General features: G+C 65.4%; 5 protein-coding genes across 7 annotated transcripts; 1 reads left to right on the forward strand and 4 right to left on the reverse strand.

Moving 5' to 3' along the window:
* The first annotated feature begins 19,654 nt into the window (after window positions 1-19,654).
* Window positions 19,655-21,695, forward strand: TMEM92 (transmembrane protein 92). The gene is made up of 3 exons (XM_068170736.1): window positions 19,655-19,753; window positions 20,010-20,229; window positions 21,539-21,695. Exons 1-3 carry the CDS (start codon window positions 19,737-19,739, stop codon window positions 21,635-21,637), a joined length of 336 nt encoding a protein of 111 aa, XP_068026837.1. The 5' UTR covers window positions 19,655-19,736; the 3' UTR covers window positions 21,638-21,695.
* A 1,034-nt stretch (window positions 21,696-22,729) lies between these two features.
* LOC137460292 (all-trans-retinol 13,14-reductase-like) lies at window positions 22,730-32,737 on the reverse strand. Its single transcript, XM_068170735.1, has 11 exons — window positions 32,199-32,737; window positions 31,927-32,109; window positions 29,875-30,104; window positions 28,720-28,915; window positions 28,070-28,267; window positions 27,821-27,949; window positions 27,093-27,231; window positions 26,478-26,587; window positions 26,110-26,276; window positions 25,511-25,670; window positions 22,730-23,000 (listed from the first exon to the last, which is right to left on the reverse strand). Exons 1-11 carry the CDS (start codon window positions 32,362-32,364, stop codon window positions 22,855-22,857), a joined length of 1,824 nt encoding a protein of 607 aa, XP_068026836.1. The 5' UTR covers window positions 32,365-32,737; the 3' UTR covers window positions 22,730-22,854.
* Window positions 32,738-35,018: 2,281 nt separating this feature from the next.
* On the reverse strand, window positions 35,019-47,324 carry MPP2 (MAGUK p55 scaffold protein 2). Of its 3 annotated transcripts, none has more exons than XM_068170731.1 (12): window positions 47,298-47,324; window positions 44,073-44,191; window positions 43,167-43,319; window positions 42,918-43,067; window positions 41,572-41,799; window positions 40,184-40,315; window positions 39,249-39,354; window positions 38,864-38,932; window positions 38,619-38,780; window positions 37,814-38,016; window positions 37,586-37,714; window positions 35,019-36,456 (listed from the first exon to the last, which is right to left on the reverse strand). In XM_068170731.1, the coding sequence occupies exons 2-12, from the start codon at window positions 44,187-44,189 to the stop codon at window positions 36,280-36,282; spliced, it is 1,626 nt and encodes a 541-aa protein (XP_068026832.1). In that variant the 5' UTR covers window positions 44,190-44,191; window positions 47,298-47,324; the 3' UTR covers window positions 35,019-36,279. The 3 variants fall into 3 exon arrangements, with proteins under 3 accessions (XP_068026832.1, XP_068026833.1, XP_068026831.1); XM_068170732.1 differs by lacking the exon at window positions 47,298-47,324 and adding an exon at window positions 46,342-46,415; XM_068170730.1 differs by lacking the exon at window positions 47,298-47,324 and having other exon boundaries at window positions 44,073-44,265.
* Window positions 47,325-48,007: 683 nt separating this feature from the next.
* LOC137460289 (pancreatic polypeptide-like) lies at window positions 48,008-50,004 on the reverse strand. The gene is made up of 3 exons (XM_068170733.1): window positions 49,826-50,004; window positions 48,338-48,412; window positions 48,008-48,092 (listed from the first exon to the last, which is right to left on the reverse strand). Exons 1-2 carry the CDS (start codon window positions 50,002-50,004, stop codon window positions 48,349-48,351), a joined length of 243 nt encoding a protein of 80 aa, XP_068026834.1. The 3' UTR covers window positions 48,008-48,092; window positions 48,338-48,348.
* Window positions 50,005-52,535: 2,531 nt separating this feature from the next.
* LOC137460291 (peptide YY-like) lies at window positions 52,536-54,744 on the reverse strand. The gene is made up of 4 exons (XM_068170734.1): window positions 54,695-54,744; window positions 53,738-53,925; window positions 52,979-53,050; window positions 52,536-52,816 (listed from the first exon to the last, which is right to left on the reverse strand). Exons 2-4 carry the CDS (start codon window positions 53,923-53,925, stop codon window positions 52,792-52,794), a joined length of 285 nt encoding a protein of 94 aa, XP_068026835.1. The 5' UTR covers window positions 54,695-54,744; the 3' UTR covers window positions 52,536-52,791.
* Window positions 54,745-59,187: the final 4,443 nt, after the last annotated feature.

Raw genomic sequence — 59,187 nt, forward strand, 5'->3', positions numbered from 1 at the left:
GAACTGGGAGTTGGAGCTGGGAGTTGGAGCTGGAGCTGGAGCTGGGAGTTGGAGCTTGGGAGTTGGAGCTGGAGCTGAGAGCTGGAGCTGGAGCTGGGAGTTGCAGCTGGAGCTGGGATTTGGAGCTGGGAGTTGGAGTTGGAGCTGGAGCTGGGATTTGGAGCTGGGAGTTGGAGCTGGAGCTGGAGCTGGGAGTTGGAGCTGGAGCTGGAGCTGGGAGTTGGAGCTTGGGAGTTGGAGCTGGAGCTGGAGCTGGGGAGTTGGGGCTGGGAGTTGGAGCTGGAGCTGGAGCTGGAGCAGGAGCTGGGAGTTGGAGCAGGAGCTGGAGCAGGAGCAGGAGCTGGAGCAGGAGCAGGAGCTGGAGCTGGAGCTGGAGCAGGAGCAGGAGCTGGAGCTGGAGCAGGAGCAGGAGCTGGAGCAGGAGCTGGGAGTTGGAGCAGGAGCTGGAGCAGGAGCAGGAGCAGGAGCAGGAGCAGGAGCTGGAGCTGGAGCAGGAGCAGGAGCAGGAGCTGGAGCTGGAGCTGGAGCTGGAGCTGGAGCTGGAGCTGGAGCAGGAGCAGGAGCAGGAGCTGGAGCTGGAGCTGGAGCAGGAGCAGGAGCAGGAGCTGGAGCTGGAGCAGGAGCAGGAGCAGGAGCTGGAGCTGGAGCAGCCGCCGGCATCTGGTGTGAGTTAAGTTCCCTCAGCAGCCCAGACACATGGAGCCCATTAAAGGAGTTTTTTCTCTGTGTGTTCCCCCCCCCCCCCCCCATCCCTGTTCCCCACTCAGCAGCTCCAGGAGCCAGCCTCACGTCAGACACTCCCCCTCCCCCCTCAAGATCATCCCAACCCCCAGCCCCACACCCGTGGGATCTCCCCAGCTTCACCCCAGGGGGTGGGGGTTGGGTGGTGAGGGTGGGGAGCAGGGGCAGATGGTGTCCCCTGAGGTGGTGACAGGCAGGTGGCTGAGCCCCCTGGGGAGGTTGGACCTCATGGGGAGTTTGACCCCCATGGGGAGGCTGATTCCATAGGGAGGTTGATTCCATGGGGAGGTTGATTCCATGGGGAGGTTGTTCACCCCATCCATGGAGAGGTTTGGTTCGGGGGGGGGGGGGGGGGGGGGGGGGGGCAGGAAATGACCCCAGGAGGAGATTGACTCCGTGGGGAGGTTGACTCCCTGGGGAGGTTGACTCCATAGGAAGGTTGACTCCTTGGGGAGGTTCACCCCAAGGAGAGTCTGGATTCCATGGAGGGGATGACCCCATGGGGAGGTTGACCCTAGGAAGAGGTTGGCTCCATGGGGAGGTTGATTCCATGGGGAGGTTCACCCCATGGAGAGCTTTGAGTCCTTGGAGGGGGATGACCCCCATGGGGAGGATGATTCTGCAGAGAGGTTCACCCCATGGAGGGGGTGACCCCACAAGAGGGTTGGCTCCATGGAGGGGTTTGACTCCATGGAAGGGTTTAACCCCATGGGGAGGGTGACTCCATCAGGACATAGACTCCATGGAGGGGATTGACCCCTGGCAGGGTTTGCCCCCTGGGGGAGGTTGAATCCATCAGGATGTAGTCTCCATGAGGGGATTGATCCCATGGGGAGGTTCACTCCATGAGGGGTTTGACCCTCTGGAAGGGTTTGACCCCATGGGGGAGGTTGAATCCATCAGGATATAGACTCCGTGAGGGGTCTGCCCCCCGGCAGGGTTTGCCCCCTGGGGGAGGTTGGCTCCATCAGGACCTCGACCCCCCGAGGGGATTAACCTCCTGGGGAAGTTGACTCCGCGGTGGACTTGACCTGAGGGAGACCCCGCTGCAGGCTCCCCCTCCCCAGAGACTCAACCATCCCCAACCCCCCACTCGAGACCCCCCAAGAAGAGGGGGGGTGGGGGGGGTGAAGTTTATTCCCCACCCCCCGCCCTTGCTCCAACCCAAACCACCTCACTCAACCTTCCTCATCCCACCCCGGGGCCGGGGGAAGGAGGGGGAGGGGGAGACTTGGTGCCTCAGTTTCCCCCTCCCCCCCATGCCCCCCCAAAGCTGGCCACAGCCCACAGCCGGGCACCACCCCAGCTATTCCTGGTGGCCACCCAGCCCTCGGCACCCTCAATTGCGGCAGCCAGGACTGCACCCCATAATCACAGGCACCGGCTCCTGGCTATTTCCAGCAGCTCCCAGCTGGGCACAGCTCAAGGTCTAATTGGCCTGAGGGCTGCCAGCGCCGCGCCGCGCCCCGCCGGGGGCACCGCCGCCGGAGCCCGGGGAGGGGGAGCCCGGGGAGGGGGTCCGGGGGGGTGGGGGTCCGGGAAGTGGGGGCACACAGCCACCAAAATAGGATGCTCAAGGTCCCCCCGCCCCGGGGACCACCAGCTTGAGGAAGGGACAGGCAGGTGGCAAAGCCTGGCACAGCGGGCGGGTGGGGGGGGGGGAGGGGGGGGTTAGGGTGGGCACCTCCCCGGGTTGGGTGCTCTCCCTGGGGGGGCTCATTGCTTCATCTGCACCCCCTAACCCCCCCCCCCCAGCCTAGGGCTGGGGGGGCTCAGCCCACCCCATCTGCACCCAAATACTCCGGAGGTCACTCCTGGGGGGTGGGGGGGTGATCCCCTCAGCTGTAGCCTCAGGTCCCCCCCCATCTTGGGGGGCTCAGCTTCACCCCCAAAACCCCAGGGCTGGGGGGGGGGGTCCCATCCCACCCCATCTGCACCCAAATACTCCAGAGCTGGGTCAGTCCTGGGGGGGCTCATCCTGCCCCCACCTACACCCCCACTTCCCAGCACTGGGTTAGTCTTGGGGGGCTCATCTTCACCCCCAAAACCCCAGGGCTGGCTCCATCTTGGGGGAAGGGGGGGGGCCCTCATCCCCCCATTTTCATCCCCACCCCCCAGCTGGGGCTGGGTCCATCTCGGGGGGGGGGTGTTCACCTTCCCCCACTATCTGCACCCCCACATCCTAGGGCTGGGTTCCTCCAGCTGCACCCCAACACCCCAAGTTTGACTCCATGCCGGGGGGGGGGGGCTCCTTCCCCCCCTCTGCAGGTGAGGCCATTCTGGGGGGGGGGGAAGCTTCATCATCCCCTCTTCATCCCCCCCCAAAGGCTGAGCCCTTCCTGGAGGGGTTCACCGCCTCCCCCCCCCCCCACATCCTCGGGCTTGGATCCTTCCATCTGCACCCCAACACCCCAGCGCTGATCCCTTCCGGGGGGGGCTGGGGGGGAGCTCATCCCCTTCACCTTTCTGCCCCCCCCACTCAGCCAGGAGTCCCAGCAGCAGAGCCAGGAGCAGGAGGGTGACAACCCCTGGGGGGTCAGCAACAATCGGGGGGTGGGGGGCGGAGGGGCAGGAGGGACATTTGGGGGGGGGGGGGAGGGGTGTCCTAGGCTGAGAGCAGCAGCCCAGCCTGGGCCCCCCCCCCCCGTCTGGGCTGGGATGGAAACTCTGAGGGCCGAGCTCCACGCTGAACATTTTCCACTGCCAGTTCCCTTCTCTGCTCACTCTTCTCCTGCTGCTTTTCTTCCCTTTTTCCCTTTTTTCCCTCTTTTCCCTTTTTATCTCCTTTTCCCCCTTTTTTCCCCATTTTTACCCCCTGTTTCTCCCCCCCTTCCTTTTTTTCCCTCTCTCCTTTTTCATCTTTCCACTCTCAGTGAAAACTTTGCTGCTCCCCCCCCCACCCCCCACCCCTCCTGCACCCTCCAAGGTTTCCCAGGGGTGGGTGGGGGTGATGCTCCTCAAACCTTTCCCAGATGGATTGTAAGGGACTGGGATGGGATGGGATTTGGGGGGGGGGGGTACCCTAAGAATCCACCTCCTCTCAGGTCCATTTGTGGGGAGGAAGGGGGTGGGGGGGGGTCACCATCCCTCTAATCACTGCACCCAGAGGTTCCTGAGTGAGTTCTCCCTGGGATAGGGACAGGGATGGGGACAGGATGGGAATGGAGGTGATGGAGGTGGAGGTGGGGATGGGGAAAGGGATGGAGATGAGGACAGGGATGGAGCCAAGGATGGAGATGGGGACAGGGATGGGGATGGGGACAGGGATGGGGATGGGGATGGAGATGAGGACAGGGATGGAGCCAAGGATGGAGATGGGGACAGGGATGGGGATGGGGCCAAGGATGGGGATGGGGACAGGGATGGGGATGGAGATGGAGACAGGGATGGAGATGGGGCCACGGATGGGGCCAGCGATGGGGCCAGTGGAGGTGGGGGATGGGGAATGGAGATCTGGATCAAGGATGGGGTGAGGGCAAGGATGAGGACAATGGAGATGGAGAGAGGGAAGGGGACAGTGGGGATGGGGCTGATGGAGATGGGGCTGGGGACAGGGAAGGGGATGAGGACAGGGATGGAGATGGGGACAGGGATGAGGACAGTGGGGATGGGGAACAGGGAATGGAGAGGAGGACAAGGGTGGAGTGGGGACAGGCATGGGGATGATGGGGATGGGGAAAGGGAAGGGGACAACCGGGATGGGGGTTATGGAAATGGGGATGAGGAGAGGGAGAGGGAGAGGGAGAGGGAGAGGGAGAGGGAGAGGGAGAGGGAGAGGGAGAGGGAGAGGGAGAGGGAGAGGGAGAGGGAGAGGGAGAGGGCCAGAAGCAGGGACAGGAGGGCTCCCGGCGCTGCCGGCCGGCACCGGAGCCTGGCTGGGATCTCTCCTGCTGACCTCATCCTGGAGCTGTGCCCAGGGCCTGGCTGGGACGGTGGCTCTGGTGCCACGTGGCCGGGACCTGGGGCTGCCAGCACCCACCTCGCACCTTCTGCCACCCCCAGCCAACAGCACCTCGGTGGGGGGATGTGGGGGGGCACACTTAGGGCTGCTGTACCCCCAGAATCTTCTGGGAGGGGGGATTGGAACCCCCAGAATCCCCCCAAGGAGGGCTGGGGGCTCCCAGGGCTGAAGGTTGGATGCTTCTGGGGGGTAGGGATGTGGGGGTGGCAGCTCCTGTGGGCTCCCAAGGGACCTTGGGGACATCCAGGAACAACTCCCACACCTGCTGCTGGGCTGGGGGCAGCAGGGGGGGCTCACTCCCGGGGGGAGATGGGAACTGGTTGGGGGTGGTGGGTTGGGGGTTTGGGGATGGTTGGGTTGGGATTTGGGGTTGCTGGGTTTGGATTTGGGGTTGCAGGGTTGGGATTTGGGGTTGCAGGGCTGGAATTTGGGGTTGCAGGGCTGGAATTTGGGGTTGCTGGGTTTGGATTTGGGGTTGCAGGGTTGGGATTTGGGATTCTTGGGTTGGGATTTGGGGTTGCAGGGTTGGGATTTGGGGTTGTTTGGTTTGGATTTGGGGTTGCTGGGTTGGGATTTGGGGTTGCTGGGTTGGGATTTGGGGTTGCAGGGCTGGAATTTGGGGTTGCAAGATTGGGATTTGGGGTTGCAGGGTTTGGATTTGGGATTGCTGGGTTTGGATTTGGGGTTGCAGGGTTTGGATTTGGGGTTGCAGGGTTGGGATTTGGGGTTGCTGGGTTGGGATTTGGGGTTGTTTGGTTTGGATTTGGGGTTGCAGGGTTGGGATTTGGGGTTGTTTGGTTTGGATTTGGGGTTGCTGGGTTGGGATTTGGGGTTGTTTGGTTTGGATTTGGGGTTGCAGGGTTTGGATTTGGGGTTGTTTGGTTTGGATTTGGGGTTGCAGGGTTGGGATTTGGGGTTGCAGGGCTGGGCTTTGGGGTTCTTGGGTTGGGCTTTGGGGTTGCAGGGATGGGATTTGGGGGTGCAGGGTTGGGATTTGGGGTTGCAGGGTTTGGATTTGGGGTTGCAGGGCTGGGATTTGGGGTTGCAGGGCTGTTGATTCGGGGTTGTTGGGTTTTATTGGGTTGTTGGGTTGGTAAATCGGTGGTTGAGGTTATCAGGTTGATGGTGATGGGTTGGTGGTTGGTTGATTGCTGGTTGCAGTTGTTGGGTCAGACTTGGGCTGAGGTAGTCAGGTGGCTGGGGTTAGGGTGTTGCAGGGCAGGTGGTTGGGGTTGTCAGGTTGGGGTTGTCAGGTTGGGATGCTCAGGTTGTTGAGGCTTTGGGGATGGTGACTGGAGTTGTTGGGTTGAGTTCTTGAGTTGGTGCTTGGGGTGTTGGGGTTGGTGGTTGGGGTGCTTGGGGTGGGGGTACTCAGGTTGTTGGGGTGCTTGGGGTGGTGGTTGGGGTGTTTGGGGTGGGGTACTCAGGTTGTTGGGGTGCTTGGGGTGGTGGTTGGGGTGTTTGGGGTGGGGTACTCAGGTTGTTGGGGTGCTTGGGGTGGTGGTTGGGGTGCTTGGGGTGGGGTACTCAGGTTGTTGGGGTGCTTGGGGTGGTGGTTGGGGTGCTTGGGGTGGGGTACTCAGGTTGTTGGGGTGCTTGGGGTGGTGGTTGGGGTGTTAGGAGTGGGGTACTCAGGTTGTTGGGGTGCTTGGGGTGGTGGGTGGGCTGGGGTTGGGTTTTTGGGGGTGAGGTTTGGTGACATCTCATTAGGGTTCAGATCTGGGGCTGGGGTCCTCCTGGGGTGGGTAGATGTAAGGCAGGACAGGTAGGTGCTGGAGGCCAGGCAAGCTGTGGATGTGAAGGGTGTCCCCGGGGAGGGGTGAGGACACCAGAGCTCTCAGGACCCGCAGCCCAGGGGGTCCCCCAACCCCCCCAAGCCCTAGCCATGGGGATCCCCTGCTCCAGGGAGGTGGAGGTCCTGGGGGAGCTGGGAGGTCCCGGGGGTGCTGGGAGGTCCCGGGGGTGGAAGGCTTGGCCCAGCTGTGGAGTAGGATCCATCAACTGCAGAGGAAAGCTCAGCTGGAGTCTGGCAGGGGAAATAAGGCCTGCGCCCCGAGCCCAGCCCCCCCAGCCCGGCCCCTCCAGCTCCACCTCCTCCAACCAGGGTCCCTCCAGCTGGAGCTCAGCCCAAGCAGCAGCGATGCTCCAGCCCAGCCTCGATGCTCCGGCCCAGGCTCGGTGCTGCAGCCCAGGCTCGTCCTCCTCCTCGGACTCTTCCCAGCCCCACGTCAGCACCTTCCCTCAGCCTTCCCTGCCTTGCTTCCCCCCCTCCCAGTTCATCCCAGTTCCCTGCTGGAGGGACCAGCATGGACGGGGCGGGAGGGGGGGAGTCGAGGGGGGGCGGTTAACTCTTCCCTCGCAGCCTGCTGCACCCCATGCTGTCCCCCATCCCTTCCACGCTCCCCACTCCCGTGGTGTCCCCCGTGTCTTCCTTGTCCTGCATCCCCAGTGCCACCATCCCCACGGTGTCCCCCGCATCCCTTCCATGTCCCCCACAGCCCTTCCATGTCCCCCACAGCCCTTCCATGTCCCCCACCCACAGCCTTCCCTATCCCCACAGTGTCCCCCCCTCAACCCCCACGGGGTCCCCTATCCCCACGGGGTCCTCCATCTCCCGTGGCCCCCACTCCCACCTTGTGCCCTCATTCCCACGGTGTGTCCCCCCGTTCCCGTGGGGTCCCCCATGCCCGCCGTGTCCCCACACTCCCGGGGGGTTCCCCATCTCCACGCTGTGTCCCCCATCTCCACGGCGTTCCCCTCATTCCCACAGTGTCCCCCCTCGCCCCCCCGTGTCCCCCCTGTGCTCGCAGTGTGTCCCCCCCCATCCCTCCCCGCCACGTCCCGCCCTGCCGCTCTGGCAGCAGGATCTGGGCCATCGTGGAACCAGAAAGGGGGGGCTCGGGGGGAGGAGGGGAGGGTGGGGGTGCTTGGGGGGGGGAAGGGGCGTGACCAGTCTGCGGGGGAGGGGCCTGTGTGGGAGGGGGCGGGGCCAGCCAACAAAAGGATTTCAAAGGGGTGGGTTTGGGGCAAAGCCAACAGAAGTGAACAAGTTCTGCCTCCCCCTACCCCCCCCCCCGAAAACCCTCAGCCCGTCCCTGCCCATGCAGACGTGTGCACCCCTCCCCCCCACCCCCCCCTACCCCGGCAGGGGAAACTGAGGCACGACGTGGCCCACGGGGTCGGCAAGTCGGTGACATGTCACCAGGATGCCCACAGAGACCCTCCAGGAGAGTCTTCCCCCTCCAGACCCCCCCCCCACACACACACCTTCCCCGCAGACCCTCCCCACACCCCCCTCGCCTTTCCCCCAGACGCCCCTGAACCCTTCCCAGCCCCCTCCCAATGGGGAGCGGACAGCGCAGGGGTCAGGGACGGCGGAGGGTGGGCGAGGGACGGGGGGGTGGCGGGCGGTGGGCAGCAGATTGTGGCCGGTGGGCACCGCGGATCCGGCGGCAGCCTCGGTGCCCGGCGCGCTCCTCTGGCCCCCGCCGGGCCGGTGCCTCCTCCCTTGGCGGGGAGGCTGCTGACAGCCTTAGCCCCCCCCGCCCCCCCGCCCCCGAAATGTGGGGCAGGCGCAGGCGATGCCCTTGGCTCCCACCCCACCGCTGACACGTCTCCGGCACAGCCTCCACGTCGGCAGCTGGAGCAAAGCAGGGGAACCTCAGGGGCTGTGATGGGAGCTGGGGAGGACCAAAGAGGAACCATCACCACCACCACCCCCCCCAGCCTGTGCCAGGTTGGTTCCGGCTTTGATCACCCCCCTCGAGGGGGCTGCAGCCTAAGGTCGCCCAGCTGGGCAGCACCACGAGGTGCCAGCCTGAGCCTGGGTAGTGCTGGGATGTGGTATGGACAGAGCTGGGATGCACCACACGGTGCCACGGGCAGGGCTGGGATGTGCCACTCTGTGCCATGGGCAGAACCGAGATCTAGCACACGGTGCCACGGGCAGGGCTGGGATATACCACACGGTGCCACGGGCGAGGCTGGGGAAGTGCCAAGTCGTCCCACGGGCAGGGCCGGGCATGTGCCAGTGGCAGAGCCAGGGTGTGTCACATGGTGCCAGAGGCAAGGCTGGGACGTGCCACACAGTGCCCAGGGCAGTCCTTAGGGGCACAGCACCACCGGAGCCGTGCCAAGGGCAGCGTTGGGGCTGCAGCCTCAGCTCTGCCGCGATCAGAGCTCCCTGCCCTGCTCCACCTGTTCAAGCTGTGCCTGTCCCCAGTTCTGGCACCAGGTGGTGCCACTGGCTGCAGTGCTCAGGACGTGCCAGGAGAGCTGGTGCCAGGTCCACAGGTGCTGCTGGGACCCCTCCCCCCTTGCAGGTCAGGACGGGATTGAGGCACATCCCCCACCCCTGCCCGTGGGCACAGCAGGGAGTGAGCATGTCCCACGGGCAGCAGCCTGGGATATCAACCCCTGCAAGCCTGGGCACATGGGGACACCCTGCCTGCTGTCCCCAAGAGCCTTTGGGATGTCACCAGCCCCTGCAGCACCCATGGGTGCATCCCCAAGGGAGGCATGGGGGGAGTTAGTGATGCCCTGCAGGAAGTTTGGGCTCAGAGAGGGAATGAAGGGGTTGGGGTGAAAACAAGGATGGCCTTTTGCCTTTAGGTTGGTGCCACTCCAATGTCCCCTGCTCCAGCTGCCCATCTCTCCCCCACCATCCATCCCTTCTCCCATCCATCCCTCCATCCCTCCCTCCATCCATCCATCCATCCATCCCTCCATCCATCCCTTCTCCCATCCATCCCTCCCTCCCTCCCTCCCTCCGTCCCTCCCTCCCTCCATCCCTCCATCCATCCATCCATCCATCCCTCCATCCATCCATCCATCCCTTCTCCCATCCCTCCATCCCTCCACCCCTCCCTCCATCTATCCATCCACCCTCCACCATCCATCCATCTCTTAATTCCCTCATCTATTTGGCATCTACCCCTTCATCTCTCCATCAGTCCCACCCCTCCCTCTATCCCTCCATCCCTTCCTCAATCCCTCCACCCTCTCTCCCTCCATCTCCACTTCTCCATCCATCCCTCCACCCATCCTCTCTCTCCACCCCCTCCCAGCCCCTGGCTGTCCACCCCCCTCACCCTCCCCACAGCAGCACCCTGGGTGCTTCCAGCTGGAGCAGCTCCCAGCTCCTGTCCATGGGGAGCTGCCAGGAGCTGGCTGCCAGGAGCAGGCTGAGCTCCCCAGGCATTCTTCCCCCGGCTGCACAGCCAAGCTGGGAGGGAGGGAGGGATTCTCTGATGCCTAATAGGGGCCTGAGCACCCTTCACCCCCCAGCCCTCTGACCCCAAACCCAGTTTCCTCCAGGCCATGGAGCACATCAGACTGGGAAACGGTGCCAGAGCTTCCCAGCCAGAGCCCAGGGGCAGCTGGAGCCTCTGCCATGTCCAAGGTCTCCTTGGGGACCGTGGTGGGTCATGGCATGTGGCTGCCTTGCTCTGTTGTCACTGGCAGAGATGCCCTGTCCCGGGGTGTGTCGATGCCAGGCTGTGCCCTCCCTGCTCTCAGTGCTGTACTGGGATCAGCCAAGCTGAGGAAAACATCTCCCAGAGCCCTGGGGCTTCTCTGGGGGCCACTGGGACAGCAGGTGGGACAAGGGTCCTCTTGTCCCCTCAGCCAAGGATGCTGTGGTGCCATAGGGTCACTGCAAGGACCTCAGTCCCTCAGTGCAGTGCCCCGGGGACACAGAGGCATCCCAAAGGGACAGGAACCTGGGTGTGTGCTGTGGGGAGGACCACATCTGTGCCCCCTGCATCTGTAGGACATTTGCAACCTGTGTGTGCAGCTCCTGCACCTACAGCCCTGCAGGAGTCTGCACTTGTCGTGGTGTGCATGCAGCTGCTGCATGTGCAGCCTTGTGCATGCAACCCCTGTGTGTGCAGCCTTGTGCATGCAACCCCTGTGTGTGCAGCCTTGTGCATGGAATCCCTGTGTGTGCAGTCTTGTGCATGGAACCCCTGTGTGTGCAGCCTTGTGCATGGAATCCCTGTGTGCAGCCTTGTGCATGGAACCCCTGTGTGTGCAGCCTTGTGCATGGAACCCCTGTGTGTGCAGCCTTGTGCATGCAACCCCTGTGTGCAGCCTTGTGCATGCAGCTCCTGTGTGTGCAGCCTTGTGCATGGAACCCCTGTGTGCAGCCTTGTGCATGGAACCCCTGTGTGTGCAGCCTTGTGCATGGAACCCCTGTGTGTGCAGCCTTGTGCATGGAACCCCTGTGTGTGCAGCCTTGTGCATGCAGCTCCTGTGTGTGCAGCCTTGTGCATGCAACCCCTGTGTGTGCAGCCTTGTGCATGCAGCTCCTGTGTGTGCAGCCTTGTGCATGCAACCCCTGTGTGTGCAGCCTTGTGCATGCAGCTCCTGTGTGTGCAGCCTTGTGCATGCAACCCCTGTGTGTGCAGCCTTGTGCATGCAACCCCTGTGTGTGCAGCCTTGTGCATGCAACCCCTGTGTGCAGCCTTGTGCATGCAGCTCCTGTGTGTGCAGCCTTGTGCATGGAACCCCTGTGTGTGCAGCCTTGTGCATGGAACCCCTGTGTGTGCAGCCTTGTGCATGCAACCCCTGTGTGCAGCCTTGTGCATGGAACCCCTGTGTGTGCAGCCTTGTGCATGGAACCCCTGTGTGTGCAGCCTTGTGCATGCAGCTCCTGTGTGTGCAGCCTTGTGCATGCAACCCCTGTGTGTGCAGCCTTGTGCATGCAACCCCTGTGTGTGCAGCCTTGTGCATGCAGCTCCTGTGTGTGCAGCCTTGTTCATGGAACCCCTGTGTGTGCAGCCTTGTGCATGCAACCCCTGTGTGCAGCCTTGTGCATGCAACCCCTGTGTGCAGCCTTGTGCATGCAACCCCTGTGTGTGCAGCCTTGTGCATGCAACCCCTGTGTGTGCAGCCTTGTGCATGCAACCCCTGTGTGCAGCCTTGTGCATGCAACCCCTGTGTGTGCAGCCTTGTGCATGCAACCCCTGTGTGTGCAGCCTTGTGCATGGAACCCCTGTGTGCAGCCTTGTGCATGCAACCCCTGTGTGTGCAGCCTTGTGCATGCAACCCCTGTGTGTGCAGCCTTGTGCATGCAACCCCTGTGTGTGCAGCCTTGTGCATGCAACCCCTGTGTGCAGCCTTGTGCATGCAACCCCTGTGTGCAGCCTTGTGCATGCAACCCCTGTGTGTGCAGCCTTGTGCATGCAACCCCTGTGTGTGCAGCCTTGTGCATGCAACCCCTGTGTGCAGCCTTGTGCATGCAACCCCTGTGTGTGCAGCCTTGTGCATGCAACCCCTGTGTGCAGCCTTGTGCATGCAACCCCTGTGTGCAGCCTTGTGCATGGAACCCCTGTGTGTGCAGCCTTGTGCATGCAGCTCCTGTGTGTGCAGCCTTGTTCATGGAACCCCTGTGTGTGCAGCCTTGTGCATGCAACCCCTGTGTGTGCAGCCTTGTGCATGCAGCTCCTGTGTGTGCAGCCTTGTTCATGGAACCCCTGTGTGTGCATCCTTGTGCATGCAACCCCTGTGTGCAGCCTTGTGCATGCAGCTCCTGTGTGTGCAGCCTTGTGCATGCAACCCCTGTGTGTGCAGCCTTGTGCATGGAACCCCTGTGTGTGCAGCCTTGTGCATGCAACCCCTGTGTGTGCAGCCTTGTGCATGGAACCCCTGTGTGTGCAGCCTTGTGCATGCAACCCCTGTGTGTGCAGCCTTGTGCATGGAACCCCTGTGTGTGCAGCCTTGTGCATGCAACCCCTGTGTGTGCAGCCTTGTGCATGCAGCTCCTGTGTGTGCAGCCTTGTGCATGGAACCCCTGTGTGTGCAGCCTTGTGCATGGAACCCCTGTGTGTGCAGCCTTGTGCATGCAGCTCCTGTGTGTGCAGCCTTGTGCATGCAGCCCCTGTGTGTGCAGCCTTGCGCATGCAACCCCTGTGTGTGCAGCCCCTGTGGATGCAACAGCTGCACGTGCAGCCTCTGTGTGAGCAACCCCTGCATGTGTGCAACCACCTCTGCCTGTGCAAGCGTTGTGTTGCAGCCTCTGTGTAACTGCTGTGTGCACACTCCCTGCGTGTGCAACCACTCTGTGCAGTGCCTGTGCATGCAGCCCTGCCTGTGCAGCCTCTGCATGTGCAACCCCTAGGCTGCGTGCTGGTGGTGCTGGGTGCTGGGGGTGGCAGGGGTGCTGTCAGTGCTGGGTGCTGGTGGTGCTGGAGGTGGCAGGGATGCTGGGTGATGTTGGTGTTGGGTGCTGGAGGTGGCAGGGATGCTGGGTGCTAGTGGTGCTGGTGGTGGCAGGGGTACTGGGTGCTGTCGGTGCTGGGTGCTGTCGGTGCTGGGTGCCGGCGGTGCCGGGTGCCGGCGGTGCCGGGCGGGCCGCGGAGCCGTGCTCGGTGTCCAGCTCCCAGCACCGCTGTCCGGGTGCCAAATTCCTCCGCCCCCGCAGGAAGCCGTCGGCGCTCTCGGCTCTCGCTCGGCACCGCTGGGATGCGGATGGCGGAGCGAGAAAAGGGCTGGAGGAGAGAAACCAGGTCAGGGCCGAGCCGCCAGCGTCACCCTGGCAGGGAGCAGCCGCAGCCTTCGAGGAAGCAGGGCGAGGATCCGGCCGCCCTGACGGCCAGCCCAGCGCGGGGCTGGCTGCTGCGAGCGACCTCGAGGAACCGCCCCGGCCCTGCGGCCCCTCGGCCTTGGGGTGAGCCCCAAATGGGGTCCCGCAGGAGAGGAAGATGAGGAGAAGGCTCCGACGGCAGCCACCCACCGCGGGGCTGGCTTGGCCGTGGTTGTTCCAAAGACCTGGAGGCTGTGGAGCAGAAGGATTTGGCTCACGCAGCACCTGCGTGGTGCTGCCAGCCCTGGGTGCTGCTCCATCGTTGGGTGCTGCTCCACCGTCTCTGGGTCCTAATCCCATCCTTGAGAGCCTCTCCCACCCCTCGCTGCTGCTGCCAGCCCCAGGTACCACTCTCATCCCCGGGTACTGCTCCATCCATGCCAACCCCATCCTCGGGTACCATTCCCCTCCCTGAGTGCTGCTCCCATCCCTGGCTACTTCTTCCAGCCCTGGATGCTCCTCCCACACCCACATTTTCCTCCCATTTCCCAGGTCATGCTCCCATCCCTGGGTGATATCCTCATCTCTGGGTGTGATGCCCATCTCTAAGGGATGTGCCCATCTTGAGCCACTCTCCCATCCCAGATACCACTTCCATCCTTGGTTGTCAATTCCACCCTTGGGTGCCAATCCCATCCCAGGTACCAATCCCATCCCCAGGTACTGCTCCACTCCTGGGTGCCACTCATACCCCTGGGTGCCAGCCCCAACCCTGGCTGCCAATCCCATCCCTAGTTACTGCTCCATCCCTGGGTGCCAATCCCATCCCGGGGTGCCAATCCCATCCCCAGGTACTGCTCCATCCTTGGGTGCCACTCACATCCCTGGGTGCCAGCCCCACCCCTGGGAGCTGCTCCCATCCCCTCATACCCTTCCCACCTCCAGCTCTGCTCCCATCCCTGGACACAGATCCCACTCTCGTTCCACCTCCATAAATGAACCTTTCCCCCCCCCCCCCGTCTCCCTCCCCGTGGTGTGAAGCCGGGGGCGGCGGGGGGGGGGGGGATGGGAGGGTCTCAGTCTTTCACCCCCCTCCCAGCAGCCGCTCAAACCCAAAGGCAGCTCAGTGGAAAATGTGAGCAGCGTGGAGCTGCAGATAACTGGAGGCCGAGCTGGGGCCAACTGGAACGGCAGGGGCTTGGCCACGGCCCCGCTGAGCCTCAGGCAGCCCGGGAGGGGCCGGGGGAGCCGGCGTGGATAGACGGCTCGGGACTCCCTCACGCCCTGCTCCTGCCTCCTGCAGCGCTCCCAGGGCTGCACACAACCAAACCCTGCACCCAGCCCAGCTCAGTCCTGCACCGAATCTATGCCTGCACCCAAACCAGATCCTGCACCAGAACCAATCCTGCACCCAGCCCAGCTCAGTCCTGCACCGAATCTATGCCTGCAGCCAAACCCAATCCTGCACCCAAACCAAATCCTGCACCCAAACCAGTCCTGCACCCAGCCCAGCTCAGTCCTGCACCGAATCTATGCCTGCAGCCAAACCCAATCCTGCACCAGAACCAACCCTGCACCCAGCCCAGCTCAGTCCTGCACCGAATCTATGCCTGCAGCCAAACCAAATCCTGCACCAGAACCAATCCTGCACCCAGCCCAGCTCAGTCCTGCACCGAATCTATCCCTGCAGCCAAACCAAATCCTGCACCAGAACCAATCCTGCACCCAGCCCAGCTCAGTCCTGCACCGAATTTATCCCTGCAGCCAAACCAAATCCTGCACCCAAACCAATCCTGCACCCAAACCAGTCCTGCACCCAACCCAATCCTGCACCCAAACCAATCCTGCACCCAAACCAGTCCTGCACCCAACCCAATCCTGCACCCCCAGTGCTGGCCTCAGTGGTGCCCCCTCAGAGCTGGACACAGGGAGGAGGCTGCTGTGGGGACATGCAGCACTGGGGGCCTGGCAGGGCCTTTCTTTGCCTCATCTCTGCACCACTAGGGGAGGGAGGTGCCCAGGGGTGCTGTTGGATGGGCAGGATGGAGATGCCCAGGGATGGGGGCACGTGGGCAGGACAGAGATGCTCTGGGATGGTGGCTGCATGGAAAGAATGAAGATACCCTTGGAAGGTGGCAGGTGGGAAGGATGGAGATGCCCAAGGAGAGTGGCACAGGAGCAGGATGGAGATGCCCGGGGATGGTAGTAATGGGGCAGGATGGAGGTGCCCAGTGACAGTGGCACGAAGACAGGACAGAGAAGCCCAAAGCTGGTGGCACAAGGGCAGGATGGGGATGCCCAGGGGTGGTGGCACAGAGGCAGAGCAGGATGGAGATGCCCACTGAGAGTGGCACAGGGGCAGGATGGAGATGCTCTGGGATTATGACACATGGGCAGAATGGAGATGCCGTGGGATGGTGGCACAGGGGCAGGATGAGGATGCCCAGGGGTGGTGGCACAGGGACAGGATGGGGATGCCCAGGGGTGGTGGCACAAGGGCAGGATGGGGATGCCCAGGGGTGGTGGCACAGGAGCAGAGCAGGATGGAGATGCCCACTGAGAGTGGCACAGGGGCAGGATGGGATTATGACACATGGGTAGAATGGAGATGCCGTGGGATGGTGGCACAGGGGCAGGATGAGGATGCCCGGGGGTGGTGCCAGGAGGGCGGGCGGTGCCAGGAGGGTGGGAGGAGCCCGGCTGGGCCCGGCAGCAGCCAGAGGTGTGTGGGCCGGCGGCAGCGGCCGCAGCAGCTCCGTTTGGTTCTCATTAGCAGCTCTTGGCAGCAGCTGTGGAAAAAATGGCTTCAAACAGCAGAGCTGGAGGGGAGGAGGCTGGGCCCAGGGAGGGGAGTGGGGCCGCGGCGGGGACGGGGGCGCAGGGCCAGGCGGGGGGCAGGAGCAGGGTCGGAGTGACCACGGCCCGAAGGGGGGGCGGAGGTCAGGACCACACAAGGTGCCCTCTGCGGCGTCCCCACCCCCAGCGAGCTGTGACTGGCTCCGTGCTGGGGATGCCAAGCTTGTGCCAGCTTGTGTGTGCCAGGCCAGCGAGCTCAGCGTGTGTGCCCGCTCCCCGTGGCATGAGCAGTGCCGGGGAGAGGGGACAAGGGCACAGGGCTGGGGACAAAGACACGGGGCCGGGGGCTGGGGACATCGACTGCGTGGTGGCATCTCAGCCTCGCTCCCCAGCCCCTTGCCCTGACGGGGAAACTGAGGCACGGGGGTCGGGGGGAGCTGGCCAAAGCCAGCAGGGCATGGGCTGTGCCCGCAAAGCCAGCAGGGCATGGGCTGTGCCCACTGCAGCCACAGCCACTTCTCCTGCTTTTGGGGGGGGCGGGGGGGGGCTCGGAGGAGCTCCTTACACAACCCTGGGGCTGCCAGCGCCAAGGCAACCCTGAGCAAGCAGGGGGAGCGAGCAGGGAGCCCAAGGAGTCCACCCAGCTCCTCCCCGCCCCGTCTGGCAGAGGCGGTGGCACACCCCACCCTGGCCTGGCTCTGCCAGGGTGGCACCGGTACCCGGATGCCCCATGTGTCATCTCTCCCCGCCCCCACATCGCCACCCGGGGCTGGGAGTGAGTCAGGGTCATCTGGGGACAGCGGCCGGGGACAAGGCTCGTCCCTGCTTGCCAGGGTAGGGCTGGTGGCACCGTGGCAGCCCTGGCGGCGGGCATGGGGCTGGCAATCTGTTCCCTGCGGGCACAGGAAGGCATGAAAGGGGATGAGGAGGGGGTGTCCACGTGCCAGGGAAGCATGGGCAGCAAGTGTGTGCACGTATGTGAGCATGTGCACCCCCCCTGGTTCGATGCCAGGATAGAGCTGGTGGCACCATGGCAGCTCTGGTGATGGGCACTGGGCGGGCAATCTGTTCCCTGAGGGCACAGGAAGGCATGAAAGGGGATGAGGAGGGGGTGTCCACGTGCCAGGGAAGCATGGGCATGTGAGTGTGTGACCCCCACACTTTGGTGCCCACGTGTCCAGCCAGAGCCGGCCGCTGCCACCCACCTGCCCGGGTGTCTATTTCTGCCTCCAGCCTGGATTTAATTCCACCCTGCCCGTGGCTGGCCTCTAATTAGGGGCCCAAAAAAGCCCTGGGCAACCTCTCATCCTCGGGGCGGGGGGCGGGGTGTGGGGGGGGTGGACTCACACCCAGCATCCTGCCCTGGGGGTGGGCACAGAGCGCGGCACCCACAGCTCGACTGGCACCAGGGGGTGAACTGACCTCGTGGCAGAGAGCTGCCAAAGTCAGAGCAGCCAGGAAAGGGGAGTGGGGAAGGGGAGGGAGGGCGGGGGGCGATGTCTCACCTGGCTGGGGGCTGCTGGGGCTCTGCCTCAGCAGGAGATTCTTTCTCGGGGGTCCCTCCCGTGGCACCCACCAGGGGGCACGGCAGGACGCGAGGTGGCAAATCCCTCATTAAGCCCTTGAGCCAATTACAGCCCGGGCCGTGCCAAGCCGCCGTGCCCGGGGCAGCCCTAAACCCCTTATGGAGATCATCCTGCTTAGGGCAGCATCTCAGTGCCCCAAGGTGCCAGCCTCTCCCAGCCCCCCACACCTCTGAGCCTTCCTCCTCCCCCAGCACCATGGATCCATCCCCAGGGTCCCCACTCCAGGGTCCCCTCCCCACTTGCCCTCGGCCACCTCACCTTGCTTGCCGGAGGGGGCACGCAGCGGGGCAGCCCCTGGGCACACGCCATGGCAGAGCCGTGCCCTGCTGATCCGCTGTGGGCAGCTTACTGAGGTGCTGAGCCGGCGGCTCGGCAGCTTCCCCACACCTTCAGCCTCACCAGCAGCTCCTCATCCTCACCTCGGCCCCGGGATGTGGCTCTGGCGCGGCAGCAGGGCAGAAGCAGAGGGGTGCAAGGCTGAATATATGCTGTGCCACCCTAGGTGTCCCCTGTGCCACCCTAGGTGTCCCCTGTGCCAACTTGTACACCCTGTTAGCCACCCTGAGCATCCCCTGTGCCAGCCCAGGTGCCCCCTGTGCCATTCTCTGCACCCCATGTGCAACACTGGGCATCCCCTCTGCCAGCCCAAGCATCCCCCCTGTTGGGGGGAAGGATGGGGAGAGGGTCCTGGGGGGGGTAGGGGCAGGGTAACATCAGCCCCAAATTGGAGAGGAGCCTCCGGGCCAGGCTGGCTGTGGCACTGGGGACATGGGGACATGAGACATGGGGACATGGGGACATGGGGACACATGGACATGGGGATGTGGGGACACAGGGACATGGGGACACAGGGACATGGGGATATAGGGACATGGGGACATGGGGGACACATGAAAGTGGGGACATCAGACATGGGGACACAGGGACATGGAGACCTCAGACATGGGGACATCAGACATGGGGGGCACAGGGATGTGGGGGGCACAGGGTCACAGGGATATGGGGGACACATGGACATGGGGACACAGGGATGTGGGGACATGGGGACACAGGGACATGGGGACACAGGGACATAGGGACATGGGGCCATAGGGCTGTGGGGGACACAGGGACGTGGGACACAGGGACGTGGGGACATGGGGCCATAGGGCTGTGGGGGACACAGGGACGTGGGACACCAGACATGGGGGACACAGGGAAGTGGGACCACGGGGCCACGGGGCCGTGGGGACACGCTGGCTGCCACATCAGCAGCGGCAGGGAAGGGAAGGGCTGCAGCCTGCAGCTGGGAACCAGATGGGGTGGGGAAGGGCAGCGATTGTGGCCAGCCCCAGAGGTGTCCCCCCCCCAAGACTGGGGACCCCAGAGGAGGACGCGGGGACACCAAGCTGAGCCGGGAGTGTCCCCCAGCAAGCGCCCCGAGGCGGGGGAGGGGGAGAGGGGAGAGGGGAGAGGGGAGGGCCCGGGGAGAGAAGGGTGGGAGGGTCCAAGGACAGAGAGAGGGACGCTGGGACAGACAGGGATGGACAGAGGGACAGAGAGAAAAGGGGCTGGCGGGGTGGGGGTGACAGGCTGCAGCCCTCAGCCCACCTCATGGCGGGGACATTAGGATCCCCCAGTTACCCTGTTGCCCCCCTCAGAGTGGCATCCCCATTACCCAGTGGGACAGACAGACCCCCAGACCAGGACAGAATCCCCTGGCACCTCTGCCCCCCACCCCCCTATCCCAGGAACAAGATGACCTCAGCCCCACACTCCCACTTTTGGGGGGCAGCACCCCACGGCAGGGCACCAGCACCCTAAAGAGCCCCCCAAAGTGGCCCAAATCACCTGCCCCCCACCCCCCTCCCCGCAGGGTGCCAGCCCTCCCTCGGTGTGGTGCCAGCCCCCCCTCGGCGTGGTGCCAGCCCCATAAAAGCCTCCAGAGTGACCCAACGCACCCCAAAGTGCCCCACCAAGGGGGGTCCCACCCGAGCCCCCACCCAGGGTGAAGTCCACAGCGGGGCAGGGAGGGTGCAAAGGGCACCCAGGTGCCGGGTTGGCAGCCGGGTGCCAGGTGCTGGGTGCCCTGGGCACTGGGGTCCATAGTCCAGCTGCGGCGAGGAGGGTGGCACAGGGGTGCCCAGGAATGTCGCTTGTCCCTGGGTTCGTTGGAGGCGGGGAGGGGAAACGGGGGGGCGGGGATGGGGGGGTGAGGGTGGCACAGAGTTTGGGGGCACCCCTCGAAAGGTGCTGTGCCCCAGCAGGGTCCCTGGGGTTGGGGAACTCTGTGAGCCCTCATGGGGGTGGGGACAAGGCTGGGAGTCGGGGCGGGGGGGAGGTGGGCACCCTGGGGTGCCAGGGAGTGGAGGGGAGGGGGGAAGCTGCCAGCCCCCCAGCACACGCCTCTCGGTGTCCCCAGGAACATGCTCATCATCATCATCATCACCTTCATAGCCATCTGCCTGCTCATGATGATCTTCCACGGCTGCCGCAAGCTCTGCCAGGACCCCGGGGACCCCCTGCCCTATGGGGACGGCCCGAGCCCCACGGCCCCCTCGCCGCTGCCCCCCCTGCCTGCGCTCCCCAGTTTGCCCAGTGGAGCCATCCCGGTGGGCCTGGAGCCCCCCCCCTACAGCGAGGTGGGTGCCAGTCGGCGCCGGGTGGGTGCTGAGCCGCTGGGGGGCGGGGGGGGGCTGGCACGGTGGGATGGGGTGGTGAGGAGGTGGGGTGCTGGGGGATGGGTCTGTGGGGTGCTGGGTGCTGGGTCTGTGGGGTGCGGGGTGCTGAGGCTGTAGGGTTATGGGGGTATAGGGTGGTGAGGGTGTGGGGTGCTGGGTGCTGGAGATGTGGGGTGCTGGGGGATGGGTCTGTGGGTGCTGGGTGCTGAGGGTTCTGGGGGTATAGGGTGGTGAGGAGATGGGGTGCTGGGGGTATGGGGTGGTGAGGATGTGGGGTGCTGGGAGTATGGGGTGCTGGGGGTATGGGGTGGTGAGGATGTGGGGTGCTGGGGGTATGGGGTGGTGAGTGATGGCTCTGTGGGTGCTGGGTCTATAGGGTGCTGGGTGCTAGGGTTATGGGGGTATGGTTTGATGGGTGCTGGGGGTATGGGGTGATGGGTGCTGGGGGTATGGGGTGGTGGGTGCTGGGGGTATGGGGTGGTGGGTGCTGGGGTATGGGGTGGTGGGTGCTGAGGGCATGGAATGATGGGTGCTGGGGGTATGGAGTGGTGGGTGCTGGAGGTATGGAGTGATGGGTGCTGGAGGTATGGAGTGATGGGTGCTGGGGGTATGGGGTGGTGGGTGCTGGGGGCATGGGGTGCTGGGGGTATGGAGTGATGGGTGCTGGGGGTATGGAGTGATGGGTGCTGGGGGTATGGGGTGGTGGGTGCTGAGGGCATGGAATGATGGGTGCTGGGGGTATGGAGTGGTGGGTGCTGGGGGCATGGGGTGCTGGGGGTATGGAGTGATGGGTGCTGGAGGTATGGAGTGATGGGTGCTGGGGGTATGGGGTGGTGGGTGCTGGGGGTATGGGGTGATGGGTGCTGGAGGTATGGAGTGATGGGTGCTGGGGGTATGGGGTGGTGGGTGCTGGGGGTATGGGGTGATGGGTGCTGAGGGTATGGAGTGATGGGTGCTGGGGTATGGGGTGGTGGGTGCTGGGGGTATGGGGTGGTGGGTGCTGGGGGTATGGGTGCTGGATCTATGGGTGGTGGGCCCTGGGCCTAGGGGGGGGCTCACCAGAGCATGGGTGACTACAGAGACCTCCAAGTCCCCGTCCCCCCCCCCCCCCGTGCCATGGGCCCCCTCCCCTCCTCCCATGCCCCCTCCCCTGCCATGTGAGGAGACCCAGAGTTCAACCTGGGGTGGGGGAACTCCCTTCTTCGGGGGGTGGGGGTGGGGGTCAGATGCTTCCCCCCACACACACCAAGTGTCCTTCCTTCCCCCTTAGGTGGCAGCAAAGCCTTTCCTCTACCCCCCGCCCCAGGGGCCGTGCCCAGAATGTGGCCGTGGGGCTCAGCCCCCCTTGGCCAACCAGACCAACTTCTAGGGGTGACCCCCCCACACCTCAAGGACAGTTGGGTGATAACTCGGGGGGGGGACACGGATCGGGGGGGGACATGGACCCAGGCATCCGGATGGCCCCGCATGGGGCCATCCGGATGCCTGGGTCCATGTTCCCCCCCCCCCCCCGCGAGGGGCTTGGTCCAGCCCCCTCCCATCATGCTCTGTTGGGGGGGGGGCTCTCTATTTATTCTCTTAAAAGGTGCAAAGATGTCCCTGCTCTGTCGGTTTGGGGGGGCTGGGGGAGGTTGTGGGGGAGTACAGAGGGATAAAAGGGACATTTAAGGGGGAAGGAGGGGGGTAGGTGTCTGTCCCCTGCGTGTACCCCCCAGTTGTGGGGGCACCCAGAGGTGGGCACATGAGTGGGTGTCAGCTGGCATCCTGGCTCTGGCCCCATTCCCACTGCATCCTGTTTTCCTCCCTATCCCATTTCATCCCATCCCCATCTCCATCCCATCCTCACTCCTGTTCCTACCCCCACATCATTCCCATTCCTGTCCCCATCCCCATTTCCATCCCTATCCCCATCCCCACTCCTATCTCATCCCTATCCCCATCCCATCCCTATCCCATCCTTCTACCCTATCCATCCTATCCCATTCCCATCCCCAACCCCATCCTCATCTCCATCCCCACCTCCATTCTATCCTTTTCCCATTCCCATTTCCATCTCCTTCTCCCTCTCTTCCTATTCCCATCTCCATCCCCACCTCTATCTCCTTCATCATCTTCATCCCCATCTCCATCCTCATGTTCATCCCCAGCCCTGTCCCCTATTCCCACCTCCACCTCCATCCCCATCCCCATCTCTTCCCATTCCCATCCCCATCCCTATCTCCATCTCTTCCCATTCCCGCCTCCATCCCCATCTCCATCCTCATGTTCATCCCCAGCCCTGTCCCCTATTCCCACCTCCACCTCCATCCCCATCCTCATCTCTTCCCATCCCCATCCCCATCCCTATCTCCATCTCGTCCCAGTCCCATCTCCATCCCCATGTCCTCCTCATGTTCATCCCCAGCCCTGTCCCCTATTTCCATCTCCATCCCAATGCCCATCCCAAGGGACAGGCCAGGGCCAGGGGGCTGTTGTGTTTTATTGAGCTCGGAGCAGGCTGCCCAGCACAGGGCTGTCCCCACGGCTGCTGTCCCCTCGGCTGCTGTCCCCTCGGCTGCTGTCCCCTCGGCTGCTGTCCCCAGCTCCTCAGGCCGCCTGGCGGCCCTGGCGCCTCTTGATCCTCTTCTTGAGGAGCAGCAGGTCCAGGTAGAGCATGCGGCCCAGGACAGCCGAGGCACACAGCAGCCCCCCGTGCAGGGCCCCTGCCAGCCCGCAGCTGAACACGTCCTGACCTGGGGATAAGACATCCTGCTGGGACACGGCCACCCGCGGCAGGGACACAGCCATCCCCCCGGCAGGGACACAACCACCCCCGGCAGGGACACAGCCACCCCCGGCAGGGACACAGCCACCCCCGGCAGGGACACAACCACCCCCGGCAGGGACACAGCCATCCCCCGGCAGGGACACAGCCATCCCCCCGGCAGGGACACAGCCACCCCCGGCAGGGACACAGCCACCCCCGGCAGGGACACAACCACCCCCGGCAGAGACACAGCCACCCCCGGCAGGGACACAGCCATCCCCCCGGCAGGGACACAGCCACCCCCGGCAGGGACACCGCAATCCCCGGCAGGGACACAGCCATCCCCGGCAGGGACACAGCCATCCCCGGCAAGGACACAACCACCCCCGGCAGGGACACAGCCATCCCCCCGGCAGGGACACAACCACCCCCGGCAGGGACACAGCCACCCCCGGCAGGGACACAGCCACCCCCGGCAGGGACACCGCAATCCCCGGCAGGGACACAACCACCCCCGGCAAGGACACAACCACCCCCGGCAGGGACACAGCCACCCCCGGCAGGGACACAGCCATCCCCGGCAGGGACACAACCACCCCCGGCAGGGACACAACCACCCCCGGCAGGGACACAGCCACCCCCGGCAGGGACACAACCACCCCCGGCAGGGACACAGCCATCCCCGGCAAGGACACAACCACCCCCGGCAAGGACACAACCACCCCCGGCAGGGACACAGCCACCCCCGGCAGGGACACAGCCATCCCCGGCAGGGACACAACCACCCCCGGCAGGGACACAGCCACCCCCGGCAGGGACACAGCCACCCCCGGCAGGGACACAACCACCCCCGGCAGGGACACAGCCACCCCCGGCAGGGACACAGCCACCCCCGGCAGGGACACAGCCATCCCCCCGGCAGGGACACAACCACCCCCGGCAGGGACACAACCACCCCCGGCAGGGACACAGCCACCCCCGGCAGGGACACAACCACCCCCGGCAGGGACACAGCCATCCCCGGCAAGGACACAACCACCCCCGGCAAGGACACAACCACCCCCGGCAGGGACACAGCCATCCCCCCGGCAGGGACACAGCCACCCCCGGCAGGGACACAGCCATCCCCCCGGCAGGGACACAGCCACCCCCGGCAGGGACACAACCACCCCCGGCAGGGACACAGCCACCCCCGGCAGGGACACAACCACCCCCGGCAGGGACACAGCCATCCCCCCGGCAGGGACACAGCCATCCCCCCGGCAGGGACACCGCAATCCCCGGCAGGGACACAACCACCCCCGGCAGGGACACAACCACCCCCGGCAGGGACACAGCCACCCCCGGCAGGGACACAGCCATCCCCCCGGCAGGGACACAGTTGCTGTCGTGAGGGATGTGGCCACCACCACGGGGCACAAAATCAGCACCATGAGGGATCAGCTCACCGTGGGGAACAAAATCACCATCGTGAGGGACTTGGCCACCACCATGGGGCACAAAATCCTCACCATAGAGTCACAGAACTGTCACAGGGCTGGAAGGGACCTCGAGGCTCAGCCAGCTCCAACCCCCTGCCATGGGCAGGGACACCTCACACCACAGCAGGTTGCTCACAGCCACCTCCAGCCTGGCTGCAAACACCTCCAGGCAGGAGGCTTCCACCACCTCCCTGGGCAGCCTGTGCCAGGCTCTCACCACCCTCATGGGGAACAACTTCCTCACAGCCAATCTCAATCTCCCCACTTCTAGCTTTGCTCCATCCCCCCCAGGCCTATCCCTCCCTGACACCCTCAAAAGTCCCTCCCCAGCTTCCCTGTAGCCTCCTTCAGCTCCTGGAAGGCCACAATGAGGTCTCCTGGGAGCCTTCTCCTCTCCAGCCTGCACAGCCCCAGCTCCCTCAGTCAGTCTCCATAGCAGAGCAGCTCCAGCCCTCTGCTCATCCTTGTGGCCCTTCCCTGGACCTCCCCTAAAGCTCTCTTGACCTCTCCTAAAGCTCTCTTGACCCTACAGAGCTTTGATCTCCTGCCCCATAGCTATCTTAAACCCTGTGGGGGTTTGACCTCTTCCCCTGTAGCTCTCTTGACCCCAGTGGGCTCTGATCCCTCACCACGGGGGACATGGTCTCCACCATGGGTCACCAACTCACCACCGTGAGGGATCAGCTCACCATGGAGGACACAGTCACCACCATGAGGGACAAACCCACCACCATGGGTGGCCATCACATCACCATGGGGGCCATGGCCACCACCATGGGTGACCAACCCACCACCATGGAGGACTGGATGAGCTTGGAGGCCTCTTCCAACCTGATTGATTCTATGACTCTCTGACTGCAGTGTCCACTGGGGACGTTGGCTGCAGGCTGGAGATGGACATGGGGACAAGGAGACATAGGGACATGGGGACAGAGGGACATGGGGACATGGGGACAGAGGGACATGGGGACAGAGGGACAGGGAGACATAGGGCCATGGGCCCTGGGGCCCTCACCTGTCAGGTAGAGGTTCCTCACAGGGGTCTCAGCTCTCATGGCTGCCATCACCTCGGGCTGGAAGCGGGCGACGTCGTGCTCGGTGCCGTACATCTCCCCCCGGGCAGCTGCCAGGTAGTGCTGGTTCGTCAGCGGTGAGGCTGCCTCCAGGAACTCCACCTGCCCAGGCAGGGGCACGGGGGGGTGCTCAGGGCACAGGGGGCACCCGAGGCCATGCCCTCTCTGCACTCCTGCCCATGGGGTACCCCAACTCCGTGGGCTATCCCAACCCACACCGGTCACCCTAGTCCCACAGGGGCCCCCATTTCCACCGGGCACCTATCCCCGTGGGGCACCCAGCTCTGGAGATGCATCTCAACCCCAGAGGGCACCTCAGCCCGCTGGGCACATCCCCTGCTGGTCAGCCCAACCCCACTGGGCACCCAGTCTCCACTGTGCACCCTCTTCCCACTGGCCACCCTTCCCTGTGGGGCAGCCAGCTCGGAGCTGGGGCATCACTGCATGGCTACAACCCCCCCTGCAGAACCACCTGTCCCCGCCGTGCCCTGTCCCTGCTGGGCACCCCAGGCGGCAGGGGGCAGGGTGGGGCCCCTGGCACCTTGTCCCGGAGGTGGGGGAAGCGCTGCAGTGCCCTCTCCAGCAGCCGCCGGGCGATGGCCATCTTGTAGCTCTGGTAGTCAGGCCCCCGGTGCTTGACACGGGTGCCAGCCCACTCCTCAAACCACTCGTAGCGTGCCATGGTCAGGATGGTCATGCAGGAGCGGCCTGCCGGGAGCGAGGGGGCACAGCTGGCGACACAGCCCCCCCGGGGCAGGGGACCCTGGGGGCAGTGTCTGCCCCGTGCCGGGGGTGGGTGCTGGGATAAAGGAGCCTCTGAACCCACAAAGCCAAGGGGAGCAGGGCTGCAGAGCTGGGCATGGGGGGCATGGGGGGCACGGGGGGCACGGGGGAACCCCCACTCGGTACCTGGGTGCCGCTGCTCATAGGTGGGGTCCTTGGCGGCAGGGAAGGTGATGAACATCATGGCCTGGTGCTCAGGGACATCATCACGGCTCAGGGCAGCGTACTGCGTCATCCTGCCAGGCAGTGCCATGTGCCCACCCTGCACCCACCCCCCTGCTGTGTGCCCGCCCTGCACCCACCCCCCCTGCCATGCACCCACCCCCCTGCCATGCACCCACCCTCCCCAAAGTGCACCCAACCCACCCATGGTGCACCCATCCTGCACCCACCCCACCTGCCATGCATCCAACCCACCCACTCTGCACCCACCCCACCCGTCCAGCACCCATCCTGCACCTACCCCACCCATTCTGCACCCATTAGGCACCCAGTATGCGCCTACTGTGCACCCACCTCACCCTCTGTGCACCCACCCTGCACCCATCCCCTTCTGTACATCCAAAGTCCCCATGCACCCAAACCACTCACCCTGCACCCACCCTGCACCCACCCTGCGCCCACCACACCTGCAGTACCCCCACTCCACCCACCCTGCATCCACTTTGCAGCCATCCCAGCCGCCCTCCATGTGCCCCCATCCCCGCGTCCCCACCCCGGGGTGCCCGGGGGGGTCCCTACATGGTGTCCAGGTCATTGTGGGGGTAGATCCAGAAGTTGGTGGCCGGCAGGCACAGCTGTGCCGCGCTGCCCCGCAGCCCCACGAACACCAGGAAGGAGCCCATGCCGTGCCGCACCAGCGCCAGGCGCGATGCCACCCCTGTGGGGACAGGGCAGGTGACATCCTGCCCCTGCAGGGGGGCACGGGGATGCTGCTGGAGACGTGGAAATGCTGGGGACAGGAATGGTGCCGTGGGGACAGAGATTTTAGGAGTGGAAGGGTGCCGGGGATGTGGGAACGCCAGGAGTGGTGGGGGTGTGGGGAGACATCGGGGGCGCTGGAAGCACCAGAGACATGGGGGATGAGGACACAGGGGTGCTGGGGACACGGGGGTGCTGGGGACACGGGGGTGCTGGGGACATGAGGACATAGGGATGGTGGGGACACTGGGGACACCAGGGAGACAGGAGTGCTGGGGACATGGGAACATGAGAACATAGGGATGCTGGGGACGCTGGGGTGCTGGGGACGTTGGGGTGCTGGGGACACTGGGATGCTGGGGACGTTGGGACACATGGGTGCTGGGGATATTGGGGTGCTGGGGACGTTGGGGTGCTGGGGGCACTGGGACACATGGGTGCTGGGGACGTTGAGGTGCTGGGGACGTTGGGGTGCTGGGGACGTTGGGACGCTGGGGGCACTGGGGTGCTGGGGACGTTGGGGTGCTGGGGGCACTGGGACACAGTACCCGGGTGGCTGCGCAGGGAGGGTGGCAGCAGCTTGCCGAAGGTGTTGAAGACGCCAGCATCGGAGATGACGCAGGGCGCGAAGATCTGCACCTCCTCCTCCTCGCTGGGTCCCTTCTGCACCGCCACACCTGCGAGCCGGGCACGGCGAGGGGGGCACAGGGGGCACCGTCACCCTGTCCCCGTCACACGTGCCCACCGGGGCGGGGGTGAGCTGGGCAGGCACGGGGCGGGGGCTGTCCTGTGCTCACCCACGGCGGCGCCGCTCGGAGCCAGCAGGATGCGGGTGACGGGAGCGCGCACCAGCACGGCGCCGCCGGCGCGCTCAATCAGGGGCACGCAGTGGAAAGCGATCTCGCTGGCACCGCCCCGCGGGTACCAGGCGCCCCGCTGGTAGTGGTGAACCATCAGCAGGTTCACCAGGAAGCTGGAGTCCTGCGGGGCTGTGCCTGGGGACGGGAACGGGCTGTGGGGGACGGGCACAGCCGCCTCGACGCCAGGCAGCCCCCTCTGGCCGTGATACGGCCTCCCCTATCGCGATATGACCCTCTTTGTCATGATACCGCCCTCTCCTCTCATGCTATAGCCCTCTCCTACCATGGTACAGCCCCCTCCTACCACCACATGGCTTCCCCTATCATGATATGACCCTCTTTGTCACGATACGGCCCTCCCCTATCATGATATAGTTCTGTCCTACCATGATATAGCTCCCTTCTACTTTGATATGGCTTCCCCTATCATGATATGACCCTCTTCATCATGATACAGCCCTTCTCTGTCGTGATATAGCCCTCTCCTACCTTGACATGGCCTCTCCTATCGCGATAGGACCCTCTTCATCACGATACAGCCCTCCCCCCTCATGCTCCAGCCCCCTGCCCGTCCCGCCAGCCCCTACCATAGAAGACGTAGCAGAGCAGGGCGCGCAGGTCGCGGTTGTCTGTCAGCCGCGCCACGGCCTGGCTGTGGCTGGTGGCTGCCAGGCGGAAGACAGGGGAGATGCGGTGCAGCAGGCCTGTGCGCAGCAGCAGGGAGCTCAGCCAGCCCGGCACCATCTTCAGCACCGCCAGCAGCGCCACGTGTCGCGAGGCCATCTGTGCCGGGGCCGCTCGTGTCACCGCGGCCCCCCCGGCGTCCCTGCCCTGACCCCGGCACCCGTCCCCACCGCCCATGGCCACACCGCCAATGGCCACCGCCCATGGCCACACTGCCCATGGTCACACCACCCATGGCCACCACCCATGGCCACCACCCATGGCCACACTGCCCATGGCCACCACCCATGGTCACACCACCCATGGCCACACCACCCATGGCCACCACCCATGGCCACCACCCATGGTCACCACCCATCCCCACTGCCCATGGCCACACCACCCCCATCGCTGGTCCCCACCAAGATCATTGCTCAGCACCCCACCATGACCATCACTTCTGTCCCCACCATGACCATCACCGTGGCCCAAACCCTCCCACTTCCCCACCATGCCCACAACCCATGTCCCCCCCTCTCCATCCTCACCACCTGTGTCCCCACCATGGCCATCATTTCAGCCCTACACCATGACCATGACCACTGCTTGTGTCCCCACCATGCCCATTGCCCTTGTCCCCAGCATTCTTACTGCCCCCTCATCACCATGCCCATCACACCTGTGTGCACCATGCCCATCCTTTCTATCTCATGCCATGACCATCACCTAGGTGCCCACCATGACCATTGTCCCCACAGTGCCATCACTCTTGTCCCCTCTGTTCCTTCCCCACCGTGCCTATTATTTCTGCCCCCCCAAGCCCATCATTTCTGCCCCCCCATGCCCATCATGCCTGTCCAATATCATAACCATCACTTGTGTCCCCAGCACATCCTTCACCCTCACCCCCCACATCCCCACTGCTCTTCCACCACCCCTGGCCTCCCACCACCCCACCCAGGCTCCCACTCAGGACCCACCCAGGACCCCTCAGTGCCGCCACCACCCTCTCCATCCCCCCCTCCCTGACCACTCCCTGGGGAGGTGTCACCACCTGGAGCAGGGCGGGGGGGTCCCACCTTGGAGAGCTTCATGAACTCCCTGATGGCCTCCTTCTCCTCGGGGAACTGCTCCTCCAGGGTGGCGGCGAAGGTGGTCTTGCCAGACCGCAGCTGGTAGCGCCGGGTGCCCAGGGTCACCTCGTCGTAGGGGTCGGGCAGGCGGTGCCAGCAGAGCTGCCCATCGGTCAGCTGGTCCAGTGCCACCCTCAGCATGCTGCCCTCGTGCATCTGCCCCACGTAGTGGATGCCTGTGGTGGGGACAGCGTGGGGGGGGGCACAGGGTTGTCACCGCCGCCCCTGAGGCGTGTGATGGGGACTCCCCCTCTCCCCCACCCCCCGGGAGAGGCTGGTGGGGGATTAAAGAGTTTAACCTCTGTCTGCAGTGGGGCAGCTCCAGGGGGGCAGCTGCAAGCGTGGCACAGCCACAGGAACACCGAATCCCAGCGTGGTAGGGGTGGGAAGAGACCTCTGGAGCTCACCCAGTCCAACCCCCTGCTCCAGCAGGGCTCCCACAGCAGCTTGCCCAGGAGCACAATGCCCAGGGGGGGTTGGAAGCGCTCCAGAGGAGACTCCACAACCTCTCTGGGCAGCCTGCTCCAGGGCTCAGCAGCCTCATGCTAAAGAAGTTTCTCCTCCTGGTCAGATGGAGCCTCCTGGGTCCCAGTCTGTGCCCTCTGCCCCTTGTGCTGTCCCTGGGCACCACTGAGCAGAGCCTGGCCCCAGCCTCTTGCCCCCCACAGCTCCTTTCACTCTTGCTGAGCATTGCTCAGCTCCCCTCTGGGGCTGCTCTGCTCCAGGCTCTCAGCCCCAGGGCTCTCAGCCTCTCTGCAGCCTCCTCTGGACTCTCTCCAGCAGTTCCCTGTCCCTCTTGAACTGTGGACCCCAAAACTGGACCCAGGGCTCCAGATGTGGCCTCATTAGGGTGGAGTAGAGGGGGGGAGAACCTCCTTGACCCGCTGGCCACACTCTTCAGAATGCAGCTCAGGGAACCATTGCCCTTCTTGGCCACAAGAGCACAGTGCTGCCTCGTGGTGAAGTTGTTGTCCCCCAGCACTCCCAGCTCCTGCTCCTTGCAGCTGCTCCCCAGCAGTCTCCTCTCAGCTGCCCTGCTGCAGGAGGTTGTTCCTCCCCGGGGGCAGGACTCTGCCCTTGCCCTGCTTGAGCTTCATGAGGTTCCCTCCACCCAGCTCTGCAGCCTGGCCAGGTCTCACTGGATGGCAGCACAGCACACACTGCACACACACATTGCACATGCACTGCACACTCACTGCACACTCACTGCACATGCACACTCACTGCACACACACACTGCACACTCTGCATACACTCACTGCACACTCACTGCACACACTGCATACACACAATGCACACTCACTGCACACACACATTGCACATGCACTGCACACTCACTGCACACACACACTCACTGCACACACACACTCACTGCACACACACTGCACACACTGTATACACACACTGCACACACACATTGCACATGCACTGCACACTCACTGCACACACACTGCACACACACACTGCACACTCTGCATACACACAATGCACACTCTGGATACACACACTGCACACTCACTGCACACTCACTGCACACACACATTGCACATGCACTGCACACACACACTGCACACACACACTGCACACACTGCATACACACACTGCACACTCACTGCTCACACACACTGCACACTCACTGCACACACACACTGCACACTCACTGCACACACTGCATACACACACTGCACACTCACTGCACACACACTGCATACTCTGCATACACTCACTGCACACACACTGCACACTCACTGCACACTCACTGCTCACACACTTCATGAGAACAGCACTGGGTACTGGGGTGTCCAGGTTGGGGGTGTCAGGGTGCCAGGTGTTGGGATGCCAGGGTGCTGGGCTGCCAGGGCACCAGAGCCACGGGAGTACCAGGTTGCCAAGGTGAGGGTGCAGAGGGTGCTGGGGTGCAAGGGTGAAAGCAGTACCAGGAGAGCCAGGGTGCCAGGGTAGCCAGGGTGCCAAGGGAGGGTTCCAGGGTGTCCTTACCCACGTCAAACTCGTAGCCCTGATCCTCAAAGGTGTGGCAGCATCCCCCAGCCTGGTCATGTTGCTCCAGCACCAGCACCCTCTTCCCAGCCTTGGCTAAGGTGGCAGCCGCTGCCAGGCCACCTATGCCGCTGCCGATGACCACAGCGTCCAGCTCCGGTGGCACACGGTGGGCACTGAACCCTGGGCACACGAGCGTGCATGAGCACTGCATGAGAGCAGCACGCCCAAGGTGCCAGGGGACGGACAGGCAGCAGGCGCCCAGCACTCACCCTGCTTCAGGACCTTGTCCCGGGCCCGTGGCTCCGTCACCAGTGGCCGGGGGGGTCCCGAGGGGGGCCGGGCAAAGGGGTTGCCAGAGGGAGCCAGGAGCCGGTGGGCCACCAGCCCCAGCGCCAGCGTGACCAAGGCCGCCAGCAGCAGCAGCGTGATCCACATGGCTGCCCCCGCGCTCAGCACCTTCCACAAGGCAGCCCTGGCACCTTATGGCCCTGGCAGCTTGCGGGCAGGGCAGCTTACGGAGGAGATTATGGGCACGGCGGCGGCAGCTCAGAGCCGCCGCAGCTCCTGGCGGCTTCTAGTGGCACCCTACGGCAGCAGTACCTCACAGCCGGGGCACAGCTGCGGTCGTGGCACCTCTGACAGCCGAGAAACCTCCGAGACCGAGAGAGATGGGCAGCGTTTTCCCCGCCGTGCTGCTCAGCTTTCGGCAGCCGAGAAGCTCCGGGAAGCCTCTCCCCGGCCCGCTGCGGTGTCTCCGGCGAAGGAGGAGCCGCAGCCACCCCCGGCGATTTCGAACTCCCCGAGCAAGGTCGATCAAAGAGCAAGGCGAGGCGGCAGGGCGAGTCCCGGCAGCCGGCGAGGCGGCAGAGCCAGTCCCGGCAGCCGGCGAGGCCGGAGGCTCGCAGCGACCCAGCCGCGGCTGCACCCCGACCGACGGCTGCTGCTAAAAAAGCTGCGGGCACCCAGACGCGGAGGCGCCCGGGCTGCCAGAGCCTGCCAGAGCATGCCAGAGCCTGGCACTCGCAATGGAGGGCGGCAGAGACAGCACGGGAGGTGGGAACGGGTCCGTGCCGGCACCGGCATCGGTTCATATTTATCACTGCTACAGGCAGCAGCAGCAGTGCGCAGATGACACCGAGCTGAGTGGTGCTGCCGATGTGCCAGAGGGACAGGATGGCATCCATAGAGACGGGATGGCATCCAGAGGGACTGGATGGCATCCAGAGAAACCTTCAAGCAGAGCAAGTGCAGGGTCCTGCAGCTGGGCTGGGACCATCCTCACTGCCAGGGCAGGCTGGGGGGAAGGAGGAGGGGAGAGAAAGCAGCCCTGAGGAAAAGGACTTGGGGGTGCTGCTGGGGGAGAAGCTGGGCAGGAGCAGGCAGTGTGAGCCTGTAGCACAGGAGGCCGAGGGCAGCCTGGGCTGCATCCATAGCAGTGAGGCCAGGGAGGGAGAGAGAGGATCCTGCCCCTCTGCTCTGCTCTGCTGAGACCTCACCTGGAGTACTGCATCCAGCTCTGGAGCCCTCAACCCTGGAAGGACCTGGACCTGATGGAGAGGGTCCAGAGGGGGTCTCAGAAAGGCTCAGGGGGTTGGAACACCTCTGCTCTGGGGACAGGCTGGGGCAGCTGGGGGTGTTCAGCCTGGAGAAGAGAAGGCTCCAGGGAGAGCCTAGAGCAACCTTCCAGTACCTGAAGGGAGCTACAAGAAGGCTGCAGAGGGACTGTTCCTAAAGGCCTGCAGGGACAGGGCAAGAGGCAATGGTTGGAGATGAGAGCAGAGCAGATTGAGACTGGATGTGAGGAGCAAGCTCTGCAGCAGGAGGCTGCTGGAACACTGCAGCAGGTTGCCCAGGGAGGTGGTTGAGGTCCCAACCCTGGAGATACTCCAGGCGAGGCTGGACAGGGCTCTGGGCAGTGTGATCTAGTTGGGGCTGTCCCTGCTGAGTGCAGGGGGCTGGACTGGAGGAGCTCTGGAGGTCCCTTCCAACTCAAACCATTCTTTGATTCTAACCATGGCACCTCAGAGCCACAGCACCTGAGGACCACAACATCCTATGGCCATGGCACACTAGAGCCCCAGCACCCTGTAACCATGGCACACTATGGCCATGGCATCCTATAGCTATGGCACCCTATGGCCATGGCACCCTGTAGCCCCAGCACCCTATAGCCATGGCACCCTGTAGCCCCAGCACCCTATGGCCATGGCACACTATGGTCACAGCAGCTCACAGCTGAGGGCTTCACAGAACAGGGTCCTGGGAGGGAGGTGCATGCCCCCTCCCCCCCTTTAATCCCTCGCTGGTGGTGCTGGGACACAGCGGGGCAGGCCGTGGCAGGATGTGTGCACAGAGCTGTGGCTGCTGCACAGGCAAGGGGCTGCAGACTGCTGGGTGCTGCACACACACACAGGTGCACACACGTGTGCGTGCCAGCACAAGCTTGCACACGCATCCCCGCAGCCCCTTCATACCCTCCCCGCCCACCCCCACCCCCGGGCGTGCAACCCCACCCCCCACCTCCCCCCGGGCGTGCAAGCCCAGCCCACCCCCACGCTCCCGCTGCCTGCAGCTCTGCTGACCTCTCCCGGCAGCTCCCAGCAAGGGGCCGGGCGTGCCGTGGCACACGCGTGTGAATACACACACACACGGGCACACCCCAACACTCACGCACACCCCCCTCCCCACACACACTGATTCCCGCCCCCCCCCCAACACTCAAACCCAGCCCTCCCCCCGCACCCCCAGCCACTGGGGTGCGCACACACAGACGTGTGCACACGCGTGTGGACACACGCACATCACACACCCCCTCCTGGCACCCAAATTCGACCCCCACCCCCCCCAAAATACCCCCCCAAACCCCAGGCACAGTCCCCTGTGCACACTCACCCCCCTCCAGCCAGCCCCACGACCACCACACTGGGGCCAAAAGCTGATTTCCAGAGGACAGAAGCCCACCAGCAGCAGGCGGGCGGGGGGCAGAGGGGACACAGGGGACACAGGGGACACCCTCTGTCCCGTCTCCCCCCCGCAAGGGGTGGCTCAGCCCAGCTGGACTCTGCCACAAAGGACAAGTGTGCTGCTTCCTCTCCCTCTTTTTCTCTTTAATAAAAGTCACATCAAAGTACCAAAATGGAGCAACCTGGGGGCGGGGGCAGGGGGCAGGGGGCAGGGGGCAGGGGGCAGGGGCAGGGGCAGGGGGTGGCTGCAGCTGGGGGGGCTGCCCAGGGCAAGAAGGAGGGGGGTGGGGGGGAGCACACAAGTGTGCACAGACACCGACACGTGTGTGCCCTGTGCGTGGGTCCCCACCCGTTGGGGTCCCCACCCCTTGGGGTCCCCACCCTTTGGGGTCACCCCATGGTAACTGCCCCCACCCCACCCCCGACAGTCCCCAGCGCCCCCCCCACACACTCCCCTTGGGGTTAATTACTGAGTTAATTAAGGGTTAATTAGAGGGCAGGGGGTCTCGGGGGGGGGTTATTGCTACCTGGGGTGATGGAAGGGGAGAGGACAAGAGACAGAGAGGGACACTGCCCCCCGCCCCCCACCCCCCAGCTCTGCTAAGGGCAAAAGAAAGTCTCTAGGGGTGGGGGGTGTTAAGTCAGGACCCCAAGGTCCATGGCAGCTTGGGGGGGGTCCAGCTGTGTGTGACCCTCTTGCTATGCACCCCCCCCCCATCCCCCTGCCCAATCCATCTGGGGGGGGTCCCAACCCATCCTGGGGGTCCTGACCCACACACTGCCCTGGAATGGGGCTGGGGCTTCTCTATGGGGAAAGTGAGGCACCTCCTGGGGACCCTCCCCCATCCCCCCAGGGCTGGGGGGGGGCACAGTCCTCCAGGATAACACAGGAGGGGGGAAGGTTTTGGCAGTGAATAGCTGTGTGAGTGCTGGGCACGGGGGGGAGGGGGTCTGTCCCCTTCCACAGGACCCCAGCAACTGCTCCTTGTCCCCCCCCAAATAAATCTGGAGCTGGGTAGGAGGGAGACAGGAGCTGAGTTTGGGTGAGGGGGGGGTCTGCCAGCCCCCACACTGCACCACAGTGCTGAGCACGGTGAGCTCATGACACCAGTGGATGACACAGCAGGGGCACAGCCACCACCCTCTCCCCACAGACCCCCCTGGCTAGGCTGGGGAGGGGGTGAGGGTGATGGGGACCCCCCCAGGGGGGTGGTCTGCAGGCAGACAGCCCCCCCATTGTGCCACAGCGCTGAGCACAGTGAGCTCATCACACCAGTGGGTGACACAGCAGGGACACAGCCACCCCCCTCTCCCCACAGAGCCCTCCTGGCTGGGCTGGGGGGGCTGGGGGGGTGGTGAGGAGCCCCTCCCCCCCCGGGGGCGGGCACTAGTAGACCCAGCTGACCGGCACCCACTGGGGCTGGGCACGCAGGCCGTCCATGGCCTCCCGCAGCCTGCTGAAGGTCCTCTCCAGGTCGTCGTTGGTCAGGCAGAGGTCGAAGTAGTGACCATAGCCACGCTGGATCCGGCTGCTCTCCTCCACTGTCCGCCTGGCATCGGCCTCCTGCCCAGCAGCAGAGCCAAAAGCAAAGCAGCAGCACAAGACAAAGGCTTGGATCTGGCACCTGGAGCCGCGGCTCAGCTGGCAGGAGGGGTTAGGGGGTAGGTAGTAGGTTGGACTTGGTGATCCCTGAGGTCTTTGGCAACCTGGGTGATTGATTCTGTGACTCTGTGACTCTGTGGCTGTGACTCTGTGACTGTGACTCTGTGACTGTGACTCTGTGACTCTGTGACTGTGATTCTGTGACTCTGTGACTCTGTAACTGTGACTCTGTGACTCTGACTCTGTGACTCTGACTCTGTGACTGTGATTCTGTGACTGTGATTCTGTGACTCTGTGCCTGTGACTCTGTGACTCTGTGCCTCTGACTCTGTGCCTCTGACTCTGTTATTCTGTGACTGTGACTCTGTGACTGTGCCTCTGTGCCTCTGACTCTGTGGCTCTCATTCTGTTGTTCTGTGACTCTGTCATTCTGTGGCTCTGTGATGCTGTGGGAGGGCACCATGGGCACAAACTAGAGCCCAGGTGTTTCCACCTCAACCTGAGGCGAAATTGCTTTGCTGTGAGGCTGCTGCAGCCCTGGAGCAGGCTGCCCAGAGAGGTTGTGGAGCCTCCATCTCTGCAGACCTTCCAACCCCACCTGGATGTGTTCCTGGCTGACCTGCCCTGGGTGACCCTGCTCTGGCAGGGGGGTTGGATTGGATGATCTCCAGAGGCCACTTCCAGCCCCTAACATTCTATGATTCACAGAATGAAGCTCATCCAGTCCAACCTTCAACCCAACCCCACCATGGCCACCAAACCATGGCCCCAGGTGCCATGGCCACAGGTTTCTAGGACACCTCCAGGGCTGGGGACTCCACCACCTCCCTGGGCAGTCCCTGACCACTCTGGCAGGACAGAAATTGTTCCTCATGTCCAACCTCAGCCTCCCCTGGCACAATTCCAGGCCATCTCCTCTTGTTCTATCACCTGATGCTAGCAGGAAGAGACCAACCCCTACCTCCCTACCTCCCACCTCCTTCCAGGCAGCTGCAGAGAGCAAGGAGCTCTCCCCTCAGCCTGAAACCCTGCCTCAGTTTCCCCATTGCTCCCAATCCCCCCCAGCCCCGGTCCCGGGGGGGGCACCCACCGTCAGCTGCTTGGTGGCCACTCCGCTCTCCAGCGCTGCCCTGTTCATGGCCCTCAGAGTCTCAGGTCCAGGAGCTTCAATGAAGACCACATAGGGCACGAATTCAGCCGTCCTCAGCACCTTCACTGCCTGGGCAGGAGGGGATGGAGCTGAGCCATGGGGCTGGGGACAGCCTTGGCCACCTCCTTAGGGGTAGGGAGGAGGGGAGGGGAGCTCAGGGTGGCCTACCTGGGGGTTGACATCCAGGATGCACATCTTGCCAGCCTCCACCACGGCGCGGATGGAGTCGATCTTGGTGCCGTAGAGGTTGCCCTCGTACTCGCCGTGCTCCAGGTACCGCCCGGCCTTGATGTCGGCCTCCATCTCCCCCCGGGACACGAAGCGGTAGCCCTGCCCATCCCTCTCGCTCTCCTTGGGCTTCCTCGATGTGTCTGCCCCCAGGGAAGCCCCAGCTCAGCGCCCCCTGCCCGGCAGAGGGCAGCTAGGGGGTACCCCACAGCTGGCGGTATGGGCCCTGGGGGCTGCGGTGCTGCACCCACACAAACAGGGTGGGGACAGGGATGGAGATCAGAGGGGAGAGGGATGGAGATCAGAGGGGGTAGGGATGGTGATCAGAGGGGAGAGGGATGGTGGTGATCAGAGGGGAGAGGGATGGTGGTCAGAGCGGGCAGGGATGGTGATCACAGGGGAGAGGGATGGACATCAGAGGGGAGAGGAATGGTGGTCAGAGGGGAGAGGGATGGTGGTGGTCAGAGGGGAGAGGGATGGTGGTGGAAGACAGGGATGCTGGTGGGGGACAGAGATGGAGAGACAAGGATGGTGGTGAGGAACAGGGATGCTGTTAGGGAACAGGGATGCTGGTGGGGAATGGAATGCTGCTGGGGAATGGAATGCTGCTGGGGAACAGGCATACTGCTTGGACTGATGCTGCCGGCAGGGGACGGCGCTGCCGGCGAGGGACTGCGACGCTCGCAGCTGAGCGCCGCGGCCGGGGCCGGTGGCAGCGGCGGGGCCGCGGGTCGGGGCCACTCACAGGGGATGGTGGTGCCGTATCGTGCCTGGTCTGACATGATCAGCTTATTCTTGAGGCTGCGCCTGCCCACGCCCTGGGCACCGATCAGCACCAGCGTTTTCCGGCGGAAGGGAGGCATCCGTGCCACCTCCTCGTAGATCAGCAGCTCGTGGCGGTCGAACTCTGGGCGGGGGACAGCTCTGTCACCCACCACAGGCCCCCGGCGTGTCCCCCCAGCCCCTCCTCCCCTGAGGGAGGACGCTCACCGGCGTTCTTGGTGGTCAGGTACATCATCCTCTTCTTCCTCTTCCCGCTGAGGCTGCCACACAGAGCCCCTGCCGAGGGCACGGCTGAGCTGGGCATGGGGATGGGGACGGTGCCGTGGCATGGGGACAGGAAGAGGGGAGCTAGGACCTGCCACGGGGGCAGTGTCATGGGGATTGGGGACCTGCCACAGGGACAATGCCATGGGGGCATCCCTCGGGGATTGAGGACCTGCCGTGGGGAGGGGGGCACCACCATGCAGCAGTATGGACATGGGCATGGGGCACAGGGGGCCTGCCATGCTCCCTCCTGGGAGGTGCCCCTGTGCCCAGCTCTCCCCCGGGCCGTGTCCCCAGGGCTGTGCCCCCGCCGGGGCTGTGGCCGTACCGGAGCCGGGGGTCACGTCCCCGTCCCTCTTGACGAAGGCTTTGCGTTTCTCCTCCAGCAGCTGGCTGGGCACCAGCCCCGCGCTGCCCCCCTCCACATGGCATGCCTGGGGGGACATCGCCGTCTGCCAGGACACTCCCCAGCCCCACTGGGACCCTCTCAACTCCAAGGAGTCCTTACCAGCTCCCAGCAACACCCCAGGGTCCCTCCCCAGCTCCAGGGACCCCCTAGCAGCTCCCAGGACACACACCCCCCTGCCCCCCCAGTTTCCAAGGAGCCCCCTCCCAGCTTCCAGGGAGGCTCCAGCTTCAGAGACCCCTCTCACCATCCAGGCGCCCCCCCAGTCCCAGGGAACCCCAAGCTCCTAGGGACCCCCCCTTAACACACAGCTCCCAGAGACCTCTCCTAGTCCCATGGACCCCCAATTTCCAGGGACATTTCCTTCTCCCAGAGAGCCCCCCAGCTCCCACCGACCCCCTAGATTCCAGGGATCTCTCTCTTCTCCCAGTGACCCCCCCAGCTCCCACGGACCCCCTAGATTCCAGGGATCTCTCTCTTCTCCCAGTGACCCCCCCAGCTCCCATGGACCCCCTAGATTCCAGGGATCTCTCTCTTCTCCCAGTGACCCCCCCCAGCCCCCATGGACCCCCCAGATTTCCAGGCACATCCCCTTCTCCCAGGGACCCCCCCCCCAGTTTCTAGGGACATCTCTCTTGTCCCAGCCCCCACCCCACCTCCCAGGACTGCCCCAGCAGCCACAGACCCTTCCCAACCCCCACAGACAACCCCCCTACAAGTTTCCAGGGACAAATCCCAGGGACCCCCCCTCCCACCTCCAGGGCCTCCCCTGACCCTCCATGGGACCCCAGCCGCTGAGGGACACCCAGGAGCGGGGTGAAAGGGCCAGAACCCACCCCCCCGGGCCCACCCCTGACCTGCCACCAGTTGGGGTCGTCCTGGTTGACGATCTGCAGCAGGTCCCCGGCCATGAACTTGAGCCCAGCCTCCTTGCAGGGGATGAGGCTGTCGGTGGCAGGGTCGTAGTCAAAGTGGCACTTGACAAACACCTGGGGGCCAGGGAGGGGTCACCACGGAGAGACAGGGGTGGGGGGTCGCGGGGGGGGCACCAGGAAGAGACCACGGAGGTCACCAAACGCCTGGGGTCCCCTCTCTGCACCACCACCGCCCCCCGCCCCGTGCCTCAGTTGCCCCCGCGGGACACGTAGGATCCGTGCCCCCCGCACACACAAGTGGGCACCCCTCTAGATGCCCCCCACTTCATCCTGGTGCTCTCCCCGTGCCCGGTGCAGCCAGGCACGGGCAGCGCCCAGGCACACGCAGATGGCACCGCCGATGGCCGCCGCCACCCACAGGGCACCCAGGGTGGCACCCAGGCACAGCCCCACGGCCACGCACAGGCACACGCAGGCGCCCACCACCGCTGCCACCGCGCCCAGGATGGCACACATGGGGGCTGGGGGGCGGGGGGCGCGCAGGGAGCGGGCACACACCACCCCTCGCGCGCGGGGCCCCCAGCCCAGCCCTGGCAGCAGAAGGATGCCGCAGGGTCAGCCTGGCGCAGGGACAGGCGGTGCCAGGACACACAGTGACAACGCGGCTTTGTGCCCAGGCTGGCACGGGGAGGGCAGGAGGGGACACAGGGCACCCTTTGCCACCCAAGCTCCCGGGCTGCACCGTGGGAATGGGAACAAGGATGAGGCCGGGGCGGGTGCCCTCACTAGTGCCAGGCACGCAGGGCACAGTGGGGGACATTGGGGTCCCACTGCACGTGGGGCATGTGGGCACGAGGCAAGTCCCTGCTGGCATTCAGGGGCCACAGGCAGGGGGACAGGAGAAGAGGGGACGTGGGGACACGGCGGGGTGAGGCATGTGGCAAGGGGACAGCAGACGTGGGGACATGGGGACAGGAGAACAGCGGGACATGGGGACGGGACATGGGGACAGGACATGGGGACAGGGGACATGGGGACAGGGGGACACAGGGGTTGTGGGGCTCGGGGGACATACAGAGAGACAAGGTACAGGGCAAGGGGACAGAGGATACATGGGCATGGGGCAGAGGGGTGTGGGACACTGGCAGGGTGGCATAGGGACAATTGGACATGGGGACCCAGAGATGGGATGCAGGAGGGGATGCAGGATACAGGATGGGGTGCAGGGGAGGGCAGGGTGGGGGGCAGGGCAGGGAAGGGTGGGATGCAGGTTGGGGTGGGATGCAGGGGGGGATTAAGGAGAGGATGGCTGCAGGGTGGGGCAGAGGGCAGGGTGCCAGGCAGGGTGCCAGGCAGGGCAGGGGCAGTACCTGGCGGGGCGGGTGAGGCTCCTGGTAGCTGGGCAGGATCTTGAGGACGACGCTGCCGCTGGCGTGGCGCAGGGAGTCCTGCAGTGCCCGCGGGTCGCTGCCCACCTCCCGCCCGTTCACCTCCCGGATGACGTCGCCCACGTGCAGCAGCCCCTGCTGCGCCACCATCCCCCCGTGCAGGATGCGGGCGATCACCAGCTCCCCCCGCTCCACCCGGAACGTCACCCCCTGCGGGGCACGGCCCGGCTCAGCACCCGCCGGGCACCCACCGGGCGTCCAGCCCGGCCTCAGCACCCCGCAGCACCCCGCACTGCCCCTCCGCACCCAGCAACATCCCAGCACCCAGTTACGCGCCCACAGCTCCCTGCTCGTGGTATCCCATGATGCCCACAGCACCCTGCAGCACCCCAGCACCCAGCAATGCCCACACTGTGCCCAGCACCCCTTAGCAACACCCCCAGCACCCAGCAATGCCCCCTGTGTGCCCAGCACCCCTTAGCAACACCCCCAGCACCCAGCAATGCCCACACTGTGCCCAGCACCCCTTAGCAACACCCCCAGCACCCAGCAATGCCCCCTGTGTGCCCAGCACCCCTTAGCAACACCCCCAGCACCCAGCAATGCCCCCCGTGTGCCCAGCACCCCTTAGCAACACCCCCAGCACCCAGCAATGCCCCCTGTGTGCCCAGCACCCTTAGCAACACCCCCAGCACCCAGCAATGCCCACACTGTGCCCAGCACCCCTTAGCAACACCCCCAGCACCCAGCAATGCCCCACACTGTGCCCAGCACCCCTTAGCAACACCCCCAGCACCCAGCAATGCCCCACACTGTGCCCAGCACCCCTTAGCAACACCCCCAGCACCCAGCAATGCCCACACTGTGCCCAGCACTCCACAGCAATATCACCAGCACCTACTGGCGCCCCCAGCACCCCGTTAGCACCCCACCACCCCTCAGTGCCCCAGCACCCATCGACACCCCCAGCACCCAGCAGTGCCCCCAGCACCCCTCAACACCCCAGCACCCACTGGCACTCCCCAGCACCCATCCATGTCCCAGCATCCTCAGCACCCAGTGATGCCCTCAATGATCCCAGCAACCCACAGCAACACTCCCAGCACCCACTGGCACCCCCAGCACCCTGCCAGCACCCTGCCAGCTCCTCACCACCCCTCAGTGTCTCAGCACCCACTGGCACCCCCAGCACCCTGCCAGCACCCTGCCAGCTCCTCACCACCCCTCAGTGTCCCAGCACCCACTGGCACCCCCGGCACCCTGCCACCACCCCACCACCCCTCAATGCCACACCACCCCCGCGCCCCCCGCGCCGTGCCCAGCCTCACCAGGTTCTCTCCGGCCGTCTTGCGGATGCCCACCATGCGCACGGCGTCGGGGGGCACAGGCTGGCTGCTGAAGGTGGGATCCAGGAGGGGGCTGGGGGGAGGGGTCTCGTAGCTCTTGGAGGCCACCGAGTCGTGGGTCTCCATCAGGGACTGGGAGCCACGGGAGACAATCAGCGTGGCACAGAGGCAGCCGTGCCCACGGGGGGGACGGGACAGGTGTGTGCGCGTTGCACACGCGTGTGCCCCCACCTGGAAGTGCGGCTCGCGCAGGATGCGTGCCAGCTCGGCGGCCGCGCTGTCCTGCCGTGCCAGCTGCCCCAGGTCCCGCAGGATCTCCTGCACCAGCTCCACGTTGTCCCCGCGGACGGCCTCCAGCTTGGTCTCCTCCAGACGCTCGTGGGCCTGGGGAGGGGCCGGCGGAGGGGGATTAGGGACCCCCGGGCCGCCCCCCGCCCCCTCCCCGTGCCCGCCCGCTCGCTAATACCCCCTGGCAGCTGCTGGCGCCGCAGGGGGTAGGGGACGGACAGACAGGACCCCGCTTCAGGGCGGGGGAGGGCTGGCAGGAGCCGGCGGGCACGGGCGGGGAGTGGGCACAGGAGCGCACACACCAGCACGGCCGGGAGCACGCACACACGAGCACACGTGTGTGCACACACAGGCACGTGTGAGCAGGCACATGAGCACACACACGTGTGAGCACAAGCACAGAGGCATGCACATGAGGACACACACATGGACACACATGTGTGAGCACACACACACGAGCATGCACATGAGCACACACATGTGAGCACACACACGTGCAGGGACACGCATAGGAGTGCACACACGAGCATACATGCACAAGCACACACATGCATAAGCACAGTCATGGCCACACACACACGTGGCACACATGTATGAGCACCTGCACACACCAGCATGCACACATGAGCACACGCTTGCTCAACACACACACCATGCACACTTGCACGAGCACACACACCATGCACACCTGTATGTGCACACACACACACCTGCAGGCAAGCACATGTAGCCCCCTGTCCCCCTGTCCCCATGCTCCACTTTCCCCATGCCCCTGTGTCCTCATGTCCCTGTGTCCCCATGTCCCCATGTCTCCATGTCCCTGTGTCCCCATGTCCCCATGCCCCCTACCTTGGCCAGGGACCTCACTATGGGGCTCTCCATGATGCCCCTCAGGAAGATGAGGTCGAGGTCAGCGGCCCCGGGGGTCCCGGGGAGCCCCATCAGGTTGTCCAGGACCTGCTGCATGGCTGGGGGGGAGTGGAGGGGACACCCCCACACCCCACGTGGCAGGGGACACACACACGGGGACATTGGGGAGGGGGGAACACAGATAGAGTGAGGGGGGAGAGGAGGAGAGAGCAGTAAGCAGGTGAAAGTCAGACAGGGTGACCCCCCCCCAAGTCCTGCCCCACTCACCCCAGAGCCCCCCCAGTTATGTGACCTAATGGCGAATTTGAGGGGGGGGAATAGTCTGCAGACCCACAGATGTGCCCCACTCTGACCCCCACGCCCCCCCCAAGCATCCTCACCCTGTCTCACTTGGCTTAAGCTCGGCTTGAGGGGGGGGGGGGATGGAGCATCACAGCCCCCCCAACACCTCGAGGAGGGGCTGGGTCAGGTCTCAGCACCATGACCCCCCCTCGCCTCAGTTTCCCCATTAAGGGGCACCTTGATCCCCTACAAAGACACACCCCCCCCGCCCCCCCCGCTCCAAACGTTCTGCCCCCCCCGCCTCAAATCCCCCCAGCAGCCCCCCAGTGTGTGCAGGGAGTCTCGCTGCACCCCCAGCCCCTGGGATGGGGAGCACAGAGCCCCCCCCAGCCAAGCTCTGCTGATTGGCGGGGGGGGGGGGGGGCAATAGGCAAAAAGAGCCAACCCGGGGCGGGGGGGGGAACATTTCCCCCCCCCCAGTACAAGCAGAAGTTGGGGGGGGGGGAGGTGTGCACTGCAAATGGGAGAAGCAGCAATGAAACCGGGGGGGGTGTGGGGGGGGGTCCGAAAGAAATGAGAGAAGGGTAATGTATGGGGGGGGGTGCAGTGCAGTTGGGGGGGGTCCATTAGAATTAAGGGGTGAAATGAACTTGGGGGGGGTGCAACGATGGAATGCGGGGGGGGGGGGGGGGGGGGCTGCAATTCAATTGCCGGGGGGTGAGATGCAATTTGGGGGGCTGTAATAGAGCTGGGGGGGGCTGTAATGGAGCTGGGGGGGTGCGAAGCAAGGGGACAGGAATGGGGGGGGGTTCAATGACATTTTTTTTGCCGGGGGGGGGCCTTGCCCGACGCCTCCGTGGCGTTGCTGCGGGCGGGGCCGCTCCCGCCCAGCCCGGGCTGCGCTGCAATGACCGGAGGGGGGGCGGGGAGGGGGGAGATGATGCTTCGTGATGCAGCGGGGGGGGAGGGGGGGGGGCAAAATCCATGCAGCGCCCCCCCCCACATCTGGGAAGGACGGGGGAGGGTCATAGCATGACCCAAGAGCCCCCCCCCGTCTCTCATCCCCCTGCTTCCATCCCCCCCCCCCCCGGGCCGCTGCTCTCCATCCTCACCCCCGCCCCGCACACTCCACCCCCCCCCGCCTGACATCACCCCCCCCGCCCAGGTCCCTCCTGCCCCCCCCCGCACCCCTCCCCCCAGTACCTTGGGGGCCCAGGGGAGCGCTGGGGGGGTAGGGGGAGGCGGGGACCCCTCTGCCGGGGCCGTTCATGGCTGCGGGCGGCGGAACCGGGGCCTCCCGCTGCCCCCCCCGCAAAGATCCGGGCACCGCTGCCGCCGGGCCCCCCCCTCCCGCCACCGGCCTTGCACACGCGTGTACGTGGAGGGGGGGGGGAGGGCTTTGCACACTCGTGTATCGGGGGGAGGACCTTGCACACTCGGGGGGGTCTTGCACACGGGGGGGCTGCGCACACACACACGGAGCGGTGATGCTTCTACACTCGTGTACGTGGGGGGGTTGTACACGCGTGTGCATGGAGGTGTCTTGCACAAGGGGAGCTTTGTACACGCGTGAACACGGAGGGGAGCCTTGCACGCGGGAGGGGGGGCCCTTGCACACGCGTGGACGCGCAACCCCCGCTACGGTGACATCACCTCGGACCCCACGAGTGCAAATCCCCCCCCCCCCCAAAAGCTCCCTCCACGGTTCATGCCCACGCACCCCTGCACGCTCCTGCGTGTGCCCCCCCCGTGCACACACAGCCCCCCCCCCCCTCCAGTTGCACATCCCCATGCCCCCCCCCCGGTGCTCGCATAGCCCTGCGCGCCCCCCCCCCATGGCTGCACAGCCTCCGTGCACCCCCACAGCTGCCCCCCCCCCCCCCCGCCTTCCTCCCCCCGCCCCGCGTGCACAACCCTTCGCCCCTCCCTCGTGTTGCACACCCCCACTGCCCCCCGTGCTGCTCACCCTCAGTGCACACCCGTGGGCCCCCCCCGCTCGCAGGCTCCGGCAGCCCGGGCAGGGGGAGCAGCGGGGGCGCGGCCCCTTTAAGGGGGCGGGTGACGGAGCTGGGGGGGGGGGCTCGGGGACCGCGCCGTTACCATGGCAACCATGGCGGGGGGAGGGGGGGGGCTGGGGAGCACCAGGCGGAGCGGGGGGCGCGGATTTAAAGGGGACGCTCCCCGCTTGCGCGCGCACGCATGGCCCCACGCGCACGCGGGGACGCGCGCAGGGAGAAGCCTGCCCCCCCCCCCGCCCCCCGCCCCCCGCCCCAAGCCTTTCAGCACCTGTGCCTCCCCCCCCCCCGCCTTGCACACAGACTCCTTGCTAAGCCCAAGCGTGCCCCACGCACGGCCCTGTGCGCACCCCACGCACACGCGTGTGCACAGCCCATACACCCCCACGGGTGTGCATAGGAAGGTGCTCTCCACCCCACTGGTGCCCCCACCCCCCCCCCTAAAAAGAACCAAGAACCCCCCCCAGGAACACCCCCTCCCCCCCCCCCATGTTCCACACGCAGGGTGCCAGGCTCAGGTGTGCCCCAGGCACACGCGTGTGCACACCCACACCCACGTGTGTGCACGCCCCGTGCCCTCAGCTCCCCTGGCACGCATACGTGTGCAGGCACAGGACAATGCCCTCCCCCACCCACCCCCCTACCCCCCAAAAAGACCCTCCCCACCAGGAACGACCCCCCCCCCCCGCACACACATCGTGCCAGGCTCAAGTGTGCCCTGTGCTCACTCGTGTTCACACCCACACCCACGTGTGTGCACGCCCCGTGCCCTCAGCTCCCCTGGCACACATGCCCTGTGGACCCCCTCCCACAAGGCCCCCACCCCCCCCATACCCTCCCCCCCATGCACACGTGTGGGGGCACGTGTGCACACGCGTGTGCAAGGCCCATCCCGGTGAGCACTGACCGGTGGTGGAGGTCTGGGCAGCCGCTGGCATCTCCCCGGCCGGGCACGGGAGGGACTGGCACCGGCGGGGACAGGGACAGCTGCGCAGGCGGGCGGTGGCCTGGCACTCCCTGGCACCCCCTTGGGCACACGTGTGCGAGCTAGCACACGCGTGTGCACGTCCCACGGGCATGTGCAGGGACCCCACGAGGGCCCTGTGCTGTGCCCCTAGCCCCATATTGTGCCTCACGGGCACACTGCATGGCACTGACACCCAGCAGTGGGGGCACCCCACGCTGTGCCCCCGCCCCAGTGCCCCCTGAGTCCTCAGTGCCCCCTGTGTCCCCAGTGGTTCCAGTGCCCCCCAGTGTCCCCAGTCCCAGTGGTCCCAGTGCCCCCAGAGTCGCCCCTGTGCCCCCAGTGCCCCCCGCGCCCCCAGTGCCCCCCGCCCCAGTGCCCCCAGTGCCCCCCAGTGCCCCCAGTGCCCCCAGTGCCCCCAGTGTCCCCAGTCCCAGTGCCCCCTGAGTCCCCACCGTTCCCAGTCCGTGTCCCGAGTCCCCAGCATCTCGGCATCCCCAGCCCCAGTGCCCCCAGCCCTCCCCGCCCCCAGGCTGTGGCCGCAGCAGCCGCAGTGCTCCCAGGGCCCCAGGCAGGCAGAGACAGGAGATGTCTGCAAGGAGGTTTATTGCCGGGGGGGCCACCCCGGCCCGGGGCTGACGGTGCTGGGGGGGGGGACACACACAGTGGGGGCTGGGGGTGCAGTGGGTGCTGCACCCCAAGGGGTTCCTCTTCACTCACTCAGCCCTGGCACTGTCCCTGCAACAAGATGGGGGTCAGCACCCCACAGAGGAGCCCCCCCCCAGCTCTCCCAGCCCGGTGTCCCCCACCCTGAGACCCTCCAGCCCCACGCTCCCCACTCGGAGTCTGTCCCCCCCACAGTCCTGTGCCTCCCACCTGAGGACTCCCCAGCTCCCAGCCAGGCTGATGCCCTTTGGGGAAACTGAGGCACGGGGGGAGGCTCACCCCGTCCCCAGTGCCCCCAGCCTCCCAGCACTCCTCACCTGGGGGGGGCTCAGCACCCCTCGGGGCCAAAGGGCTCCTCGCACAGCGCTCTGCTGCCCGACCGCTTGCCGTACCTGGGGGGGGGAATACCACACACATTAGTGGGGGGGAGGAGGGGGCTGCAGCGAGCAAGAGGGGCAGGGGAGCAGTGGGGGGCAGCTGTTGGGGGGGGACAAGCTGCAATGGGGAATGCACTGCAGCGAAGGTCTGGTTGCAGCAGGTAAAAGAATTGCAAGAGGGAAGAGTTTGCAACAGGGAGCAGCTGCAGTGAGGAGCAGCTGCAGTGAGGAGCAGCTGCAGTGAGGAGCAGCTGCAGTGAGCAACGTGCTGCAGTGGGCAGTGCAGCACAGCAGGAGCAGGTTGCAGCAGTGGAGCAGGTTGCAACAGGGAGAGTGTTGCAATGGGGAAGAAGCTGCAGCAAAGAGCTGGTTGCAGCAGGTAAAAGAATTGCAAGAGGGAAGAGTTTGCAACAGGGAGCAGCTGCAGTGAGGAGCAGCAGCAGTGAGCAACATGCTGCAGTGGGCAGTGCAGCGCAGCAGGAGCAGGCTGCAACAGGGAGAGTGTTGCAGTGGGGAAGAAGCTGCAGCAAAGAGCTGGTTGCAGCAGGTTAAAGGATTGCAACAGGGAGCACTTTGCAACTGGGAGAGTGTTGCAACAGGGAGTACGCTGCACTGGGCAGTGGCAGTGCAGGAGCCACCCTGCAACAGGAGCCGGCTGCAGCAGTCAGAATGCTGCAGTGAGGCAGCAGGGTGCAGAGTGTGCTGCGGCAGGGAGCTCATCACAGAGCTGGCTGCAAGAGGCAGCAGGCTGCAGTGGGCAGCACTCTGCAACAGGGAGTACCTCACAGCAGGGAGCACGTTTCAGCAGGGCAGTGTGGGGCTGCAGGGAGCAGGTTACAACAGGAGGCACACCGCAGCGCGGCAGCAGGCAGGGAATACACTGCCACGGGCAGCAGGTCGCAGCAAGGAGCGCGTTGCAACAGGGAGCATGTTACAGCAGGGAGCACATTTCAGCAGGGCAGCTCATTGCTTGGGGGTGTAGGTTACAGCAGGGAGCAGGTTACACCGGGGAGGAGGTTACAATGGGGAGTAGGTTACAATGGGGAGTAGGTTACAACAGGGAGCAGGTTACACCAAGGAATAGGTTACAGCAGGGAGCCGGTTACAGCAGGGAGCAGGTTACACTGGGGAGTAGGTTACAACAGGGAGCAGGTTACACCAGGGAGCAGGTTACAATAGGGAATAGGTTACACTAGGGAGCAGGTTACACTGGGGAGTAGGTTACAATGGGGAGTAGGTTACAACAGGGAGCAGGTTACACCAAGGAATAGGTCACAGCAGGGAGCCGGTTACAGCAAGGAGCAGGTTACAATAGGGAATAGGTTACACCAGGGAGCAGTTAGTAGTTACTTAGTTAGTTAGTTAGATTACAACAGGGAGCAGGTTACAGCAGGGAGCAGGTCAGACCAAGCAGCAGGCTGTGCTCACCGGTGCCGAGTGACGACGTTGAGGTACTGCTGGAGGTCGTTGTAGAAGCGCAGCAGCTCCTCCACCGGAGCATCGTCCCCGGGGTAGGTTGGCTGAGCAGGGCTGGCAGTGCCAGGCTGCCCGGCCAGCAGTGCCAGGGCACACAGCAGCAGCAGCAGCGGCGGCCAGCGAGGAGCCATGGCTGTGCCACGCAGAGCGGCGTCACGCACCAGCACGGGCAGGCACACACACGTGTGCACACATGTGCGATCACACCTGCGCACACATGCACACACATACATGCTCACACGTGCACACACATGTACACACACATGCGTGCTCACACCTGCGCACACACGTACACACATACATGCTCACACGTGCACACATATGTACACACACATGCGTGCTCGCACCTGCACACACATGCATGCTCTCACACACATGCACACATGCACGCTCACACGTGTATGCACACATGCATGCACACATATGCTCACACGCACACATGCATGCTCACACCTGCACACACATGCATGCTCTCACACACATGCACACATGCATGCACACATATGCTCACACATGCATGCTCACACCTGCACACACATACATGTCCACACTCGTGTGCACACACATGCACACACACACATGCACACACACACAAACACCTTCATGCACACACAGAGGCATGCACGCACACGCATGCATACATGTATGCACACACAAACACATGCACACGTGCATTCACACACACGTGCACACACACGTGTTCATCCCACTCCCAGGGTGCACCCCAAGAGCATCCCCAGCACACGCCCAGCTCACCCCCCAAGCACACCTCCTGTGTCACCTCCCTGCACACAGCTGCCCACACTCAGCCTTGCCCGCCCGTGTGCCCGCCCGTGTGCCCGCCCGTGTGCCCGCCCGTGTCACCCCCTTCCCACGCAGGTCCTCCCTGCCGCACACCCTCAGCCCCGCGTCCCCCGGCCCTGGCGCCGCCACCCCTCCTGCCCCCAGCCCTGCCACCCCCTGGGGACAAGGCTCCACTCACCTGATCCCGGAGCGGTGACACGAGGGGGCGCAGCGACACGAGGGGGGCGCAGCGACACGAGGGGGCGCAGCCGGAGTCCTCGGTGACACCACTGCCACCCGTGCTGGCTCTTATATCCCCCCTGTCCCCTCTGCTGATGTCACCTGCCACGAAGCACCTGTGGCCAGGTGGCCACACGGCCCGGGGGGGACAAGGGCCATCGGGGGGGGACAGAAGATGTGACGGGGGGCAGGGGGGGGTGACAGGGACACCTGGCCCCTCGCTCAGCCCTGGTTAATGTTTGACCCTGGGCTGGGGGGGAGCTCCGGAGGGACCTGGGTGTCCGGTGTCTGTCCCAGGACAGGGGGTCAGGGTGGGGACAGAGGGACAGGGGCACGGGGGGGGACAAACGGAGGAGGCTGGCAGAGTGTAAGGGGTGAGGATGGAGGCTGGTGGGAGGGGTGGGCGGCAGGACAGGGGAATGGGGAGGGGGATAGAGGGGCACTGGATGGGACAGGGGGACAGTGAAAGGGACAGACAGATGGCCGGGGGGTGGGAGGCCGGGGGGGGGGAAGGACAGAACGGAAGGACAGAGGGACAGAGAGCGCGGGGGTGGGGGACAGCAGCCAGCCCCTGCCGTGGCCGGGACCGAGGACGTGGCTGTCCCCCCCTGCTCCCACCGTGGGCTGGGCCGGGGGGGGGTCAGAGGGGTAGGGACAGCCAGCACCCCCTGCACCCCAGCACCCCCTGCACCCACACCCGGTGCACCCAATGCACCCCAGCACCCACAACCAGTGTACCTCATGCACCCCCACCCAGTGCACCCCCTGTATTCCCTGCACCCCAGCACCCACACCCAATGCACCCCAGTGTACCTCATGCACCCACACTCGGTGCACCCCCCTGCACCCCCTGCACCCCAGCACCCACACCCAATGCACCCCAGCACCCAATGCACCCCAGCACCCACACCTGGTGCACTCCATGCACCCACAGCCAGGGCACCCCAGCACCCACACCTGGTGCACCCCCTGCACCCCAGCACCCACACCCAATATGCACCCCATGAACCCACACCCGGTGCACTCCATGCACCTACATCCGGTGCACCCCCAGCACTCACACCCAGTGCATCCCCTGCACCCCAGCACCCACATCTAGTGCACCCCCCTGAACCCCAGTATCCACACCCAGTGCACCCCCTGCACCCCCCTGCACCCCAGCACCCACACCCGGTGCACCCCAGCTCCCCTGCACCCTTCTCTACAGCCCCCTCTGCCTCCTTCCTTCTCCCTTTCATTCCTGCCTGCACCTCTTCCTCTACACCCCCTGCACCCCTCCGGAACTCCCCTTCCTCCTCCCGCACCCCTCCATCCCCCCAGGACCCTCCCAGCCTCCCTCCATCCTCCCCTGCATCCCTGTCCCGTGTGCACCCTCCCTGCATCCCTCCCGCCCTCCTGAACCCTCCTCCAGCCCCCTCCCGGTACCACTTCAGCCTCTCCCGCACCCCCCCCATCTCCTCTCCCTCCCCCCCCGCACCCCCTTTTGCTCTTTTGCCCCCTTCCATCCCTCACCCTCCCCTGCACACCCCTTCAATCCTCTCTCCATCTCCCCTCCACGCCCCTGCACCCTTCCCTCCATCCCCCCCATTGTGTCCCCGTCATTGTCCCCCCCCCCAAACGTCCACACGACCCAGAGGGGTGCCCACGATCGTGCTCTTTATTTTGGGGCACAGAGGGACCACACGGGACCCCCCCAACAGCAGTGGGGAGGGGATGAGGGGTCAGGACCCCCCCTCAGTGGGACACTCCCAGGTTGGGCTCTGGAGGTTCCTGCCCCCCCCCCACTGAGGGGGGGGGCTACACTGGCCCTGGGTGCTGGGGCCCACCCTGAGCCCTGGGTCCCTTAGGGAGACACGGGGAGGGGCTAGGGTCCGGGGGGGGGCTGGGGGTGTCGGTCACCAGGCGGAGTCATCATCAGACCTGTGAGGAAGAGCTGGTGTGAGACAAGGGCAAGATGAGGACCCCAGCACCCCCTGCGACCCCCCCCGCCAGGAGGCAGGAAAGGGTCTGTGGGGTGCTGGGGACAGGAAGAGGGAAGAGGGCTGGGGGGCAGGGCTGGGGGGCAGGGCTGGGGGCACTCACCGTGACCTGTCCCTGCTGGCCCCCAGGAGCAGCTCCAGCGCCGCGGCCTCGGGGCTGGCACGTTTGCCATACCTGTGGGGCACGAGGGTGGCATGCAGCGGGAGGGCACACGCGTGTGCAAAGGGGCGTGGGGCACGAGGGGGGCACATGCAGCAGGAGGGCACACGCGTGTGCAAAGGGGCGTGGGGCACGAGGGGGCACATGCAGCGGGAGGGCACACGCGTGTGCGAAGGGGCGTGGGGCACGAGGGGGCACATGCAGCAGGAGGGCACACGCGTGTGCAAAGGGGCGTGGGGCACGAGGGGGCACATGCAGCGGGAGGGCACAGGGGTGCAAGGGACCTGCTGGGTGCCGGTGACAGAGCACAGGGGTGTGCAGAGGGGACACACCAGGTGCGTGGGACAGAGCACACGAGTGTGCAGATGGTGCCAGCACACAGCACACCCCAAAGGGTCTCAGGCAAGCACCGCGGGGCTGGCACAGGGGTGCTGCCGAGTGTCACACTCACCTCTGCCATCCCACACTCACCTCTGCCGTGCCACACTCACCTCTGTCATATCACACTCGCCCCTGCCGTGCCCCGCTCGCCCGCGCCGTGCCGTGCCGTGCCCCGCTCGCCCCTGCCGTGCCCTGCTCTCCCCTGCCGTGCCCCGCTCGGTCCTGCCGTGCCCCCGCTCGCCCCTGCCGTGCCCAGCTCGCCCCTGCCGTGCCGCGCCGTGCCGTGCCGTGCCGTGCCGCGCCGTGCCGCGCCGCGCTCACCTCTGCCGTGTCACCAGGTTGATGTAGTGGCGCAGCGCCGAGAAGTACCGAGCCATCTCCTCGGGGGAGGCGTCGTCCCCGGGGCTCTCGGGCTTCGGGGGGTAGGCGGCCGCCAGCAGGTCCAGGCACAGCAGGGCACAGAGGGCCACCACCACCAGCACGCGCCACGCCCGTGGGGATGTCACCATCTGCGTGGGGATGCCTGCGTGCCACCCCCTGTCCCCCCTCGGGGACCTCTGTGACCTCTAGGGATCCCCAGCCCAGCCCGCGGCAGCTCTGCCTCTGAACGAAGCCCCTGGCCCCCCCAAGCCCACTCCCTGCTTCCGGAGGGGTTCCCCCACCCAGGACTCCAGCCCCCTCCCCCCCCCAAGGGACATCTTCCCTCCAGGGACACCTCCATGTCCCCCACGGGGACGTCTCCCCCCTCAGAGACCACCACATCCCCCCCCAGGGACATCTCAGCCCTAGAGACCCCCCCTGGTGTTCCCCGAGGGGCCCCCCTCCCACCCTGGGATGTCAGAGACTCCTCTGCTGTCCCCGAGGCGCCACCTCCCCCCCCGCGCCGGGACAGGCAGACATCCCCCCCGACGTCGCCAAAGGGCCACCACCTCCCTCCCAGGTCCCCCAGGAACCTCCTGCCATGTCCCCAAAGGGACACCTGGCCCCCCGGGAGACCCCTTGCAACTCCCCGAGGGGACACATCCCTCCCAGGTACCCCAGAGACGCCCCCCAGGCCCCGGAGACCGCCCCCTCCAGTGTCCCCCACGGGAGATGTTCCCCCCACAGAGACCCCAGCCCGCCCCCCAGGACACCCCCTCCCTCTTGCAGGGGACAGCACATGTCCCCAAGGGGACGTCCACCCTCCCGGGGCTCCCAGCCTCCACAGAAGACACCCCCCCCTCCAGGGCACCCCCCCAGGGGACCCCCGCCCCGTCCCCGGGCTGTCCCCACACTCACAGTGGAGCAGGTGGGAGGTGACAGGCAGGGCCTGGCAGCGGGGGTGACAGTGCTGGGGGACACCGTGGCTCTGCCACCCACCCAGGCTTTTATAGCCTGTGGGGGACACTGGCTCCTCCCTCACCCGTGACCGACCCACGGGCACGGCAGGACCCCAGCAGCCCCTCCCCCCCATCACCAGCCCCGGGGACACGTGCCGGTACCTTGTCATTGTCCCTTGGCAGAGACCACCCCCAGCTGGGGTGCAGCGAGGGGCTGGGTGCAGGGTCAGGGCATGGGGGACAGGGAAGGGACAGAGGGACATGGCATGTGGCACATGGCAGTGCCAGACGGGCACAGCACAGGGACATGGATGTGACACACAGCCAGGGCACAGGGACGTGGCACAGGGACATGGATTGTGACATGCAGCCATGGCACACAAACATGGCACAAGGACACAGAAGTGCCACACAGCCAGGGCACAGGGACACAGAGGGGGCAGAGGTGCCACACAGCCATGGCACAGGGACACAGAGGGGGGCAGAGGTGCCACACAGCCATGGCACAGGGACACAGAGGGGCAGAGGTGCCACACAGCCATGGCACAGGGACACAGAGGGGGCAGAGGTGCCACACAGCCATGGCACAGGGGACACAGAGGGGGCAGAGGTGCCACACAGCCACGGCACAGGGACACAGAGGGGGCAGAGGTGCCACACAGCCACGGCACAGGGGTCACACAGATGCCACACAGCCAAGCCAGGGCAACCCAGGGCACGACACAGAGGGGGCAGAGGTGCCACACAGCCATGGCACAGGGACACACAGATGCCACACAGCCAGGGCACAGGGACACAGAGGGGGCAGAGGTGCCACACAGCCACGGCACAGGGACACAGAGGGGGGCAGAGGTGCCACACAGCCACGGCACAGGGTCACACAGGTGCCACACAGCCACGACACAGGGACACAGAGGGGGCAGAGGTGCCACACAGCCACGGCACAGGGTCACACAGATGCCACACAGCCACGGCACAGGGACACAGAGGGGGGCAGAGGTGCCACACAGCTATGGCACAGGGACACAGAGGGGGCAGAGGTGAGGCGCAGCCCCTGTGACGACCTTGGCGCACGGCAGTGGCACGGAGGGACACCGGCCACACACCGGGACACAAACGCCACTGGCACAACACAGCACCTGGGGGGACAGCAGGGACAGAGCCTGCGACCCCCCCGGCGGGAAGGGACACCGGGCAGGGCTGCCTCAGTTTCCCCCGAGGGCAGAGCAGGCCACGGAGCCGCCGCCGCCGCCGCCGCTTGTCACTGTCACCGCGGCCCCCGCCGCCGCCATCGATCGCTGTCACGGCCCCCCCGGGACAGATGAGGTGACCTTTCTGCTCCCCCGCCGCCAGCCCCCCGCGCCGGGGGGGACAATAATTCCTTATGGATTTGGCATTAGGGAGCTGTCAGCCAGCCTGGCTCCGGGGAAACTGAGGCACGGAGGCACCGGCGGGGACGTGCTGAGAGCAGCCAGCGGGAAGGGGCCACCAAAGCCACCATGTAGATGCTGGGCTGGGGGACAACAGGGTCCCCAAAAGCCGCAGCGTGCGCCCGCGCAGGAACAGCCAGGGCGATGGAGGGGACACAGCTGGGTGGGGACCCCGAGGGCTACCACCAGCCCGGCTGGAGGGGACACAGCTCGGTGCGACCCTGCCAGCCCGGCTGGAGGGGACACAGCTCGGTGCGACCCTGCCAGCCCGGCGGGAGGGGACACAGCTCGGTGCGACCCTGCCAGCCCGGTTGGAGGGGACACAGCTCAGTGCGACCCTGCCAGCCCGGCTGGAGGGGACAGAGGAGCTCGGTGCGACCCTGCCAGCCCGGTTGGAGGGGACACAGCTCGGTGCGACCCTGCCAGCCCGGCGGGAGGGGACACAGCTCGGTGCGACCCTGCCAGCTCGGTGCGACCCTGCCAGCCCGGCTGGAGGGGACACAGCTCGGTGCGAGCCTGCCGGGTGCCACCAGCCCGGTTGAAGAGGACAACAGCTCGGCGGGGACCCTGCTGGCTGTCACCAGCCCGTTCGGAGGTGCCACCAGCCCAGCTGGAGGGGACACGCACCCCACTCCTCCTGCCCTGGTCCTCACCCCGGCGAGCGGCGACAGGGGCACAGCTCCTGGCAGTGCCACCACGGGGGGGCCGCAGCCCTGCCGGTGGCGGGCTAGGGGCGGGGGGGGGTCCCATCCCGGTGCGGTGACCACAGCGCTGCGAGGGGACACAAGCAGGGGGTCGCCGCCGCCTCGGGCAGGCAGTGACCGTCCCCACGTCAGCCTGGGGATGGGGTGCGGAGGGAGGGGGTGTGTGGGGGGGGGTGATGTGAGCAGCCCCCTCCCCAGCTCAGCCCAGAACCTTTCACGTCCCCAGCGATCGATGCGGGGCTGATTGGATCGAGGGCGGGTGGGGGGGCTGCAGGGCTGCGACGTGTCCCCGGGGCGAGGGGAGCTTGAGACACCTCCCCCGAGGGGTGCTCCTCTGTTTTGGGAAGGGGGGAGGGGGGGTTCCCCCCCTCCCCCCTTCCCAAAACAGAGGAGCACCCCCGGAGGATGGGAGAGGATGGTAGTCCGACCCCCCCCAAGCTAGCAGCACTGTCACCAATTCGTCACTGATGTCCCCAAACCAAGGCTGGGAGGGAGAATCAGGACCCAGGCAGTTTCCCCTACACCCCCCCCCTCCCGCCTCACTCTCACCCCCGGGATTTGCGGGGGGGTCGGGGGAGGGGGGGGGGCCCCCGCAGGAGACGAAGACTTTTCTGCACCATTTCCCTGAGTGGCAGCAAACAGCAATTTTCCAAAGGTCACAGGATGGCTCTGAAAGGTGGAGGGGGGGTGGGGGAGGAAATGTCACCATCTCCCCCCCCCCCCCCCCGCCATCTACACCCCCTCTTGTGGGCCGCCCACCTCCCCCCCCTCCCGGGAAGGACCTACAGAGGATGAGAGAGGACAGGAGGTGCCCACGGGCAGGGAGGGGGCTGGCGGGGGGGTGAAGGTTCGTCCTTAGAGCTCCAGCAGCCCCTGGGGGGGGGAGGGGGGAGGGGTCCTGGGGGATCAAGAGGCCCTCCCCATCCCATCCCCCTCCCCTCTCACCCCCCCACCCCCGCAGCTTGTGCCGGGGGACAGGGACGGAAAGGGACAGGGACAGCAAACAGGACCCTGCCGCTTCCCCGAGCTTTATGGCCCCCGGTTCCGCCGGAGGCGCTCTGGGGGGGGGTGGAATCCCCCCCCCCCCCGGGAGGAAGGTCTCTTATCAGCCCCTGTTTGCTTTTCCACAGCCCAGCCCCGGGAGGGGAGGGAGGGAGGGGGGCACACAACACCCACCTGCCCAGCCCAGGAAGGGAGGGGACAGGGACACAGGAACCTCGCAGGGTGGGGGACAGTGAGACCGTGTGTGTGTGTGTCCCACCACCTCCATTAAGCCACCAGTGACGCCCCCCTCCCCACCCCCCACCCCAACCCCCCCCCCGTCAAAGTATGACTCAGGGCTGGAAGGCACCACAAGGCTCAGCCAGCTCCAACCCCCTGCCATGGGCAGGGACACCCCACACTCGATCAGCCTGGCCACAGCCTCAGCCAGCCTGGTCCAGGGCCCCAACCACCTCCCTGCACAACCCATCCCAGGGCTTCACCACTCTCATGGGGAAGAACTTCCTCCTCCCCTCCAGCCTGAACCTCCCCCACCCTCCAGCTTCATTCCATTCCCCCCAGTCCTATCACTGCCTGAGATCCTCAGCAGTCCCTCCCCAGCCTTCCTGCAGCCCCCCTGCAGATCCTGGAAGGCCACAATGAAGTCACCTGGGAGCCTTCTCTTCTCCAGACTGAACAGCCCCAACTCCTTCAGTCTGTGCTCACAGCAGAGCAGCTCCAGCCCTCTGCTCCTCCTCCTGGCCCTGCTCTGGACACCTTCCAGCCCCTCCAGATCCCTCTTGGAATAGGGGCTCCAGAGCTGGAGGCAGGACTCCAGGTGGGGTCTCCCCAGAGCTGAGCAGAGGGGTGAGAATCACCTCCCTTGCCCTGCTGGCCACACTTCTCCTGCTGCAGCCCAGGCTCTGGTTGGCTTTCTGGGCTGCAAGTGCAGACTGAAAGCTCCTGGTGAGCTTCTCCTCCCCCAGCACCCCCAAGGCTCTCTCCTCAGGGCTGCTTTCCAGCCAGTCCCTGCCCCCCCCCAAAGCAGCTCTCCCCTCCCATCCCAAGCCCCCCAGAATGACTCCTCCCCAAGTGGCTCCCCCAAAGCAGTTTCCTCATCCATTATGAGCCCCCCCCAAGAGGCTCCCCCCACCCCAAGCCCCCTAAAGCAGCCCCCCCAAGAGGCTCCCCCCACAATGATCCCCCCAAAAAAAAGTCCTCTCCCCACCTCTGAGCTCCCCAAAGCAGCTCCCCCCAAAGCCATTCCCCCTCCAAGTCCCCCAAAGCATCTGCCCCTCCCACACTCATCCCCCCAAACTAGTTTCCCCCCCAAAACA

Source organism: Melanerpes formicivorus, unplaced genomic scaffold (genome assembly GCF_026170545.1).
Source record: "Melanerpes formicivorus ecotype bairdi unplaced genomic scaffold, bMelFor1.0.p_v2 SCAF_549, whole genome shotgun sequence".
In the NCBI taxonomy this organism is placed as follows: Eukaryota; Metazoa; Chordata; class Aves; order Piciformes; family Picidae; genus Melanerpes; species Melanerpes formicivorus.

What these genes read in the sequence shown, in the direction of transcription:
- LOC137460292 (XM_068170735.1), bottom strand. Translation starts at nt 32,364, where the DNA reads ATGTGGATCACGCTGCTGCTGCTGGCGGCCTTGGTCACGCTGGCGCTG. An exon ending in GGGCTACGAGTTTGACGTGG is followed by an intron (nt 30,105 to 31,926) that starts GTAAGGACACCC and finishes TCCCCACCACAG; the next exon opens with GCATCCACTACGTGGGGCAG. An exon ending in TCCCCCACCTCCGGGACAAG is followed by an intron (nt 25,671 to 26,109) that starts GTGCCAGGGGCC and finishes CTGCCTGGGCAG; the next exon opens with GTGGAGTTCCTGGAGGCAGC.
- LOC137460289 (XM_068170733.1), bottom strand. Translation starts at nt 50,004, where the DNA reads ATGGCTCCTCGCTGGCCGCCGCTGCTGCTGCTGCTGTGTGCCCTGGCA. An exon ending in AACGTCGTCACTCGGCACCG is followed by an intron (nt 48,413 to 49,825) that starts GTGAGCACAGCC and finishes TCCCCCCCCCAG; the next exon opens with GTACGGCAAGCGGTCGGGCA.
- TMEM92 (XM_068170736.1), top strand. An exon ending in AGCCCCCCCCCTACAGCGAG is followed by an intron (nt 20,230 to 21,538) that starts GTGGGTGCCAGT and finishes CTTCCCCCTTAG; the next exon opens with GTGGCAGCAAAGCCTTTCCT.
- MPP2 (XM_068170730.1), bottom strand. Translation starts at nt 44,255, where the DNA reads ATGTCCCCGTGTGTGTGTCCCCTGCCACGTGGGGTGTGGGGGTGTCCC. An exon ending in AGACGGCCGGAGAGAACCTG is followed by an intron (nt 41,800 to 42,917) that starts GTGAGGCTGGGC and finishes CGTGCCCCGCAG; the next exon opens with GGGGTGACGTTCCGGGTGGA. An exon ending in TCCTGGATGTCAACCCCCAG is followed by an intron (nt 37,715 to 37,813) that starts GTAGGCCACCCT and finishes CCTCCTGCCCAG; the next exon opens with GCAGTGAAGGTGCTGAGGAC.
- LOC137460291 (XM_068170734.1), bottom strand. Translation starts at nt 53,925, where the DNA reads ATGGTGACATCCCCACGGGCGTGGCGCGTGCTGGTGGTGGTGGCCCTC. An exon ending in AACCTGGTGACACGGCAGAG is followed by an intron (nt 53,051 to 53,737) that starts GTGAGCGCGGCG and finishes CGTGCCCCACAG; the next exon opens with GTATGGCAAACGTGCCAGCC. An exon ending in GCCAGCAGGGACAGGTCACG is followed by an intron (nt 52,817 to 52,978) that starts GTGAGTGCCCCC and finishes TCTTCCTCACAG; the next exon opens with GTCTGATGATGACTCCGCCT.